Source organism: Electrophorus electricus, chromosome 20 (assembly GCF_041902795.1).
Source record: "Electrophorus electricus isolate QZ-2024a chromosome 20, ASM4190279v1, whole genome shotgun sequence".
Classification (NCBI taxonomy): Eukaryota; Metazoa; Chordata; class Actinopteri; order Gymnotiformes; family Gymnotidae; genus Electrophorus; species Electrophorus electricus.
This window is the reverse complement of record NC_137516.1, coordinates 2,457,814-2,529,278: the sequence shown is the minus strand read 5'-3', so window position 1 is coordinate 2,529,278 and position 71,465 is coordinate 2,457,814. Positions and strand designations below refer to the sequence as shown.

At 42.8% G+C, this 71,465-nt stretch overlaps 4 protein-coding genes across 4 annotated transcripts; 2 read left to right on the top strand and 2 right to left on the bottom strand.

Annotated features, from left to right (window-relative positions):
• Positions 1-46,988: 46,988 nt before the first annotated feature.
• Positions 46,989-59,320, top strand: setd1bb (SET domain containing 1B, histone lysine methyltransferase b). The gene is made up of 19 exons (XM_081703835.1): positions 46,989-47,157; positions 47,280-47,404; positions 47,833-47,931; positions 48,043-48,307; positions 48,729-48,850; positions 49,243-50,086; positions 51,030-51,550; positions 51,953-52,123; positions 52,533-52,623; positions 52,841-53,046; positions 53,455-53,533; positions 53,717-54,112; positions 54,575-54,754; positions 55,027-56,229; positions 56,384-56,550; positions 57,061-57,186; positions 57,384-57,503; positions 58,155-58,292; positions 58,742-59,320. Exons 1-19 carry the CDS (start codon positions 47,118-47,120, stop codon positions 58,913-58,915), a joined length of 5,067 nt encoding a protein of 1,688 aa, XP_081559961.1. The 5' UTR covers positions 46,989-47,117; the 3' UTR covers positions 58,916-59,320.
• Positions 59,321-59,989: 669 nt separating this feature from the next.
• Positions 59,990-64,992, bottom strand: hpdb (4-hydroxyphenylpyruvate dioxygenase b). The gene is made up of 14 exons (XM_081703429.1): positions 64,914-64,992; positions 64,743-64,769; positions 64,470-64,532; positions 63,937-64,041; positions 63,765-63,807; positions 63,592-63,674; positions 63,247-63,336; positions 62,901-63,004; positions 62,663-62,740; positions 61,744-61,906; positions 61,436-61,507; positions 61,199-61,321; positions 60,766-60,882; positions 59,990-60,336 (listed from the first exon to the last, which is right to left on the bottom strand). The coding sequence occupies exons 1-14, from the start codon at positions 64,914-64,916 to the stop codon at positions 60,226-60,228; spliced, it is 1,182 nt and encodes a 393-aa protein (XP_081559555.1). The 5' UTR covers positions 64,917-64,992; the 3' UTR covers positions 59,990-60,225.
• A 1,703-nt stretch (positions 64,993-66,695) lies between these two features.
• LOC145652604 (uncharacterized) lies at positions 66,696-69,441 on the top strand. Its single transcript, XM_081703500.1, has 2 exons — positions 66,696-67,798; positions 68,626-69,441. The coding sequence occupies exons 1-2, from the start codon at positions 66,877-66,879 to the stop codon at positions 68,646-68,648; spliced, it is 945 nt and encodes a 314-aa protein (XP_081559626.1). The 5' UTR covers positions 66,696-66,876; the 3' UTR covers positions 68,649-69,441.
• Positions 69,067-70,677, bottom strand: car15 (carbonic anhydrase 15). The gene is made up of 5 exons (XM_081703834.1): positions 70,513-70,677; positions 70,268-70,360; positions 69,970-70,033; positions 69,713-69,870; positions 69,067-69,123 (listed from the first exon to the last, which is right to left on the bottom strand). The coding sequence occupies exons 1-5, from the start codon at positions 70,633-70,635 to the stop codon at positions 69,067-69,069; spliced, it is 495 nt and encodes a 164-aa protein (XP_081559960.1). The 5' UTR covers positions 70,636-70,677.
• Positions 70,678-71,465: the final 788 nt, after the last annotated feature.

The window sequence follows — 71,465 nt, the reverse complement described above, 5'->3', positions numbered from 1 at the left end:
TGGCCTTTTGTAAGACCTGAAGTAGCTCATTCATTTTATAATATGAAATTATAAATTCTATAATAATAATAATAATAATAATATAATTTGAGTTTTCAAACTCAAACTGGAGGAATATTGCAGAGGAAGGTTAAGCTGCTCCTGGAATTTCTATTTCCTAGGCTTTAGCCCCATACAATCCGTGAAGCCCATCAAAGACAAGTCATCTCTGATGGGGAGGTGTTGTGCTGCAGGTCCTTCTGCTGTAGTGAGGGGGTCTTCACGACCTCTTCTCATCTCCCTGCTTGGGTGCAGCAGAGGTGGTGGTACCCTCAGTGCAGCCAAGTGTTGACCTGGACATCCGCAATGTCTTTGGAGGGGGTCGTGTCCTGATACGACGCTTGAACTGGTTTTGCATGGTTTTGTTTTGTTTTTTGCCAGCTCTTAATTTTCTTTGTGAAGCACTGGATCTGGTAAAAATTGGACAGACTCTGAGCAACCGGCTTAGAGTGATGGACTGTTGGACGCCGTGATCCCTCTGAAGAAGGTTCAGCTCTCTCCTGTGCTGCGCCTTTGTGCTTTTCGGTGTTTTTTTCTGTGTTGTGAAGACCACATTTCAGTCCAGTTGCTGTCTTTGCCTCACAACTTCTCATTGGTGTTGATGTTGATGAAGGCTGTTTTTTGCCTTTTTTATCACCTGAGTCCCCTTTAGTAGTTATGGGGCCAAGCTTATGGAACACCTGGAGGGACTGGATCATTTGCTGAAGGAGAATCTGTTTACGTGTCAGCCTGAACTGGCTCACCTCAGTAGTCCCAATGTTTTTGTGGATGGATGCTCCTGAGGTGACCTCTCCCATGCTTGTCGTCTTTTCCTTGAAGTTGGAAGCAACAGGCTGCTGAGCTTCTGCCCTCTTTCTTTTAGTCTCATTGTTCTTGTGGGTGTCTTTCTCTCTCTTTCTCTTGCTAGTCGTCTTTTTCTGCATCTTTTTGAAACTGTCTTTCCTCTTATGTTCTGAACGGTCTCCTTCGTTTTCTTGGCTGCTGACCCTCTTCTTATTCTTTCTGCATGTCACTGACGATTCCGGGTCTCCCGTCATCACTGATGTCTTAAGGGTTCCTGTTTTTTCTGCCTCTATCATCTTTCTTAATTTTGCCTCAAAGTTTCCAGGATCATACACATCAAAACTTATTTTAGGTTTTGCCTTTCTGATCATGCTGTCTTCCTGTGCTCTTAGTGGGACAAAAGCTCTTTGTGGGGACATGTTTAAGAGTTGTCCGTGGCCAAAGAAGGAGTAAGGGAGTCCTCCTGGAACATTCACGTTTGCCCCTCCACCAGGTGGAAAGGGCATACGTTGATCTGGTGGATAAGATCCATAATAGCTCCCTTCAGGAATCAATGGGGGATCCATGCCTCCAAAGCTTGGGACATATCCTGTCCAACAGAAATAGCGGCATATAACCAGTATGTCTAAATATTTAACTGTTTTTATTTTTAAATTTAGACAGACTTATGGCTGGTGCAATATGATTTAATATGTTTTGGCAAGTTTAAGATGAATACATTACTCTCTTCCTGTGCTCTTAGTGGGACAAAAGCTCTTTGTGGGGACATGTTTAAGAGTTGTCCGTGGCCAAAGAAGGAGTAAGGGAGTCCTCCTGGAACATTCACGTTTGCCCCTCCACCAGGTGGAAAGGGCATACGTTGATCTGGTGGATAAGATCCATAATAGCTCCCTTCAGGAATCAATGGGGGATCCATGCCTCCAAAGCTTGCGACATATCCTGTCCAACAGAAATAGCGGCATATAACCAGTATGTCTAAATATTTAACTGTTTTTATTTTTAAATTTAGACAGACTTATGGCTGGTGCAATATGATTTAATATGTTTTGGCAAGTTTAAGATGAATACATTACTCTCTTCCTGTGCTCTTAGTGGGACAAAAGCTCTTTGTGGGGACATGTTTAAGAGCTGTCCGTGGCCAAAGAAGGAGTAAGGGAGTCCTCCTGGAACATTCACGTTTGCCCCTCCACCAGGTGGAAAGGGCATACGTTGAGCTGGTGGATAAGGTCCATAATAGCTCCCTTCAGGAATCAGTGGGGGATCCATGCCTCCAAAGCTTGGGACATATCCTGTCCAATAGAAATATCAGCATATAACTGGTACATCTGAATATTTTAATTGTTTTTATTTTTAACTTTAGACAGAATTATGGCTTGTGTAATATTGTTTAACATGTGTGGCAAGTTTAAGATGTATACATTATTGAAGAATGTCCTATATACTCATATAACATTTACAGTGAAAGGGAGAATATTAGGACACATGTGTCTACAAAAGAACACATGAATTGGATTCTCACCATACCTGTGGTTAAAAAGTCGTTGTTTTCAAAACTCATATTCAAATAGGAAGAAAGAAAATGACAAGGTACAAACTTTAGCCTGAGAAGTTCTCCTATAATCACTTGCTTCTACTATGTAGATATGCAATAAAAACATTCCGGATTTTATATGAAAACGTGTGTTTATGACGTAACACTCATAGGTTGATGATGTCGTTATAGCTTGTTTGATTTTAAACCAAAAGTGCTGTAACCATGGTAACGTCACTGTAATGCACGGCCTGGAGTGGATTATTGTTTTGCAAAATACAATGTGATAAAAGACACCATTGTTCATAATTTATAAAGTTTATTACTGTTTGTAATGAATAATTATTTGAATTCTTCCGTCAAGCAGTTAGGCTAGTTCCGTTGCGCTTTCTATTCCACGTTTAAAGATTGTCTTACACAATTACATTTTTTATTCCGCTTATTTAAAGTAATCTAGTTCTCAAGCCCTGTTACCCTGTTTCTTGTTGGTAGGCCTGAGGTGAATGGCTTTGAGAAACGCTAGCATATTTCTCTTCAAACTCCTTTACGCTTTTGGATTCTCTGTCGTAACAAGTCACTGACATCGTTTCTCTTGCCTCAGAGCCTCATGGTGGTATTTACCGACAGGGGTTGGTTCGTACATTTTATAAGCCAACTGTCTTGAAGGTCTTGAGCAGCATTGACCTAAACACATGAATTCTCATGAGATTTAAAAAGAAAATCAAATAAGGACATTTCTAACTTGCCAACATATCGCCTCTGGTCTGAAGCTACACTGTGTGACTGTCCGAAAGAGCATCGCCTTTGTATGGACAATTTACTATTAAGCGAAATAAAGCGATTTTTCTGTATAAGAAACTGAGTGAGTGAACGAGGGAACCATTGCATACAGTGGAGTATTTGCCCCATAAAATTTACTACTTGGTAGCTAACGTGTCATTTTTGTTAGCTAGCTGCGTAGTGAAACTGTAGCTTGATAGCTAGGTAAATAGCAAAGAGAATTTTTTTTTTTCTGATATCAAATGTCTTACATTTTTAAATTGGTTTCCTAATGGTTTGTTGGCAAGCAGTAATAAAAGTGTTGGTTAGCCTAATTGTGGTTGGTTAGCAACCACAGGCTATGTAAACATTAAAATTAAGCATAGGGTAGGCTAAAGTAGTTTATTAACATCAGGATACCCGATGTTTGCCTGTATTTCTGGATACTAGCATCGCCTAGTTTGCAGTTTGGTGTGGTCATATTCAAACCAAAGAATTTGGACTGTTAATGGAAGTGTCAAATGTGTCAAAAGATGGTAAGGCCTTAAGTATCTAGATCCTGTGATGGTGAGTAACTTCATTGCCCTGGAAGATGCAGTCTGTCCTGCTGAAACCTCAACCTCCACTAATGGTCAGGCTATAACCAGTCATGCCTCACATGGATGCAGGGCAGGGAGGGATATTTAGCCAAGGCTGGTGTCTAGTTGAATGAAAGTGATGAAGTCTGTGAAGTCTCCCCTCACCTCTAGGCCCACCACACATAGTCCCCCTTTCCTGCGATTTCTCTCTCAATATGTTTTTGCTTTTTTCCATACCACCAAACGAGACAGTGTTCCTCCAGGACCATGGTGCAACACAAAACAACAGTGCAACAGATAACATGCTACACAAGTCCAATATAGTGCAAAAATGTCATTAAATAAACATTAAATAAACAATAATAAATACAGGACAGGACAAATACAAAATGAGTAGACAGTGCAATTTTTTAGTGCAGTCCACAGTACTGGGAATATGTAAAGTGAGTTGTGCATAAGAGTCAGTGACATGCTACACTGAACATAGCAGTCACCGGTAGCATCCAGAACAGTTCAGAGTACAGTGCAGGTTTAGTACAGCACTCTAGCAGCAAGTAGGATAATGTGCAAGACTGCAACAGGAGTGCATAGTTTATTTGTGTGAAGTTTGACTTCAGCACTAGTCCGATGCAAAACAATGTGTGAGTGTGTGTATAGATATGTATGTATGTGTGTGTGTGTGTGTGTGTGTGTGTGTGTGTGTGTGTGACTGTGTATAAGCATGTATAAAAGTGCCGATTTTGGAATCTGAATTGGAATTGGAGTTAGCCAGAGTTAAGGAGTCTAATGGCTTCTGGGAAGAAGCTGTTGCACAGTCTGGAGGTGCAGGACTGGATGCTGCGGTACCTTCTTCCAGATGGCAAAAGGGTGAACAGTTCATGTGAGGGGTGTGTGGGGTCTTTCACAATGTTGGTGGCTTTCCGGATGCAGCGTGTTAGGTAGATGTTCATGATGGAGGGAAGAGAGACCCAAATGATCTTCTCAGCTGTTCTCACTATTCTCTGGAAGGTCTTGTGGTCAAAGACGGTGCAGTTCCCAAACCAGGTAATGATGCAGCTGCTCAGGATGCTTTCTACAGTACCTCTGTAGAAGGTAATGAGGATGGGTGATGGGAGATGGGCTTCCCTCAGCTTCCGAAGGAAGTAAAGACGTTGCTGGGCTCTGTTGGTGATGGAACTGGTGTTCAGGGTCCAGGTGAGGTTCTCCGCTATGTGAACACCAAGGAACTTGATGTTCTTGACGATCTACACTGAGGAGCCGTTGATGGCAAGCGGGGAGTGATCTCGCCTTGCTCTCCTGAAGTCAACAACCATTTCTTTTGTCTTGTCAACATTCAGATACACATTGTTGACCTTACACCAGCTCGCACTTCCTCTCTGTATGCTGACTCGTTGTCTTTGTTGATGAGACCCACCACGGTCGTGTCATCGGCGAACTTGATGATGTGATTCGAACTGTGCATCGCTGCACAGTCATGAGTCAGCAGTGTGAACAGCAGAGGGCTGAGTACGCTGCCCTGGGGAGCACCAGTACTCAGTGTGGTGGTGTTGGAAGTGCTGCTACCGATCCGGACTGACTGAGGTCTACTAGTCAAGAAATCCAGGATCCAGTTGCAGAGGGAGGTGTTCAAGCCCAGTAAGCTCAACTTTCCAATCAGATGCTGAGGAACAATGGTGTTGAATGCTGAACTGAAGTCTATGAACAGCATTCTTACGTAGGTGCCCTTTTTATCCAGATGTGTGAGTGCCAGATGAAGTGTGGTAGAGATGGCATCATCTGTAGAGTGGTTGGAGTGGTGCGCGAACTGCAGGGGGTCCAGAGAAGGGGGAAGCTGGGTCTTGATGTGTCTCATGACGAGTCTCTCGAAGCACTTCATGATGATGGATGTGAGTGCGATGGGACGGTAGTCATTGAGACACGACACCGTGGGCTTCTTAGGCACGGGGACGATGATGGTGGTCTTGAAGCATGTTGGGACCACGGCGCAGCTCAGAGAGATATTGAAGATGTCTGTCAGGACATCTGCAAGCTGGTCAGCACATTCTCTGAGCACACGACCCGGGATGTTGTCTGGTCCAGCAGCTTTCCGTGGGTTAACTCCACGCAGAGTCCGCCTCACATCAGCCACCTTCAGGCACAGCACCTGGTCATTTTGCGGAGGGATGGACTTTTCTGCTGCAACGTTGTTTTGCGCTTCAAACCGTGCATAGAAGTCATTCAGTGCATCTGGGAGGGTGGCATCACTGTCACAGGAAGGTGATGTTTTCCTGTAGTTAATAATGGCCTGAATGCTCTCCCACATGTGCCGTGTGTCACCAGTGTCTGTGAAGTGTCCATGGATCCTCTGTGTGTGTGCACGCTTTGCTTCCCTGATCGCACGTGACAGTTTGGCTCTTGTTTTCCTGGGAGCATCTCTGTCACCTGTTCTGAAGGCTGAGTCACGGGTCCTCAGTAGCATGCGCACCTCAGCAGGCATCCATGGCTTCTGGTTGGGGTGTGTGGTGATGGTCTTGGAGACAGTAACATCATCAATGCACTTGCTGATGTAGTCAGTCACTAATGCTGTATACTCTTCCAGGTTAACAGTGCCACCATCAGTAGCAGCCTCCTTGAACGTGATCCAAGTCGTCTGCTCAAAACAGTCCTGAAGAGCAGAGATGGCTCCTGCTGGCCAGGTTCTCACCTGCTTCAGAAGTGATTTCGAGTGTCTGATGATCGGTCTATATGCAGGAATCAACATTACAGACATGTGATCAGAGTATCCTAGGTGGGGGCGGGGCTCCGCCCGGTACGCGCCCGAAATCTTTGTGTAAACGAGATCCAGCGCGTTCGCTCCTCTCGTCGCAAAGTTCACATGTTGATGGAATTTAGGCAGTACTGACTTGAGATTTGCATGGTTGAAGTCTCCGGCGACAATAAACAGTCCGTCTGGATGAACGTTCTGCAGTTCAATAATCGCTCCATACAGCTTACAGATGGGATAATGAACAGCATTCCCATCACAGATGTAATTAACAGCATTCCCATCCCAGAGATAATGAGCAGCATTCCCATTACAGATGGGATAATGAACAGCATTCCCATGCTTGCTTTCAGGTTGAGCTCATGATGTCTAATAGATTTAATATCTTCCAGAGTAACTTTAGTAGTTGGTCTCCATGATCAGTGTCCCCAAAACATCACAAAATATAGCAACTATTGAACTACTCCATTTGCTTTTTATTCCCATTTTATATGTGCCAGTTAAGGTACTATTATGTACCTCAAGTGATTAAAATGTACCTTTAAATTATGGAACAGCCATGTACCCTTTCCATTTTTGATCCTTTGGTGGATAAAGTGTACCAGAATTATCCACATGAATGTTTGCTTAACATTTAGACTAAATACATAATTGAAACAGAATGGTTATCATCAACTGTATAGGTATCAAGAGCTTGATGATTTTGTAACGTCTCATCTTTGTTAATTGACACACGGACATAATCATCAAATGAAGCAGGAAACAATTTTACCACATAGAACCCACATGGTGGTGTCTGTTGTCGGCCAGAGGGGGATGTCACCCCACGAGTCCTGGTTCCTCTCAAGGTTTCTTCCTCATGCTCTAGGGATTTTGCCCCTCAATAGCACTGACTTGTGTGAACTGTCATTTTCCCTGATATATTTATTTTTCAGATCATGTTTAATCTGTTGTTCGGTTATGTGATTTCGTTTATGACCTTCACAAATAACCAATTTCATTTTCAGAAGAAGAACAAAAATCATATCAAAGTATTCTAGTGCATGAAATTTACAAATACCATACACACCATACTAAGCAAAGCTTGCTGGGACATTTTCTATACTTCCTGTTCTAAGAAGAAACAGAATTGCCTGTTAATAGGAGGCATGCATTATCCACAAATTCTGCTAGTGTTAAAAGACATTGCCCACAGTCATGTGCGCAGAGAGACGGTCACATGATAAAGTTGCCAGATCATCATTCCTTCTGTACACATTCATATTGGCGTTTAGACGGAACCCTTTGGTTCAGAGCTTTTCAAAGTCATCTACCATCTGTTGTAGTGTGACATCAAGACCGCAGTCTATTAAATGAGGCGAGTAAACAATAAAAGCTAAATCAATATGACTGAGTCTTTTGCAATGCCTTCCACTGACACTACCAGCTTTAATATAATGCACACATGTTGTTCTTGTTTTTCTTGGAGCCTAAAGGGTTAATAATTTCAAATTTATCTTCATCAAAATAAAGTCTTAGTCTTTAAAACAAAAGTCTTTAAAACAAAATCCATCCATGTAGTACCCAACGCAAGGTCTCTGCCTATCAGCCATGACATGTCATAATAATAATAATAATAATTATTATTATTATTAATAATAATAACATTCATCATCTTCAGGTCAGCACTGGGGATTCGTCTTCACTTCAACGAAAGACAGGCAGACGTTAAGCTAGATTTGATCCAACGCCGTCTTGATCCAAGTGCATGACAGACCTGGGTCCTACACATTGCGCTAACAACGGGGAGGGACGCCTTAGACGCCTCAAAAATGCGCATGCTCAATGTGAAAATGACGTCCCGTAATATGATGATACAACTGCAATTCGCAGTCAAGTTCAATATCAAATATAATCATCATCATCATCATCATCATCATCATCATCATCATCATCATCATCTTTTCCTTATACTGTGTTATTAATACCATCTGACAAGAAAAAAAAAGATGCGCAGCTGTCGTCAAGGAAACGTAAAATACCACGTCCCTTATGGATGCTAACGCAGCTGGATTCAAAATAGATGAGATTTTGTGCCTTTTTCTAAAGAAGATTTAAGTCAATTTTATGAAGAAAATTGAAACAAAAAATGATTGGATAGAGCTGCATTTTGTGCGAACATTTCAGGGGACTACTTGAAATGATTTGAATCAACAGTCCCACATGAATTTTTCAAAATTATCCTTAAGGTTCCACTAATTACACTGAGGGCACACTGGCAGAGAAATGTCTCATGTTAAAAGATTGTGTTATCTATTTAGAAGAGGCCCCTTTTTCTAACATAACCAATGTCTTTGCTTTAGTGGTATAATGTATTTTTGGTAGCTTAAATGGCTATATATGGCTAGCATTCAAATGTATGCGTTATCTTTCCTTTGTCTTCTGCGTGGCTGGATTGCTTTTAAATAGTAGCATAGGTCAGTTTTCTACTGCTAGCTTCATATAGTGAACACAGAGACTGAAATGAACTGGCTCTGAATGAAAGTGTTTCCCGCTAACGCGTCTGGAAAAATACTGGTTGTTTATCGGAAATGTAGGACCTGTAAATGAGCGGGGCATTAATATTTGCGTCGTGTAGTATTTCTGCTTAAAAATTCAGGAAAAAACCCATTAAGCATCAAGGATTTAGTATCGATTTTTTTTGCTCCTGGGATTAGTGCATGGAAACCTTTTACTAGGACACGTGCCCCTTTAAATTGCCCTAATGACGTCCCTGCATTGAGTACATTCATCTAATTATCACAAACTCGCTACTTGGAATTTTGCAAATGTTTAAACCCTGGTAACACAGCATGTTTACGACTGAGGGAGTCATTTCCCTGTGGTTGACATATTTCAAGCTTTTCTGTTCCACCATTTACCACTGGATGGCACACTGGGTGAGACTTATTTCTTTCTAAAAAGCTGAGCAGATCCCGCTTGTTCTCGCCGGGCGCAGTGGCGCGCGCCTGTAATCCACGTTACCGGGAGGCTGAGGCTGGAGGAGCGCTTGAGTTCGGGGGTTCTGGACTACAGCGCGCTATGCTGAGCGGGTGTCCGTACTAAGATCGGCGTCGATATGGTGCTCCTGAGGGAGCTTGGGGCCACCAGGTCGTCTAAGGAGGGGTGAACCGGCCCAGGTCGGAAACGGAGCAGGTCAAAACCCCCGTGCCGATCAGTCGTGGGAGCGCACCTGTGAATAGACGCTGTAGTGCAGCCTGAGCGAGATAGTGGGACCCAGCCTTTTACACGGCGATTCTTTAACCTTTGAATAAATTCGTGTAACTGCATCCCAAATCTCACTACTAATTAAAACTTTCACAAAAGTCACATAAGAACACATTTTTGCAATAAATATAATTTTGATTCATTCTAAATGATACTGAAATCAATTATTTATTTCATTCTTTAATCTCCAGGTGTTGGTTTTGAGTGAAAGATGAATCTGTTAAACGACAAAGACATTATTTAAGACCTTAAATTCCTGACAAACATTATGAAAACTAACGTGAAGTACCAAAATTCAAATTTGTTACCACTGACAAAAACACCATCTCACCTTTAGCGTTGCTCGAGATTCGCTGGTTCGGGGCATGTCTACCACCGGCACTGGTATACGAACTATTCTAACATATGCTAGAGTTCATTGACCCTGTGCTAGCTGCGCTGACTTTAGAATATGTTCACACTAAGTGCCCGTGGTTGGTAGACCTGAACCTGTTACACTGTGGGCAACTGTGCGTCCAGGTTCAACACCTGAACCACTGAACTAAAGTTAAGTACCAAACTAAACGCACTTTTAAGCATTTATAACTTTTCCCGTAATACGCTTAACCACACAACTGCATATTAAATTGACACAATCTGATTAATAGAAAATGATTGTTTGTTTGTTTTTTTAATCTTCAAATGAAGACAAAAGAAAATTAATCAAGACAACTTTTACTCATGAAGCAAACACCATACCCATAAAATGAAATATTTTCTATGTTAAATGAATTGCATATTCATGCTTAATACTATTAAATCTCAAAGGGTTTATTTTTTATAATCAAAAGGAAAGAATGGTACAAATCCCACCAAAAAGAGTGAAGAGCTGTTTCCAGTGGCCATTGACATGGGACAGAAGTAAAACATCCAGTGATTAGGCACACAGAGAGGCCTTGGCATGCGAGTGGTTGGTTTTACTGTATTGAGCCTAGTGGTACGTACACACTGTGTTGTGCTCAGCTTCCTTTGGCCATCTGTGCAGCCTGAAGCTTGGCAAACCCCTGGCAGGTTGGGGCCCAAGCAACTGGTCCCACTCACTGGACCGGTCCCACTCACTGAACCGGTCCCACTCACTGAACCGGTCCCACTCACTGGACCGGTCCCACTAGTCTTCTCCCACTGGCTTGGTCCCATTGTTCCGGCCTCACTGGACTGGTTCCTCTGGGTCGGTCCCACTGGTCTGGTGCACTAGTTAATCTTTCAGCACATTGTTTATCACAGATATATGTTAAAGGACTTGATTTAATTCTCTGTTCTTGCAAATTCAGTTTTAGTTCATCGTTGATATTTTTAATTTTATACAATTAGATTTAATTGTTATATCACCTTATGAAGTGAGTGTGGCCTTTTGTAAGACCTGAAGTAGCTCATTCATTTTATAATATGAAATTATAAATTCTATAATAATAATAATAATAATAATATAATTTGAGTTTTCAAACTCAAACTGGAGGAATATTGCAGAGGAAGGTTAAGCTGCTCCTGGAATTTCTATTTCCTAGGCTTTAGCCCCATACAATCCGTGAAGCCCATCAAAGACAAGTCATCTCTGATGGGGAGGTGTTGTGCTGCAGGTCCTTCTGCTGTAGTGAGGGGGTCTTCACGACCTCTTCTCATCTCCCTGCTTGGGTGCAGCAGAGGTGGTGGTACCCTCAGTGCAGCCAAGTGTTGACCTGGACATCCGCAATGTCTTTGGAGGGGGTCGTGTCCTGATACGACGCTTGAACTGGTTTTGCATGGTTTTGTTTTGTTTTTTGCCAGCTCTTAATTTTCTTTGTGAAGCACTGGATCTGGTAAAAATTGGACAGACTCTGAGCAACCGGCTTAGAGTGATGGACTGTTGGACGCCGTGATCCCTCTGAAGAAGGTTCAGCTCTCTCCTGTGCTGCGCCTTTGTGCTTTTCGGTGTTTTTTTCTGTGTTATGAAGACCACATTTCAGTCCAGTTGCTGTCTTTGCCTCACAACTTCTCATTGGTGTTGATGTTGATGAAGGCTGTTTTTTGCCTTTTTTATCACCTGAGTCCCCTTTAGTAGTTATGGGGCCAAGCTTATGGAACACCTGGAGGGACTGGATCATTTGCTGAAGGAGAATCTGTTTACGTGTCAGCCTGAACTGGCTCACCTCAGTAGTCCCAATGTTTTTGTGGATGGATGCTCCTGAGGTGACCTCTCCCATGCTTGTCGTCTTTTCCTTGAAGTTGGAAGCAACAGGCTGCTGAGCTTCTGCCCTCTTTCTTTTAGTCTCATTGTTCTTGTGGGTGTCTTTCTCTCTCTTTCTCTTGCTAGTCGTCTTTTTCTGCATCTTTTTGAAACTGTCTTTCCTCTTATGTTCTGAACGGTCTCCTTCGTTTTCTTGGCTGCTGACCCTCTTCTTATTCTTTCTGCATGTCACTGACGATTCCGGGTCTCCCGTCATCACTGATGTCTTAAGGGTTCCTGTTTTTTCTGCCTCTATCATCTTTCTTAATTTTGCCTCAAAGTTTCCAGGATCATACACATCAAAACTTATTTTAGGTTTTGCCTTTCTGATCATGCTGTCTTCCTGTGCTCTTAGTGGGACAAAAGCTCTTTGTGGGGACATGTTTAAGACCTGTCCGTGGCCAAAGAAGGAGTAAGGGAGTCCTCCTGGAACATTCACGTTTGCCCCTCCACCAGGTGGAAAGGGCATACGTTGAGCTGGTGGATAAGATCCATAATAGCTCCTTTCAGGAATCAATGGGGGATCCATGCCTCCAAAGCTTGGGACATATCCTGTCCAACAGAAATAGCGGCATATAACCAGTATGTCTAAATATTTAACTGCTTTTATTTTTAAATTTAGACAGACTTATGGCTGGTGCAATATGATTTAATATGTTTTGGCAAGTTTAAGATGAATACATTACTCTCTTCCTGTGCTCTTAGTGGGACAAAAGCTCTTTGTGGGGACATGTTTAAGAGTTGTCCGTGGCCAAAGAAGGAGTAAGGGAGTCCTCCTGGAACATTCACGTTTGCCCCTCCACCAGGTGGAAAGGGCATACGTTGAGTTGGTGGATAAGATCCATAATAGCTCCCTTCAGGAATCAGTGGGGGATCCATGCCTCCAAAGCTTGGGACATATCCTGTCCAATAGAAATATCAGCATATAACTGGTACATCTGAATATTTTAATTGTTTTTATTTTTAACTTTAGACAGAATTATGGCTTGTGTAATATTGTTTAACATGTGTGGCAAGTTTAAGATGTATACATTATTGAAGAATGTCCTATATACTCATATAACATTTACAGTGAAAGGCAGAATATTAGGACACATGTGTCTACAAAAGAACACATGAATTGGATTCTCACCATACCTGTGGTTAAAAAGTGGTTGTTTTCAAAACTCATATTCAAATAGGAAGAAAGAAAATGACAAGGTACAAACTTTAGCCTGAGAAGTTCTCCTATAATCACTTGCTTCTACTATGTAGATATGCAATAAAAACATTCCGGATTTTATATGAAAACGTGTGTTTATGACGTAACACTCATAGGTTGATGATGTCGTTATAGCTTGTTTGATTTTAAACCAAAAGTGCTGTAACCATGGTAACGTCACTGTAATGCACGGCCTGGAGTGGATTATTGTTTTGCAAAATACAATGTGATAAAAGACACCATTGTTCATAATTTATAAAGTTTATTACTGTTTGTAATGAATAATTATTTGAATTCTTCCGTCAAGCAGTTAGGCTAGTTCCGTTACGCTTTCTATTCCACGTTTAAAGATTGTCTTACACAATTACATTTTTTATTCCGCTTATTTAAAGTAATCTAGTTCTCAAGCCCTGTTACCCTGTTTCTTGTTGGTAGGCCTGAGGTGAATGGCTTTGAGAAACGCTAGCATATTTCTCTTCAAACTCCTTTACGCTTTTGGATTCTCTGTCGTAACAAGTCACTGACATCGTTTCTCTTGCCTCAGAGCCTCATGGTGGTATTTACCGACAGGGGTTGGTTCGTACATTTTATAAGCCAACTGTCTTGAAGGTCTTGAGCAGCATTGACCTAAACACATGAATTCTCATGAGATTTAAAAAGAAAATCAAATAAGGACATTTCTAACTTGCCAACATATCGCCTCTGGTCTGAAGCTACACTGTGTGACTGTCCGAAAGAGCATCGCCTTTCTATGGACAATTTACTATTAAGCGAAATAAAGCGATTTTTCTGTATAAGAAACTGAGTGAGTGAACGAGGGAACCATTGCATACAGTGGAGTATTTGCCCCATAAAATTTACTACTTGGTAGCTAACGTGTCATTTTTGTTAGCTAGCTGCGTAGTGAAACTAGCTTGATAGCTAGGTAAATAGCAAAGAGAATTTTTTTTTTTCTGATATCAAATGTCTTACATTTTTAAATTGGTTTCCTAATGGTTTGTTGGCAAGCAGTAATAAAAGTGTTGGTTAGCCTAATTGTGGTTGGTTAGCAACCACAGGCTATGTAAACATTAAAATTAAGCATAGGGTAGGCTAAAGTAGTTTATTAAAATCAGGATACCCGATGTTTGCCTGTATTTCTGGATACTAGCATCGCCTAGTTTGCAGTTTGGTGTGGTCACATTCAAACCAAAGAATTTGGACTGTTAATGGAAGTGTCAAATGTGTCAAAAGATGGTAAGGCCTTAAGTATCTAGATCCTGTGATGGTGAGTAACTTCATTGCCCTGGAAGATGCAGTCTGTCCTGCTGAAACCTCAACCACCACTAATGGTCAGGCTATAACCAGTCATGCCTCACATGGATGCAGGGCAGGGAGGGATATTTAGCCAAGGCTGGTGTCTGGTTGAATGAAAGTGATGAAGTCTGTGAAGTCTCCCCTCACCTCTAGGCCCACCACACATAGTCGCCCTTTCCTGCGATTTCTCTCTCAATATGTTTTTGCTTTTTTCCATACCACCAAACGAGACAGTGTTCCTCCAGGACCATGGTGCAGCACAAAACAACAGTGCAACAGACAACATGCTACACAAGTCCAATATAGTGCAAAAATGTCATTAAATAAACATTAAATAAACAATAATAAATACAGGACAGGACAAATACAAAATGAGTAGACAGTGCAATTATTTAGTGCAGTACACAGTACTGGGAATATGTAAAGTGAGTTGTGCATAGGAGTCAGTGACATGCTACACTGAACATAGCAGTCACCGGTAGCATCCAGAACAGTTCAGAGTACAGTGCAGGTTTAGTACAGCACTCTAGCAGCAATTAGGATAATGTGCAAGACTGCAACAGGAGTGCATAGTTTATTTGTGTGAGGTTTGACTTCAGCACTAGTCCGATGCAAAACAATGTGTGAGTGTGTGTATAGATATGTATGTATGTGTGTGTGTGTGTGTGTGTGTGTGTGTGTGTGTGTGACTGTATAAGCATGTATAAAAGTGCCGATTTTGGAATCTGAATTGGAATTGGAGTTAGCCAGAGTTAAGGAGTCTAATGGCTTCTGGGAAGAAGCTGTTGCACAGTCTGGATGTGCGGGACTGGATGCTGCGGTACCTTCTTCCAGATGGCAAAAGGAAGCATGTTGGGACCACGGCGCAGCTCAGAGAGATATTGAAGATGTCTGTCAGGACATCTGCAAGCTGGTCAGCACATTCTCTGAGCACACGACCCGGGATGTTGTCTGGTCCAGCAGCTTTCCTTGGGTTAACTCCACGCAGAGTCCGCCTCACATCAGCCACCGTCAGGCACAGCACCTGGTCATTTTGCGGAGGGATGGACTTTTCTGCTGCAACGTTGTTTTGCGCTTCAAACCGTGCATAGAAGTCATTCAGTGCATCTGGGAGGGTGGCATCACTGTCACAGGAAGGTGATGTTTTCCTGTAGTTAATAATGGCCTGAATGCCCTCCCACATGTGCCGTGTGTCACCAGTGTCTGTGAAGTGTCCATGGATCCTCTGTGTGTGTGCACGCTTTGCTTCCCTGATCGCACGTGACAGTTTGGCTCTTGTTTTCCTGGGAGCATCTCTGTCATCTGTTCTGAAGGCTGAGTCACGGGTCCTCAGTAGCATGCGCACCTCAGCAGGCATCCATGGCTTCTGGTTGGGGCGTGTGGTGATGGTCTTGGAGACAGTAACATGATCATTGCACTTGCTGATGTAGTCAGTCACTGATGCTGTTTACTCTTCTAGGTTAACAGTGACACCGTCAGTAGCAGGCTCCTTGAACGTGATCCAAGTCGTCTGCTCAAAACAGTCCTGAAGAGCAGAGATGGCTCCTGCTAGCCAGGTTCTCACCTGCTTCAGAAGTGATTTCGAGTGTCTGATGATCGGTCTATATGCAGGAATCAACATTACAGACATGTGATCAGAGTATCCTAGGTGGGGGCGGGGCTCCGCCCGGTACGCGCCCGAAATCTTTGTGTAAACGAGATCCAGCGCGTTCGCTCCTCTCGTCGCAAAGTTCACATGTTGATGGAATTTAGGCAGTACTGACTTGAGATTTGCATGGTTGAAGTCTCCGGCGACAATAAACAGTCCGTCTGGATGAACGTTCTGCAGTTCAATAATCGCTCCATACAGCTTACAGATGGGATAATGAACAGCATTCCCATCCCAGAGATAATGAGCAGCATTCCCATTACAGATGGGATAATGAACAGCATTCCCATGCTTGCTTTCAGGTTGAGCTCATGATGTCTAATAGATTTAATATCTTCCAGAGTAACTTTAGTAGTTGGTCTCCATGATCAGTGTCCCCAAAACATCACAAAATATAGCAACTTTTGAACTACTCCATTTGCTTTTTATTCCCATTTTATATGTGCCAGTTAAGGTACTATTATGTACCTCAAGTGATTAAAATGTACCTTTAAATTATGGAACAGCCATGTACCCTTTCCATTTTTGATCCTTTGGTGGATAAAGTGTACCAGAATTATCCACATGAATGTTTGCTTAACATTTAGACTAAATACATAATTGAAACAGAATGGTTATCATCAACTGTATAGGTATCAAGAGCTTGATGATTTTGTAACGTCTCATCTTTGTTAATTGACACACGGACATAATCATCAAATGAAGCAGGAAACAATTTTACCACATAGAACACACATGGTGGTGTCTGTTGTCGGCCAGAGGGGGATGCCACCCCACGAGTCCTGGTTCCTCTCAAGGTTTCTTCCTCATGCTCTAGGGATTTTGCCCCTCAATAGCACTGACTTGTGTGAACTGTCATTTTCCCTGATATATTTATTCTTCAGATCATGTTTAATCTGTTGTTCGGTTATGTGATTTCGTTTATGACCTTCACAAATAACCAATTTCATTTTCAGAAGAAGAACAAAAATCATATCAAAGTATTCTAGTGCATGAAATTTACAAATACCATACACACCATACTAAGCAAAGCTTGCTGGGACATTTTCTATACTTCCTGTTCTAAGAAGAAACAGAATTGCCTGTTAATAGGAGGCATGCATTATCCACAAATTCTGCTAGTGTTAAAAGACATTGCCCACAGTCATGTGCGCAGAGAGACGGTCACATGATAAAGTTGCCAGATCATCATTCCTTCTGTACACATTCATATTGGCGTTATGCGGAACCCTTTGGTTCAGAGCTTTTCAAAGTCATCTACCATCTGTTGTAGTGTGACATCAAGACCGCAGTCTATTAAATGAGGCGAGTAAACAATAAAAGCTAAATCAATATGACTGAGTCTTTTGCAATGCCTTCCACTGACACTACCAGCTTTAATATAATGCACACATGTTGTTCTTGTTTTTCTTGGAGCCTAAAGGGTTAATAATTTCAAATTTATCTTCATCAAAATAAAGTCTTAGTCTTTAAAACAAAAGTCTTTAAAACAAAATCCATCCATGTAGTACCCAACGCAAGGTCTCTGCCTATCAGCCATGACATGTCATAATAATAATAATAATAATAATTATTATTATTATTAATAATAATAACATTCATCATCTTCAGGTCAGCACTGGGGATTCGTCTTCACTTCAACGAAAGACAGGCAGACGTTAAGCTAGATTTGATCCAACGCCGTCTTGATCCAAGTGCATGACAGACCTGGGTCCTACACATTGCGCTAACAACGGGGAGGGACGCATTAGACGCCTCAAAAATGCGCATGCTCAATGTGAAAATGACGTCCCGTAATATGATGATACAACTGCAATTCGCAGTCAAGTTCAATATCAAATATAATCATCATCATCATCATCATCATCATCATCATCTTTTCCTTATACTGTGTTATTAATACCATCTGACAAGAAAAAATGATGCGCAGCTGTCGTCAAGGAAACGTAAAATACCACGTCCCTTATGGATGCTAACGCAGCTGGATTCAAAATAGATGAGATTTTGTGCCTTTTTCTAAAGAAGATTTAAGTCAATTTTATGAAGAAAATTGAAACAAAAAATGATTGGATAGAGCTGCATTTTGTGCGAACATTTCAGGGGACTACTTGAAATGATTTGAATCAACAGTCCCACATGAATTTTTCAAAATTATCCTTAAGGTTCCACTAATTACACTGAGGGCACACTGGCAGAGAAATGTCTCATGTTAAAAGATTGTGTTATCTATTTAGAAGAGGCCCCTTTTGCTAACATAACCAATGTCTTTGCTTTAGTGGTATAATGTATTTTTGGTAGCTTAAATGGCTATATATGGCTAGCATTCAAATGTATGCGTTATCTTGCCTTTGTCTTCTGCGTGGCTGGATTGCTTTTAAATAGTAGCATAGGTCAGTTTTCTACTGCTAGCTTCATATAGTGAACACAGAGACTGAAATGAACTGGCTCTGAATGAAAGTGTTTCCCGCTAACGCGTCTGGAAAAATACTGGTTGTTTATCGGAAATGTAGGACCTGTAAATGAGCGGGGCATTAATATTTGCGTCGTGTAGTATTTCTGCTTAAAAATTCAGGAAAAAACCCATTAAGCATCAAGGATTTAGTATCGATTTTTTTTTGCTCCTGGGATTAGTGCATGGAAACCTTTTACTAGGACACGTGCCCCTTTAAATTGCCCTAATGACGTCCCTGCATTGAGTACATTCATCTAATTATCACAAACTCGCTACTTGGAATTATGCAAATGTTTAAACCCTGGTAACACAGCATGTTTACGACTGAGGGAGTCATTTCCCTGTGGTTGACATATTTCAAGCTTTTCTGTTCCACCATTTACCACTGGATGGCACACTGGGTGAGACATTTCTTTCTAAAAAGCTGAGCAGATCCCGCTTGTTCTCGCCGGGCGCAGTGGCGCGCGCCTGTAATCCACGTTACCGGGAGGCTGAGGCTGGAGGAGCGCTTGAGTTCGGGGGTTCTGGACTACAGCGCGCTATGCTGAGCGGGTGTCCGTACTAAGATCGGCGTCGATATGGTGCTCCTGAGGGAGCTTGGGGCCACCAGGTCGTCTAAGGAGGGGTGAACCGGCCCAGGTCGGAAACGGAGCAGGTCAAAACCCCCGTGCCGATCAGTCGTGGGAGCGCACCTGTGAATAGACGCTGTAGTGCAGCCTGAGCGAGATAGTGGGACCCAGCCTTTTACACGGCGATTCTTTAACCTTTGAATAAATTCGTGTAACTGCATCCCAAATCTCACTACTAATTAAAACTTTCACAAAAGTCACATAAGAACACATTTTTGCAATAAATATAATTTTGATTCATTCTAAATGATACTGAAATCAATTATTTATTTCATTCTTTAATCTCCAGGTGTTGGTTTTGAGTGAAAGATGAATCTGTTAAACGACAAAGACATTATTTAAGACCTTAAATTCCTGACAAACATTATGAAAACTAACGTGAAGTACCAAAATTCAAATTTGTTACCACTGACAAAAACACCATCTCACCTTTAGCGTTGCTCGAGATTCGCTGGTTCGGGGCATGTCTACCACCGGCACTGGTATACGAACTATTCTAACATATGCTAGAGTTCATTGACCCTGTGCTAGCTGCGCTGACTTTAGAATATGTTCACACTAAGTGCCCGTGGTTGGTAGACCTGAACCTGTTACACTGTGGGCAACTGTGCGTCCAGGTTCAACACCTGAACCACTGAACTAAAGTTAAGTACCAAACTAAACGCACTTTTAAGCATTTATAACTTTTCCCGTAATACGCTTAACCACACAACTGCATATTAAATTGACACAATCTGATTAATAGAAAATGATTGTTTGTTTGTTTTTTTAATCTTCAAATGAAGACAAAAGAAAATTAATCAAGACAACTTTTACTCATGAAGCAAACACCATACCCATAAAATGAAATATTTTCTATGTTAAATGAATTGCATATTCATGCTTAATACTATTAAATCTCAAAGGGTTTATTTTTTATAATCAAAAGGAAAGAATGGTACAAATCCCACCAAAAAGAGTGAAGAGCTGTTTCCAGTGGCCATTGACATGGGACAGAAGTAAAACATCCAGTGATTAGGCACACAGAGAGGCCTTGGCATGCGAGTGGTTGGTTTTACTGTATTGAGCCTAGTGGTACGTACACACTGTGTTGTGCTCAGCTTCCTTTGGCCATCTGTGCAGCCTGAAGCTTGGCAAACCCCTGGCAGGTTGGGGCCCAAGCAACTGGTCCCACTCACTGGACCGGTCCCACTCACTGGACCGGTCCCACTCACTGAACCGGTCCCACTCACTGGACCGGTCCCACTAGTCTTCTCCCACTGGCTTGGTCCCATTGTTCCGGCCTCACTGGACTGGTTCCTCTGGGTCGGTCCCACTGGTCTGGTGCACTAGTTAATCTTTCAGCACATTGTTTATCACAGATATATGTTAAAGGACTTGATTTAATTCTCTGTTCTTGCAAATTCAGTTTTAGTTCATCGTTGATATTTTTAATTTTATACAATTAGATTTAATTGTTATATCACCTTATGAAGTGAGTGTGGCCTTTTGTAAGACCTGAAGTAGCTCATTCATTTTATAATATGAAATTATAAATTCTATAATAATAATAATAATAATATAATTTGAGTTTTCAAACTCAAACTGGAGGAATATTGCAGAGGAAGGTTAAGCTGCTCCTGGAATTTCTATTTCCTAGGCTTTAGCCCCATACAATCCGTGAAGCCCATCAAAGACAAGTCATCTCTGATGGGGAGGTGTTGTGCTGCAGGTCCTTCTGCTGTAGTGAGGGGGTCTTCACGACCTCTTCTCATCTCCCTGCTTGGGTGCAGCAGAGGTGGTGGTACCCTCAGTGCAGCCAAGTGTTGACCTGGACATCCGCAATGTCTTTGGAGGGGGTCGTGTCCTGATACGACGCTTGAACTGGTTTTGCATGGTTTTGTTTTGTTTTTTGCCAGCTCTTAATTTTCTTTGTGAAGCACTGGATCTGGTAAAAATTGGACAGACTCTGAGCAACCGGCTTAGAGTGATGGACTGTTGGACGCCGTGATCCCTCTGAAGAAGGTTCAGCTCTCTCCTGTGCTGCGCCTTTGTGCTTTTCGGTGTTTTTTTCTGTGTTGTGAAGACCACATTTCAGTCCAGTTGCTGTCTTTGCCTCACAACTTCTCATTGGTGTTGATGTTGATGAAGGCTGTTTTTTGCCTTTTTTATCACCTGAGTCCCCTTTAGTAGTTATGGGGCCAAGCTTATGGAACACCTGGAGGGACTGGATCATTTGCTGAAGGAGAATCTGTTTACGTGTCAGCCTGAACTGGCTCACCTCAGTAGTCCCAATGTTTTTGTGGATGGATGCTCCTGAGGTGACCTCTCCCATGCTTGTCGTCTTTTCCTTGAAGTTGGAAGCAACAGGCTGCTGAGCTTCTGCCCTCTTTCTTTTAGTCTCATTGTTCTTGTGGGTGTCTTTCTCTCTCTTTCTCTTGCTAGTCGTCTTTTTCTGCATCTTTTTGAAACTGTCTTTCCTCTTATGTTCTGAACGGTCTCCTTCGTTTTCTTGGCTGCTGACCCTCTTCTTATTCTTTCTGCATGTCACTGACGATTCCGGGTCTCCCGTCATCACTGATGTCTTAAGGGTTCCTGTTTTTTCTGCCTCTATCATCTTTCTTAATTTTGCCTCAAAGTTTCCAGGATCATACACATCAAAACTTATTTTAGGTTTTGCCTTTCTGATCATGCTGTCTTCCTGTGCTCTTAGTGGGACAAAAGCTCTTTGTGGGGACATGTTTAAGACCTGTCCGTGGCCAAAGAAGGAGTAAGGGAGTCCTCCTGGAACATTCACGTTTGCCCCTCCACCAGGTGGAAAGGGCATACGTTGAGCTGGTGGATAAGATCCATAATAGCTCCTTTCAGGAATCAATGGGGGATCCATGCCTCCAAACCTTGGGACATATCCTGTCCAACAGAAATAGCGGCATATAACCAGTATGTCTAAATATTTAACTGTTTTTATTTTTAAATTTAGACAGACTTATGGCTGGTGCAATATGATTTAATATGTTTTGGCAAGTTTAAGATGAATACATTACTCTCTTCCTGTGCTCTTAGTGGGACAAAAGCTCTTTGTGGGGACATGTTTAAGAGTTGTCTGTGGCCAAAGAAGGAGTAAGGGAGTCCTCCTGGAACATTCACGTTTGCCCCTCCACCAGGTGGAAAGGGCATACGTTGAGTTGGTGGATAAGATCCATAATAGCTCCCTTCAGGAATCAGTGGGGGATCCATGCCTCCAAAGCTTGGGACATATCCTGTCCAATAGAAATATCAGCATATAACTGGTACATCTGAATATTTTAATTGTTTTTATTTTTAACTTTAGACAGAATTATGGCTTGTGTAATATTGTTTAACATGTGTGGCAAGTTTAAGATGTATACATTATTGAAGAATGTCCTATATACTCATATAACATTTACAGTGAAAGGCAGAATATTAGGACACATGTGCCTACAAAAGAACACATGAATTGGATTCTCACCTTACCTGTGGTTAAAAAGTGGTTGTTTTCAAAACTCATATTCAAATAGGAAGAAAGAAAATGACAAGGTACAAACTTTAGCCTGAGAAGTTCTCCTATAATCACTTGCTTCTACTATGTAGATATGCAATAAAAACATTCCGGATTTTATATGAAAACGTGTGTTTATGACGTAACACTCATAGGTTGATGATGTCGTTATAGCTTGTTTGATTTTAAACCAAAAGTGCTGTAACCATGGTAACGTCACTGTAATGCACGGCCTGGAGTGGATTATTGTTTTGCAAAATACAATGTGATAAAAGACACCATTGTTCATAATTTATAAAGTTTATTACTGTTTGTAATGAATAATTATTTGAATTCTTCCGTCAAGCAGTTAGGCTAGTTCCGTTACGCTTTCTATTCCACGTTTAAAGATTGTCTTACACAATTACATTTTTTATTCCGCTTATTTAAAGTAATCTAGTTCTCAAGCCCTGTTACCCTGTTTCTTGTTGGTAGGCCTGAGGTGAATGGCTTTGAGAAACGCTAGCATATTTCTCTTCAAACTCCTTTACGCTTTTGGATTCTCTGTCGTAACAAGTCACTGACATCGTTTCTCTTGCCTCAGAGCCTCATGGTGGTATTTACCGACAGGGGTTGGTTCGTACATTTTATAAGCCAACTGTCTTGAAGGTCTTGAGCAGCATTGACCTAAACACATGAATTCTCATGAGATTTAAAAAGAAAATCAAATAAGGACATTTCTAACTTGCCAACATATCGCCTCTGGTCTGAAGCTACACTGTGTGACTGTCCGAAAGAGCATCGCCTTTCTATGGACAATTTACTATTAAGCGAAATAAAGCGATTTTTCTGTATAAGAAACTGAGTGAGTGAACGAGGGAACCATTGCATACAGTGGAGTATTTGCCCGATAAAATTTACTACTTGGTAGCTAACGTGTCATTTTTGTTAGCTAGCTGCGTAGTGAAACTAGCTTGATAGCTAGGTAAAAAGCAAAGAGAATTTTTTTTTTCTGATATCAAATGTCTTACATTTTTAAATTGGTTTCCTAATGGTTTGTTGGCAAGCAGTAATAAAAGTGTTGGTTAGCCTAATTGTGGTTGGTTAGCAACCACAGGCTATGTAAACATTAAAATTAAGCATAGGGTAGGCTAAAGTAGTTTATTAAAATCAGGATACCCGATGTTTGCCTGTATTTCTGGATACTAGCATCGCCTAGTTTGCAGTTTGGTGTGGTCACATTCAAACCAAAGAATTTGGACTGTTAATGGAAGTGTCAAATGTGTCAAAAGATGGTAAGGCCTTAAGTATCTAGATCCTGTGATGGTGAGTAACTTCATTGCCCTGGAAGATGCAGTCTGTCCTGCTGAAACCTCAACCACCACTAATGGTCAGGCTATAACCAGTCATGCCTCACATGGATGCAGGGCAGGGAGGGATATTTAGCCAAGGCTGGTGTCTGGTTGAATGAAAGTGATGAAGTCTGTGAAGTCTCCCCTCACCTCTAGGCCCACCACACATAGTCGCCCTTTCCTGCGATTTCTCTCTCAATATGTTTTTGCTTTTTTCCATACCACCAAACGAGACAGTGTTCCTCCAGGACCATGGTGCAGCACAAAACAACAGTGCAACAGACAACATGCTACACAAGTCCAATATAGTGCAAAAATGTCATTAAATAAACATTAAATAAACAATAATAAATACAGGACAGGACAAATACAAAATGAGTAGACAGTGCAATTATTTAGTGCAGTACACAGTACTGGGAATATGTAAAGTGAGTTGTGCATAGGAGTCAGTGACATGCTACACTGAACATAGCAGTCACCGGTAGCATCCAGAACAGTTCAGAGTACAGTGCAGGTTTAGTACAGCACTCTAGCAGCAATTAGGATAATGTGCAAGACTGCAACAGGAGTGCATAGTTTATTTGTGTGAGGTTTGACTTCAGCACTAGTCCGATGCAAAACAATGTGTGAGTGTGTGTATAGATATGTATGTGTGTGTGTGTGTGTGTGTGTGTGTGTGTGTGTGTGTGTGTGTGTGACTGTATAAGCATGTATAAAAGTGCCGATTTTGGAATCTGAATTGGAATTGGAGTTAGCCAGAGTTAAGGAGTCTAATGGCTTCTGGGAAGAAGCTGTTGCACAGTCTGGAGGTGCAGGACTGGATGCTGCGGTACCTTCTTCCAGATGGCAAAAGGAAGCATGTTGGGACCACGGCGCAGCTCAGAGAGATATTGAAGATGTCTGTCAGGACATCTGCAAGCTGGTCAGCACATTCTCTGAGCACACGACCCGGGATGTTGTCTGGTCCAGCAGCTTTCCTTGGGTTAACTCCACGCAGAGTCCGCCTCACATCAGCCACCGTCAGGCACAGCACCTGGTCATTTTGCGGAGGGATGGACTTTTCTGCTGCAACGTTGTTTTGCGCTTCAAACCGTGCATAGAAGTCATTCAGTGCATCTGGGAGGGTGGCATCACTGTCACAGGAAGGTGATGTTTTCCTGTAGTTAATAATGGCCTGAATGCCCTCCCACATGTGCCGTGTGTCACCAGTGTCTGTGAAGTGTCCATGGATCCTCTGTGTGTGTGCACGCTTTGCTTCCCTGATCGCACGTGACAGTTTGGCTCTTGTTTTCCTGGGAGCATCTCTGTCATCTGTTCTGAAGGCTGAGTCACGGGTCCTCAGTAGCATGCGCACCTCAGCAGGCATCCATGGCTTCTGGTTGGGGCGTGTGGTGATGGTCTTGGAGACAGTAACATCATCATTGCACTTTCTGATGTAGTCAGTCACTGATGCTGTTTACTCTTCTAGGTTAACAGTGACACCGTCAGTAGCAGGCTCCTTGAACGTGATCCAAGTCGTCTGCTCAAAACAGTCCTGAAGAGCAGAGATGGCTCCTGCTAGCCAGGTTCTCACCTGCTTCAGAAGCGATTTCGAGTGTCTGATGATCGGTCTATATGCAGGAATCAACATTACAGACATGTGATCAGAGTATCCTAGGTGGGGGCGGGGCTCCGCCCGGTACGCGCCCGAAATCTTTGTGTAAACGAGATCCAGCGCGTTCGCTCCTCTCGTCGCAAAGTTCACATGTTGATGGAATTTAGGCAGTACTGACTTGAGATTTGCATGGTTGAAGTCTCCGGCGACAATAAACAGTCCGTCTGGATGAACGTTCTGCAGTTCAATAATCGCTCCATACAGCTTACAGATGGGATAATGAACAGCATTCCCATCACAGATGTAATTAACAGCATTCCCATCCCAGAGATAATGAGCAGCATTCCCATTACAGATGGGATAATGAACAGCATTCCCATGCTTGCTTTCAGGTTGAGCTCATGATGTCTAATAGATTTAATATCTTCCAGAGTAACTTTAGTAGTTGGTCTCCATGATCAGTGTCCCCAAAACATCACAAAATATAGCAACTATTGAACTACTCCATTTGCTTTTTATTCCCATTTTATATGTGCCAGTTAAGGTACTATTATGTACCTCAAGTGATTAAAATGTACCTTTAAATTATGGAACAGCCATGTACCCTTTCCATTTTTGATCCTTTGGTGGATAAAGTGTACCAGAATTATCCACATGAATGTTTGCTTAACATTTAGACTAAATACATAATTGAAACAGAATGGTTATCATCAACTGTATAGGTATCAAGAGCTTGATGATTTTGTAACGTCTCATCTTTGTTAATTGACACACGGACATAATCATCAAATGAAGCAGGAAACAATTTTACCACATAGAACCCACATGGTGGTGTCTGTTGTCGGCCAGAGGGGGATGTCACCCCACGAGTCCTGGTTCCTCTCAAGGTTTCTTCCTCATGCTCTAGGGATTTTGCCCCTCAATAGCACTGACTTGTGTGAACTGTCATTTTCCCTGATATATTTATTCTTCAGATCATGTTTAATCTGTTGTTCGGTTATGTGATTTCGTTTATGACCTTCACAAATAACCAATTTCATTTTCAGAAGAAGAACAAAAATCATATCAAAGTATTCTAGTGCATGAAATTTACAAATACCATACACACCATACTAAGCAAAGCTTGCTGGGACATTTTCTATACTTCCTGTTCTAAGAAGAAACAGAATTGCCTGTTAATAGGAGGCATGCATTATCCACAAATTCTGCTAGTGTTGCCAGATCATCATTCCTTCTGTACACATTCATATTGGCGTTATGCGGAACCCTTTGGTTCAGAGCTTTTCAAAGTCATCTACCATCTGTTGTAGTGTGACATCAAGACCGCAGTCTATTAAATGAGGCGAGTAAACAATAAAAGCTAAATCAATATGACTGAGTCTTTTGCAATGCCTTCCACTGACACTACCAGCTTTAATATAATGCACACATGTTGTTCTTGTTTTTCTTGGAGCCTAAAGGGTTAATAATTTCAAATTTATCTTCATCAAAATAAAGTCTTAGTCTTTAAAACAAAAGTCTTTAAAACAAAATCCATCCATGTAGTACCCAACGCAAGGTCTCTGCCTATCAGCCATGACATGTCATAATAATAATAATAATAATAATTATTATTATTAATAATAATAACATTCATCATCTTCAGGTCAGCACTGGGGATTCGTCTTCACTTCAACGAAAGACAGGCAGACGTTAAGCTAGATTTGATCCAACGCCGTCTTGATCCAAGTGCATGACAGACCTGGGTCCTACACATTGCGCTAACAACGGGGAGGGACGCCTTAGACGCCTCAAAAATGCGCATGCTCAATGTGAAAATGACGTCCCGTAATATGATGATACAACTGCAATTCGCAGTCAAATTCAATATCAAATATAATCATCATCATCATCATCATCATCATCATCATCATCATCATCTTTTCCTTATACTGTGTTGTTAATACCATCTGACAAGAAAAAATGATGCGCAGCTGTCGTCAAGGAAACGTAAAATACCACGTCCCTTATGGATGCTAACGCAGCTGGATTCAAAATAGATGAGATTTTGTGCCTTTTTCTAAAGAAGATTTAAGTCAATTTTATGAAGAAAATTGAAACAAAAAAATGATTGGATAGAGCTGCATTTTGTGCGAACATTTCAGTGGACTACTTGAAATGATTTGAATCAACAGTCCCACATGAATTTTTCAAAATTATCCTTAAGGTTCCACTAATTACACTGAGGGCACACTGGCAGAGAAATGTCTCATGTTAAAAGATTGTGTTATCTATTTAGAAGAGGCCCCTTTTTCTAACATAACCAATGTCTTTGCTTTAGTGGTATAATGTATTTTTGGTAGCTTAAATGGCTATATATGGCTAGCATTCAAATGTATGCGTTATCTTGCCTTTGTCTTCTGCGTGGCTGGATTACTTTTAAATAGTAGCATAGGTCAGTTTTCTACTGCTAGCTTCATATAGTGAACACAGAGACTGAAATGAACTGGCTCTGAATGAAAGTGTTTCCGGCTAACGCGCCTGGAAACATACAGGTTGTTTATCGGAAATGTAGGACCTGTAAATGAGCATGGCATTAATATTTGCGTCGTGTAGTATTTCTGCTTAAAAATTCAGGAAAAAACCCCATTAAGCACCAAGGATTTAGTATCGATTTTTTTGCTCCTGGGATTAGTGCATGGAAACCTTTTACTAGGACACGTGCCCCTTTAAATTGCCCTAATGACGTCCCTGCATTGAGTACATTCATCTAATTATCACAAACTCGCTACTTGGAATTTTGCAAATGTTTAAACCCTGGTAACACAGCATGTTTACGACTGAGGGAGTCATTTCCCTGTGGTTGACATATTTCAAGCTTTTCTGTTCCACCATTTACCACTGGATGGCACACTGGGTGAGACTTATTTCTTTCTAAAAAGCTGAGCAGATCCCGCTTGTTCTCGCCGGGCGCAGTGGCGCGCGCCTGTAATCCACGTTACCGGGAGGCTGAGGCTGGAGGAGCGCTTGAGTTCGGGGGTTCTGGACTACAGCGCGCTATGCTGAGCGGGTGTCCGTACTAAGATCGGTGTCGATATGGTGCTCCTGAGGGAGCTTTGGGCCACCAGGTCGTCTAAGGAGGGGTGAACCGGCCCAGGTCGGAAACGGAGCAGGTCAAAACCCCCGTGCCGATCAGTCGTGGGAGCGCACCTGTGAATAGACGCTGTAGTGCAGCCTGAGCGAGATAGTGGGACCCAGCCTTTTACACGGCGATTCTTTAACCTTTGAATAAATTCGTGTAACTGCATCCCAAATCTCACTACTAATTAAAACTTTAACAAAAGTCACATAAGAACACATTTTTGCAATAAATATAATTTTGATTCATTCTAAATGATACTGAAATCAATTATTTATTTCATTCTTTAATCTCCAGGTGTTGGTTTTGAGTGAAAAATGAATCTGTTAAACGACAAAGACATTATTTAAGACCTTAAATTCCTGACAAACATTATGAAAACTAACGTGAAGTACCAAAATTCAAATTTGTTACCACTGACAAAAACACCATCTCACCTTTAGCGTTGCTCGAGATTCGCTGCTTCGGGGCATGTCTACCACCGGCACTGGTATACGAACTATTCTAACATATGCTAGAGTTCATTGACCCTGTGCTAGCTGCGCTGACTTTAGAATATGTTCACACTAAGTGCCCGTGGTTGGTAGACCTGAACCTGTTACACTGTGGGCAACTGTGCGTCCAGGTTCAACACCTGAACCACTGAACTAAAGTTAAGTACCAAACTAAACGCACTTTTAAGCATTTATAACTTTTCCCGTAATACGCTTAACCACACAACTGCATATTAAATTGACACAATCTGATTAATAGAAAATGATTGTTTGTTTGTTTTTTTAATCTTCAAATGAAGACAAAAGAAAATTAATCAAGACAACTTTTACTCATGAAGCAAACACCATACCCATAAATGAAATATTTTCTATGTTAAATGAATTGCATATTCATGCTTAATACTATTAAATCTCAAAGGGTTTATTTTTTATAATCAAAAGGAAAGAATGGTACAAATCCCACCAAAAAGAGTGAAGAGCTGTTTCCAGTGGCCATTGACATGGGACAGAAGTAAAACATCCAGTGATTAGGCACACAGAGAGGCCTTGGCATGCGAGTGGTTGGTTTTACTGTATTGAGCCTAGTGGTACGTACACACTGTGTTGTGCTCAGCTTCCTTTGGCCATCTGTGCAGCCTGAAGCTTGGCAAACCCCTGGCAGGTTGGGGCCCAAGCAACTGGTCCCACTCACTGGACCGGTCCCACTCACTGGACCGGTCCCACTCACTGAACCGGTCCCACTCACTGGACCGGTCCCACTAGTCTTCTCCCACTGGCTTGGTCCCATTGTTCCGGCCTCACTGGACTGGTTCCTCTGGGTCGGTCCCACTGGTCTGGTGCACTAGTTAATCTTTCAGCACATTGTTTATCACAGATATATGTTAAAGGACTTGATTTAATTCTCTGTTCTTGCAAATTCAGTTTTAGTTCATCGTTGATATTTTTAATTTTATACAATTAGATTTAATTGTTATATCACCTTATGAAGTGAGTGTGGCCTTTTGTAAGACCTGAAGTAGCTCATTCATTTTATAATATGAAATTATAAATTCTATAATAATAATAATAATAATAATATAATTTGAGTTTTCAAACTCAAACTGGAGGAATATTGCAGAGGAAGGTTAAGCTGCTCCTGGAATTTCTATTTCCTAGGCTTTAGCCCCATACAATCCGTGAAGCCCATCAAAGACAAGTCATCTCTGATGGGGAGGTGTTGTGCTGCAGGTCCTTCTGCTGTAGTGAGGGGGTCTTCACGACCTCTTCTCATCTCCCTGCTTGGGTGCAGCAGAGGTGGTGGTACCCTCAGTGCAGCCAAGTGTTGACCTGGACATCCGCAATGTCTTTGGAGGGGGTCGTGTCCTGATACGACGCTTGAACTGGTTTTGCATGGTTTTGTTTTGTTTTTTGCCAGCTCTTAATTTTCTTTGTGAAGCACTGGATCTGGTAAAAATTGGACAGACTCTGAGCAACCGGCTTAGAGTGATGGACTGTTGGACGCCGTGATCCCTCTGAAGAAGGTTCAGCTCTCTCCTGTGCTGCGCCTTTGTGCTTTTCGGTGTTTTTTTCTGTGTTGTGAAGACCACATTTCAGTCCAGTTGCTGTCTTTGCCTCACAACTTCTCATTGGTGTTGATGTTGATGAAGGCTGTTTTTTGCCTTTTTTATCACCTGAGTCCCCTTTAGTAGTTATGGGGCCAAGCTTATGGAACACCTGGAGGGACTGGATCATTTGCTGAAGGAGAATCTGTTTACGTGTCAGCCTGAACTGGCTCACCTCAGTAGTCCCAATGTTTTTGTGGATGGATGCTCCTGAGGTGACCTCTCCCATGCTTGTCGTCTTTTCCTTGAAGTTGGAAGCAACAGGCTGCTGAGCTTCTGCCCTCTTTCTTTTAGTCTCATTGTTCTTGTGGGTGTCTTTCTCTCTCTTTCTCTTGCTAGTCGTCTTTTTCTGCATCTTTTTGAAACTGTCTTTCCTCTTATGTTCTGAACGGTCTCCTTCGTTTTCTTGGCTGCTGACCCTCTTCTTATTCTTTCTGCATGTCACTGACGATTCCGGGTCTCCCGTCATCACTGATGTCTTAAGGGTTCCTGTTTTTTCTGCCTCTATCATCTTTCTTAATTTTGCCTCAAAGTTTCCAGGATCATACACATCAAAACTTATTTTAGGTTTTGCCTTTCTGATCATGCTGTCTTCCTGTGCTCTTAGTGGGACAAAAGCTCTTTGTGGGGACATGTTTAAGACCTGTCCGTGGCCAAAGAAGGAGTAAGGGAGTCCTCCTGGAACATTCACGTTTGCCCCTCCACCAGGTGGAAAGGGCATACGTTGAGCTGGTGGATAAGATCCATAATAGCTCCTTTCAGGAATCAATGGGGGATCCATGCCTCCAAAGCTTGGGACATATCCTGTCCAACAGAAATAGCGGCATATAACCAGTATGTCTAAATATTTAACTGTTTTTATTTTTAAATTTAGACAGACTTATGGCTGGTGCAATATGATTTAATATGTTTTGGCAAGTTTAAGATGAATACATTACTCTCTTCCTGTGCTCTTAGTGGGACAAAAGCTCTTTGTGGGGACATGTTTAAGAGTTGTCCGTGGCCAAAGAAGGAGTAAGGGAGTCCTCCTGGAACATTCACGTTTGCCCCTCCACCAGGTGGAAAGGGCATACGTTGAGTTGGTGGATAAGATCCATAATAGCTCCCTTCAGGAATCAGTGGGGGATCCATGCCTCCAAAGCTTGGGACATATCCTGTCCAATAGAAATATCAGCATATAACTGGTACATCTGAATATTTTAATTGTTTTTATTTTTAACTTTAGACAGAATTATGGCTTGTGTAATATTGTTTAACATGTGTGGCAAGTTTAAGATGTATACATTATTGAAGAATGTCCTATATACTCATATAACATTTACAGTGAAAGGCAGAATATTAGGACACATGTGTCTACAAAAGAACACATGAATTGGATTCTCACCATACCTGTGGTTAAAAAGTGGTTGTTTTCAAAACTCATATTCAAATAGGAAGAAAGAAAATGACAAGGTACAAACTTTAGCCTGAGAAGTTCTCCTATAATCACTTGCTTCTACTATGTAGATATGCAATAAAAACATTCCGGATTTTATATGAAAACGTGTGTTTATGACGTAACACTCATAGGTTGATGATGTCGTTATAGCTTGTTTGATTTTAAACCAAAAGTGCTGTAACCATGGTAACGTCACTGTAATGCACGGCCTGGAGTGGATTATTGTTTTGCAAAATACAATGTGATAAAAGACACCATTGTTCATAATTTATAAAGTTTATTACTGTTTGTAATGAATAATTATTTGAATTCTTCCGTCAAGCAGTTAGGCTAGTTCCGTTACGCTTTCTATTCCACGTTTAAAGATTGTCTTACACAATTACATTTTTTATTCCGCTTATTTAAAGTAATCTAGTTCTCAAGCCCTGTTACCCTGTTTCTTGTTGGTAGGCCTGAGGTGAATGGCTTTGAGAAACGCTAGCATATTTCTCTTCAAACTCCTTTACGCTTTTGGATTCTCTGTCGTAACAAGTCACTGACATCGTTTCTCTTGCCTCAGAGCCTCATGGTGGTATTTACCGACAGGGGTTGGTTCGTACATTTTATAAGCCAACTGTCTTGAAGGTCTTGAGCAGCATTGACCTAAACACATGAATTCTCATGAGATTTAAAAAGAAAATCAAATAAGGACATTTCTAACTTGCCAACATATCGCCTCTGGTCTGAAGCTACACTGTGTGACTGTCCGAAAGAGCATCGCCTTTCTATGGACAATTTACTATTAAGCGAAATAAAGCGATTTTTCTGTATAAGAAACTGAGTGAGTGAACGAGGGAACCATTGCATACAGTGGAGTATTTGCCCCATAAAATTTACTACTTGGTAGCTAACGTGTCATTTTTGTTAGCTAGCTGCGTAGTGAAACTGTAGCTTGATAGCTAGGTAAATAGCAAAGAGAATTTTTTTTTTCTGATATCAAATGTCTTACATTTTTAAATTGGTTTCCTAATGGTTTGTTGGCAAGCAGTAATAAAAGTGTTGGTTAGCCTAATTGTGGTTGGTTAGCAACCACAGGCTATGTAAACATTAAAATTAAGCATAGGGTAGGCTAAAGTAGTTTATTAACATCAGGATACCCGATGTTTGCCTGTATTTCTGGATACTAGCATCGCCTAGTTTGCAGTTTGGTGTGGTCATATTCAAACCAAAGAATTTGGACTGTTAATGGAAGTGTCAAATGTGTCAAAAGATGGTAAGGCCTTAAGTATCTAGATCCTGTGATGGTGAGTAACTTCATTGCCCTGGAAGATGCAGTCTGTCCTGCTGAAACCTCAACCTCCACTAATGGTCAGGCTATAACCAGTCATGCCTCACATGGATGCAGGGCAGGGAGGGATATTTAGCCAAGGCTGGTGTCTGGTTGAATGAAAGTGATGAAGTCTGTGAAGTCTCCCCTCACCTCTAGGCCCACCACACATAGTCCCCCTTTCCTGCGATTTCTCTCTCAATATGTTTTTGCTTTTTTCCATACCACCAAACGAGACAGTGTTCCTCCAGGACCATGGTGCAGCACAAAACAACAGTGCAACAGATAACATGCTACACAAGTCCAATATAGTGCAAAAATGTCATTAAATAAACATTAAATAAACAATAATAAATACAGGACAGGACAAATACAAAATGAGTAGACAGTGCAATTTTTTAGTGCAGTCCACAGTACTGGGAATATGTAAAGTGAGTTGTGCATAAGAGTCAGTGACATGCTACACTGAACATAGCAGTCACCGGTAGCATCCAGAACAGTTCAGAGTACAGTGCAGGTTTAGTACAGCACTCTAGCAGCAAGTAGGATAATGTGCAAGACTGCAACAGGAGTGCATAGTTTATTTGTGTGAAGTTTGACTTCAGCACTAGTCCGATGCAAAACAATGTGTGAGTGTGTGTATAGATATGTATGTGTGTGTGTGTGTGTGTGTGTGTGTGTGTGTGTGTGTGTGTGTGTGTGTGTGTGTGTGTGTGTGTGTGTGACTGTGTATAAGCATGTATAAAAGTGCCGATTTTGGAATCTGAATTGGAATTGGAGTTAGCCAGAGTTAAGGAGTCTAATGGCTTCTGGGAAGAAGCGGTTGCACAGTCTGGAGGTGCAGGACTGGATGCTGCGGTACCTTCTTCCAGATGGCAAAAGGGTGAACAGTTCATGTGAGGGGTGTGTGGGGTCTTTCACAATGTTGGTGGCTTTCCGGATGCAGCGTGTTAGGTAGATGTTCATGATGGAGGGAAGAGAGACCCAAATGATCTTCTCAGCTGTTCTCACTATTCTCTGGAAGGTCTTGTGGTCAAAGACGGTGCAGTTCCCAAACCAGGTAATGATGCAGCTGCTCAGGATGCTTTCTACAGTACCTCTGTAGAAGGTAATGAGGATGGGTGATGGGAGATGGGCTTCCCTCAGCTTCCGAAGGAAGTAAAGACGTTGCTGGGCTCTGTTGGTGATGGAACTGGTGTTCAGGGTCCAGGTGAGGTTCTCCGCTATGTGAACACCAAGGAACTTGATGTTCTTGACGATCTACACTGAGGAGCCGTTGATGGCAAGCGGGGAGTGATCTCGCCTTGCTCTCCTGAAGTCAACAACCATTTCTTTTGTCTTGTCAACATTCAGATACACATTGTTGACCTTACACCAGCTCGCACTTCCTCTCTGTATGCTGACTCGTTGTCTTTGTTGATGAGACCCACCACGGTCGTGTCATCGGCGAACTTGATGATGTGATTCGAACTGTGCATCGCTGCACAGTCATGAGTCAGCAGTGTGAACAGCAGAGGGCTGAGTACGCTGCCCTGGGGAGCACCAGTACTCAGTGTGGTGGTGTTGGAAGTGCTGCTACCGATCCGGACTGACTGAGGTCTACCAGTCAAGAAATCCAGGATCCAGTTGCAGAGGGAGGTGTTCAAGCCCAGTAAGCTCAACTTTCCAATCAGATGCTGAGGAACAATGGTGTTGAATGCTGAACTGAAGTCTATGAACAGCATTCTTACGTAGGTGCCCTTTTTATCCAGATGTGTGAGTGCCAGATGAAGTGTGGTAGAGATGGCATCATCTGTAGAGTGGTTGGAGTGGTGCGCGAACTGCAGGGGGTCCAGAGAAGGGGGAAGCTGGGTCTTGATGTGTCTCATGACGAGTCTCTCGAAGCACTTCATGATGATGGATGTGAGTGCGATGGGACGGTAGTCATTGAGACACGACACCGTGGGCTTCTTAGGCACGGGGACGATGGTGGTGGTCTTGAAGCATGTTGGGACCACGGCGCAGCTCAGAGAGATATTGAAGATGTCTGTCAGGACATCTGCAAGCTGGTCAGCACATTCTCTGAGCACACGACCCGGGATGTTGTCTGGTCCAGCAGCTTTCCGTGGGTTAACTCCACGCAGAGTCCGCCTCACATCAGCCACCTTCAGGCACAGCACCTGGTCATTTTGCGGAGGGATGGACTTTTCTGCTGCAACGTTGTTTTGCGCTTCAAACCGTGCATAGAAGTCATTCAGTGCATCTGGGAGGGTGGCATCACTGTCACAGGAAGGTGATGTTTTCCTGTAGTTAATAATGGCCTGAATGCTCTCCCACATGTGCCGTGTGTCACCAGTGTCTGTGAAGTGTCCATGGATCCTCTGTGTGTGTGCACGCTTTGCTTCCCTGATCGCACGTGACAGTTTGGCTCTTGTTTTCCTGGGAGCATCTCTGTCACCTGTTCTGAAGGCTGAGTCACGGGTCCTCAGTAGCATGCGCACCTCAGCAGGCATCCATGGCTTCTGGTTGGGGTGTGTGGTGATGGTCTTGGAGACAGTAACATCATCAATGCACTTGCTGATGTAGTCAGTCACTAATGCTGTATACTCTTCCAGGTTAACAGTGCCACCATCAGTAGCAGCCTCCTTGAACGTGATCCAAGTCGTCTGCTCAAAACAGTCCTGAAGAGCAGAGATGGCTCCTGCTGGCCAGGTTCTCACCTGCTTCAGAAGTGATTTCGAGTGTCTGATGATCGGTCTATATGCAGGAATCAACATTACAGACATGTGATCAGAGTATCCTAGGTGGGGGCGGGGCTCCGCCCGGTACGCGCCCGAAATCTTTGTGTAAACGAGATCCAGCGCGTTCGCTCCTCTCGTCGCAAAGTTCACATGTTGATGGAATTTAGGCAGTACTGACTTGAGATTTGCATGGTTGAAGTCTCCGGCGACAATAAACAGTCCGTCTGGATGAACGTTCTGCAGTTCAATAATCGCTCCATACAGCTTACAGATGGGATAATGAACAGCATTCCCATCACAGATGTAATTAACAGCATTCCCATCCCAGAGATAATGAGCAGCATTCCCATTACAGATGGGATAATGAACAGCATTCCCATGCTTGCTTTCAGGTTGAGCTCATGATGTCTAATAGATTTAATATCTTCCAGAGTAACTTTAGTAGTTGGTCTCCATGATCAGTGTCCCCAAAACATCACAAAATATAGCAACTATTGAACTACTCCATTTGCTTTTTATTCCCATTTTATATGTGCCAGTTAAGGTACTATTATGTACCTCAAGTGATTAAAATGTACCTTTAAATTATGGAACAGCCATGTACCCTTTCCATTTTTGATCCTTTGGTGGATAAAGTGTACCAGAATTATCCACATGAATGTTTGCTTAACATTTAGACTAAATACATAATTGAAACAGAATGGTTATCATCAACTGTATAGGTATCAAGAGCTTGATGATTTTGTAACGTCTCATCTTTGTTAATTGACACACGGACATAATCATCAAATGAAGCAGGAAACAATTTTACCACATAGAACACACATGGTGGTGTCTGTTGTCGGCCAGAGGGGGATGCCACCCCACGAGTCCTGGTTCCTCTCAAGGTTTCTTCCTCATGCTCTAGGGATTTTGCCCCTCAATAGCACTGACTTGTGTGAACTGTCATTTTCCCTGATATATTTATTCTTCATGACTGAGTCTTTTGCAATGCCTTCCACTGACACTACCAGCTTTAATATAATGCACACATGTTGTTCTTGTTTTTCTTGGAGCCTAAAGGGTTAATAATTTCAAATTTATCTTCATCAAAATAAAGTCTTAGTCTTTAAAACAAAAGTCTTTAAAACAAAATCCATCCATGTAGTACCCAACGCAAGGTCTCTGCCTATCAGCCATGACATGTCATAATAATAATAATAATAATTATTATTATTATTATTATTATTATTAATAATAATAACATTCATCATCTTCAGGTCAGCACTGGGGATTCGTCTTCACTTCAACGAAAGACAGGCAGACGTTAAGCTAGATTTGATCCAACGCCGTCTTGATCCAAGTGCATGACAGACCTGGGTCCTACACATTGCGCTAACAACGGGGAGGGACGCGAAAGAGAAGTCATAGAATATAAAATATATATAATTAGACGCCTCAAAAATGCGCATGCTCAATGTGAAAATGACATCCCGTAATATGATGATACAACTGCAATTCGCAGTCAAGTTCAATATCAAATATAATCATCATCATCATCATCATCATCATCATCATCTTTTCCTTATACTGTGTTATTAACACCATCTGACAAGAAAAAAAAAGATGCGCAGCTGTCGTCAAGGAAACGTAAAATACCACGTCCCTTATGGATGCTAACGCAGCTGGATTCAAAATAGATGAGATTTTGTGCCTTTTTCTAAAGAAGATTTAAGTCAATTTTATGAAGAAAATTGAAACAAAAAATGATTGGATAGAGCTGCATTTTGTGCGAACATTTCAGTGGACTACTTGAAATGATTTGAATCAACAGTCCCACATGAATTTTTCAAAATTATCCTTAAGGTTCCACTAATTACACTGAGGGCACACTGGCAGAGAAATGTCTCATGTTAAAAGATTGTGTTATCTATTTAGAAGAGGCCCCTTTTGCTAACATAACCAATGTCTTTGCTTTAGTGGTATAATGTATTTTTGGTAGCTTAAATGGCTATATATGGCTAGCATTCAAATGTATGCGTTATCTTTCCCTTGTCTTCTGCGGGGCTGGATTGCTTTTAAATAGTAGCATAGGTTAGTTTTCTACTGCTAGCTTCATATAGTGAACACAGAGACTGAAATTAACTGGCTCTGAATGAAAGTGTTTCCCGCTAACGTGTCTGGAAACATACTGGTTGTTTTTCGGAAATGTAGTACCTGTAAATGAGCGGGGCATTAATATTTGCGTCATGTAGTACTTCTGCTTAAAAATTTATCTTTATCAAAATAAAGTCTTAGTCTTTAAAACAAAAGTCTTTAAACAAAATGCATCCATGTAGTACATCAAAACTTGATGTATTGCAGAGCTTTAACACTGACAAGTTAGTACCAGATGTTCTATTTGTTAGATTCTGCAGCCTCTCTGTCTTCAGGCACCCAACGCAAGGTCTCTGCCTATCAGCCATGACATGGCAGCTTGACCGTGAGCTGGTCGCCCAAGGTCATCCGCTCCCTGTTCTTGTCTCCTTTACCTCTCTCTTTCTCTTTCTCTCTCTCTCTCTCTCTCTCTCTCTCTCTCTCTCTCTCTCTCTCTCTCTCTCTCTAAGCACAGGAGTGGCTCATGGCAGGCAGGGGAACAGCTCGTGGCTCGTTCATGCAGAGAACATCTAATCTTTACTAACCTTGTCTCTTTCCTTTCTACGTAGACCCTTAGAACATGCCTCACTTTTCCCCGTCATCCTGTAGATTTAGATAGTAGATATAGGACACATATATACCCTGTGCTTTCCTCAATAAAGTGGAACTCTCTTGATTCACTACCTTGGTGTCAGTGTCTCTTGACTTCCCTGGAATGATCCGGCTACAGAGGATGGAGGGCATAGGGTAACTTGGAGGAGTTCGAACCTGAAGGACTGGTCACTTTGAACCAGTTTCTAACAGTCTGGGTCAGAAGTGGGATACTGCTCAAGTAAGTGACACCCTAGTATTTAATGTGTCTTCTTCCTGCTCAGTATCGCTGTGCTTAGTTTAGCTGCGTTTTTTTTTTTTTCAAATAAGGTGGAAGAAGTCTCGTCCTTTGGTACGAGCTGAATGTTGAATTTTGTACTTGTTATCCTGCCTGTTGAAAAGATGGAAGAAGTCTTGTCTATTGGCACGAGCTGAATTTTGTGTACATTATGTAAAGATTTGTTATCTTGCCTGAGATTTATTGAAACACAATTTACTGTTTATTGGTGAACCCTCCCTTCTCTGTACCTATTTGTATAGATGTGTTCTGTTTGTGATTTTGCTGAGTGACCCATGGGTTCTGTTATTAGTTATGTAAAACCTCAAAAGGGGAAAAACCCCAAAGGATTGGATGTTTTGGTGTGTTTTGGGCTCACACTGTGATCCATACATTGATTGTCTGGCTGGTTGGACTGAATGTGTTGGGTTTAGACACTAGCCAGGCTTGATGGAAAGGGAGTTTAAAGCGCTATAGAATTCTTGGCAGGCCTGGAGTAAGGCCAAGCCGGTGTGGGACAAGGTGCATGGTGTAAAACCCAATAAGACGCCTGGCTCTGAAATAGCTGTTTTTGCTGCCACACAGCTGAAAGGATCCCGTTGTTTCTGTGTCGAAGGCCACAGACACGTCTGAGCTGAATCAGGAAGCTGAGAGGGGGGCTTCTGGAGGAGGATTGGACGGCAAGCCTGTGTAGAGATATGCCTCCTAGCATAACTGATATTAAAAATATTTGTGAGAGTTTACCTGATCCAGGTAAACTTTACCTGATGCTTTAAAGGGATGCACCAAATATGCTCAATTAACAAGACCTGATTTCAGGGCCATTCTGATGCATTGTTTAAAGCACAGGTTTACTGAGGAGGAGCTGATTAATGCCATTAAGTCACTGTCGTTTAGCTACCAAATTGGAATAGCGACGGAGCCAATTTTTATTACTGGGCACAGCACACTAACATTCACACCTTGTATCAGGAACTGAGGGAATTCCTTCTTAAACTACAGGCCTATAGGAGAGACATTAATGCGGCAACCAGCTGCAGATATGTCCCCGATGAGCCGTGCTCAGTGTTTGTCTCCTGTTTTACTAGGGCCTGGACTGAGCAGGCAGGCCTTGGATCAACCTCAGAGTCAGACAGGGACCTCTTTGTATCAACTTGTCTGCAAAATATGAATCCTCAACATGTAAAAACTCTGCGGTGTAACACAGAGAACCTCTTTAGTAGATCTCCAACTGAGTTTGCTTCTAGGATGTGCGAATTAGAGGCTGCGGGCATCCTTCCCGTTACAATAAAGAAACCATTTCCTGCCATGGCTAGCATCCAGTTTAAGAAAAACCTGGAGTGCCACTATTGTCACAAAAAGGGTCATTTTGCTCGTGAATGCCATAAGAAATGGTGGGATGAGTCAAAGTCAAAGAATGACGACAGAAAGGGTCAGCAGCCCAAGGACCAATTTCAATATCCTGGCAATTGGCAGGCTGTGCCAGCTTTCCCACCAGGACTGCCACCTAATCAATAGGGGTGCCCACAGGATAGGACCCTCACGGACACTGATCCGAACCAGTTTGCAGGTTTAAGTGCCACCCTAGCTAATGATTTTCGTTTGCTTCCTGTTATCGATTTGCTGATCAATAATCGTTCTTATCCCACTTCTGGTGGACTCCGGTGCCATCTATTCATCCTTTAGTTCGCACTGTTACACTGGTCCGGTCTCTGGTTCGTCCGTTAGTTCTATGGGAATTTTGGGGGTCCCTGTGGACTGTCCTAAAAAGCACTCTCTGCCCGTTAGAAGTCTGGATGACCCCTCAATTTTTTTTAATGCATCGGTTTGTAGTTATTCCTGTTCTCCATTCAACCTGTTGAGTCGCGATTTAATGTTTAAAATGAATCTCTCTCTCTCTCTCTTTTGAGCAGGGCAAAATGACAATCCAATCTGGACCAAATACCTCTATGTTTCCAGACGTGCTGGGCCAGCCTAGCAACACAGCTGACCACTCTATACTTCCTGAGCTGGAAGACATCTCTAAATCACTGTGGACCACCCATAATAATGATGTGGGATTTATAGATTGTCCTCCCTACAAGGCTTGACTCAAGCATGTTTACTGTTTACTGTAAACAGTATCCGCTATCTCCTTAAAAAGAAGCAGGTCTGTCACCTATCATTGACTCACTGCTCACCCAATGCATGATCATTCCCACTGTGTCACCCTACAATACAGCTGTAAACCCGGTGCGTAAGCCTGGTGGTAAGGGATGGAGATTTACACAAGATCTCAGGCACATTAATAACATAGTAGTTCCTATAGCCCCGCTGGTGCCAGATGTGTCTGCCATTCTATCTGCTATTCCTGCACACCACCACTATTCTACTGTTGCGGATATTTGCTCTGCCTGTTTCTCTGTACCAGTGCACCCAGATATCCACCACTTTTCGCATTTACGTTTCAGGGTGGGCAATACACGTGGTGCCGGCTCCCCCAGCGCTTCCTGGGCTGTGTTCTCCGCGGCTGTAAGAGACGCATTGGTGTCCTGGGTCCTTCCAGTTATGCAGACGACATCGCAGATGACATCCTCTTGTCATCAACAACGCAGGAGCGCTGCGTGATGGGGTCCCGCTCACTACTGAAACATCTGGCTTCATGTTGGTTTAAGGTTTCACCATCTAAGCTCCAGTGGTGCAAGCCGTCTGTCACGTATCTGGGGTTCCTGCTGGCTGCTGATGAACGGCGCCTCTCAGATGACCGTCGGGCAGTCATACATGACATCCCTCCGCCCAGCACAAAACAAGCCATGCTGAGTTTCCTGTGTCTGGTTAACTACTGCCGCCAGTGAGCGCCGGATTGTTCCTTTCATGATAAAGTCCTCAGGCAGGGCTGTGGAACAGACTGTCCTGATATGTTGGTCTGGACTGAGCCCATGCATCACTCATTTAGGACTCTGAAATCAGCCTTGTGCTCTGCTCCAGCGCTTGGCCTGCCGGACTATAATCTGCCCTTCCACCTTTATGTTGCTGTAAACGGCTCCACAGTTGTGGGTGTCCTGGCCCAGAAGCATGGTGGCAGTTATCGCCCTGTGGCCTACCTTTCCAAAACCTTTGATTCAGTTGTTCAAGGCATGCCAGCCTGCTTACACGCTGTGGCTTCCTCGGCCCTGCTGGTCACTGACTCAGAGAAACTGGCACTGTCTCATCTCATGGTTCTACACACTTCACATCAAGTTATTAATACTACGAATAATATTCAAATACAGCACATGACGGCACAGTGGCATTCAGGCTATGAGGCCATCCCCTACGCCATTCAGAACTTAACCATTAAATCACACACGAACCTGAGTTCACTTGCTAATCTGTTGCGATCACTTTTGACTTAGCTAGATCATTCTGATAACTCTGTGCCTCACGACTGCATGGAGGCTATCCTTGAGTCTTCGAACATGCGCTCTGATCTCTCTAGCACACCGCTCAAAGGCGGCTATCACATTCTTGTGGCTGGCTCATGCTTTAAACCGTCTGACTCCGAATTTTCCTCTGGTTATTCTGTCTGCTCTCTGCCCAACCTCATTTGGGAGGTTACTCTCTCCCTTACAGGTCTGCTCAAGTAGCTGAACTGATGGCATTGACCAGGGCCTGTCATCTATTCCAGGATCAGGTTGTCACCATCTATACTGATTCCCGTTATGCGTTTGGAATTGCTCATGACTTCGGTAAGATTTGGCACTCCAGGGGGTTCTGCACCTCGGATGGTAAGCCCATTTCTAATTCAGGACTAGTGTCTGCACATTTGTCTGCATGTACACTACCAGCTCGGCTGGCTGTCGTAAAGGTCAGGGGTCATGACACAGCCTCTGGATCTGACACGGCATCTGGGAATGCCTTAGCTGACGAGGTTGCACGTTGGGCAGCTGTTAATGCCCCCTCATGCCCATACGCTGTATCATCGACATGTGAAGCTGTCTCCATGTTTTCTCATTGTTTGGTACCGACTGATATTATAGTTTCTAACACTATTGTTATGAATCTTTGTTACATTGGTGTTGTCCAACTGACTGGGAGAAAAATGCTGCTTTTCCTGAATCTGATGAAGGAATGTGACACCTTCCCCAGCTAGTATGTGCTAACAGATAAAAATGCTCCACCACACTCAAATGGAGAGTTTAGGTCTGAATGGACTACAAGGAACAGAACTGTGGTAATCTTTTGTAGGACATAAAGTCAACATACAGTTATTATGCAATGGCATGATATCGATTATGGGCCGAGTAGGCACTGAAACGTATAGACGACAGCATGGACATTTAAATGTATAACTTAAAAATGTAAACATTTTAAACTTTAAACAGGTACACCTTCATACTGGGGGCAGTGGTAGCCCAGTGGTTAAAGCATGTAACTAGTAATCAGATGGTTCAAAACCCACTACTGCCAAGCTGCCTTTGTTGGGCCCCTGAGCAAAACCCTTAACCCTCAGCTGCTCAAGTGGTACTCAGTCATAACTGTAAGTTGCTTTGGATAAACGTGTCAGCTGAATGCTGTAAAGGAAAAAAAAAAGGTTTCACTGTAGTGTGTGACATTTCAGGAGAGTTAGACATGTACAGTTGGGATGTTGGAGATTTATTTATATAAACAAACTGAAAGAAGCAGGCAAGCAAAGAAAATGAAGAAAACATAACAGGAACTGAGGAGATAGCAGACATTCAGTCAATAAATAAATATAAACTGAATTAATTTGATTCTTAAACAGAGGTAAGTAACATTTTACACTGCTTTGTACTGTATATGTCCATATAACCCAAAATGCTATAATTAATATATATATGGGTATTTCAAATGCAAAGAAATCACTGTTCAACCACACAAAATGCCTCACAATGATTTATGAGGCTTCAACATGGTTTATGAAACTTCAAAACTCATGAAATATTCAAATACCAAAACTCAATACATTTTGCTAAAATACATATAAGATAATCCAGGCATGTGCTGGCTTTTTCTAGTTTTTTTCTGTTGTGTTGTCTAGGTTCCCATTCACCGTGCTCTGTGGTTACATCATAGGAGATGCGCCCTTCCCTGAGTTTACCATCCTGATGATGCTGGATGGCTTTTTTTTTTTAATGATTTAGATCAGAAGAATACAGTTACCAAAGCAGAGAAACAATTAAATAATGAACAGCAACAATTTGCTAACATGATTTTTGATGCACTACACAAGGAAATGAAAAATCGAACAAACTTTCTTAAACAACATTTTAATTACACTAATGGTAAGCTAGACATATAGTGTCATCCCATTTTATCAATTTACTACATTGATTTAAATTTATGAATAAGCCTCATTGTCACTACACAGCTTCCTAATGTGAATGAATTCACTTGGCTTGCATATACACACACTACCGTAATATCTATTTCTGAGTCTGTTTCTCTTGCAGGTGTCCATGTGCAACAATGACTAGATTACTGGGAACGTCTGAGGAACAACATAGCAGGACAAATGAAGATGGTGGAAGCGTTCAATGGTTTGATTTGCTCTGTGATTGACTATAAAATACATCAGCATTCTCTTCACACTTTAACAAAATGGCCTATAGTTTTGGACAGTGTGATTTTTCATCATCTCAGAAACCTTTACAGGTGTTTTCTGCAGCCTGTATGTACTTCAGTGTTACTCACTCACCTTAAAGATTTGAGCAATTACATATTCAGGAAAGGTAATTTCATTTACACTAATTCTGCAACAGTATTTTTCTAAATTATATTGGTCTCCTGCAAAGTACATGTATTATTCAACAATTCAAGAAATTCTCTATAAGATATATATAAAGAAACCTCTGTAAATCTCCAGGAAACTGATTTCCAGAGAAAGGTTCTGTACTCCTTTCCCTGTTCAACACAGTAAAGCCCAGAGTGAGACTCCTGCAGAAAACCCTCGAAGACTCCGGAGGCGCTCACGTGACCTGCCTGGCCACGGGCTTCCACCCATGGCACCTCAACCTGACGCTGCTGAGCAACGGCCAGCCTGTGCCTGAGCACCGTGTCTCGGTGTGTGTCTGTGTGTGTGTGTGTGTATAAAAAAAAAAAATAAATAAATAAATTTTATATATATATATATATATATATATATATATATATATATATATATATATGAATATACTGGCAAATATTTGTTTTTGCACTACCACATATTGGATTTATGTTTCCATTTTTGTTTTGAACCACTTGTGTGAGATAGCAGTTTATATACTAGATTTATGAACAAACACCACTTGGAATTAAAAAAAAAATAAAATGCTGTTTGGAACATTTCTTAAGGTTCTTCAGACTATTTTGAACATATTGCACAGCACAGTTGTCAGATTTCAGAGTCCTTTTTCCATGGGAATGACGCAGCAGACTCAGGTGAAAGGTTACTACAGGTGTAAATGAACTAAAGCATCAGTAAGGATACTGGATACGCGACAATACCAAATGAGACATCGGTGCATATGATACTGGCACCTCGTTATGAATCTCCAAATTTCACATAATGCATGTATCAAGACATCTTTAATGTATCAATTAGGTTCCTCCTTTGATAATTTGATTCAGCATCGACTTTACGACGACGTTGACTAGAGCTCAGATATTTATTTCGGCAGCCAGAAGATGGCAGAGCATCACTGCGGTAACGGAGCCTTTTCCAACCGTGCCAAATCTTTCACTTTGTTGAAACGAAAATTAGACTATGAACAAATGTCGTGTTTCTTTTCAAGAAACGTGCCTCCATCAGTCCAACTAATTCTAATCACGGCCATCTTTATTAGAAAGGTTCGTTTTTGTACGTGCATTGAGTCGGCAGCCCACCTGTTGCTGTTCACGCTTTGAACATCCTCCAGCGTCGAGCAGCCCAGTGAGCCACAGGCACGCTACTGGCTGAATGCCTTTGGTTGCCAGATCACGCTCAAACCAGCAGTGAAAATGGCGTGGAAAAACTGCAGTTCTGAGACGGGTTAACTCCAAGTAGCGCAACACCCGCCGCTATGCCGCTACCATTTTAGCTTTACAGCTGTGCTTTAATTAAATAATATCAAATGTATTACATTTTTAATAAACATTTTTAAGTTTATAAAAGGAACCCATGAGTGTACGTTGAGTGTACGTGCCTACGTTGTGGAAAAATACATACATTGTGTACCTAATAAAATTGTCCTGTTACCGTGGGTGCAGGTACACAATTCTAAAATGTGTGGTGAGTGTAGTTTTTTATTGTGTTTTGCTCTGAATGTTTAATGACATTTATCCCAACATTTAAGCTACTACAGACTTTACCCTATGACCAAGAATGACCCTAATTTAATCATCATAACCCGCTACAGCACAAAAACATGTATATTCACCTGCGATTTGTCAGCGTTTTTCTTTTTTACTGTCTTAAAATAGAGCACCTTATACGAGTCGATTACTTTAATAACATAACCGTTAGAAAAACAACACCTGCGGTAGATACCACAGCACTTACCAGTAGCCAGCATACAAAAGCCCATTATACATTTTGTAAATTTCCGTTATTATACACTTTGCCGGCATTCCTTTTATATCGGGCAGTTATGGTTCGGTTTTCTAGAGTAAAGCGATTGTGCCTTTATTATCACGTCGTAAGAGATGGGTAACCACCTAACGCTTCCAGAGCACGGGTGGGGCGCCAGGTAACTCCCACCTGTTGTGATGCAACTGGAACCTTCTCCCCCCCCCCCCCCCCCCTCCCCGGGAAAGAGCAGTGAAGCACAAAGTAGACGAGTATCTGGCTCACAACGCAAAATCAAACCTCTATCCGTCTGTTTGTGGTAAGAAGAATTTGATTTTAACGACAAGTGACCACCAATCACGGTATACAATGACTGCAAATCATGTGCGAAAGCGGCGAAAAGGAGGGACAAGGAGATAACGGTAAGGGATGGCGCGGTTTCTTTTGTCAGTAGGCCAGAGGCCAGTTCAGGTGCAACATAGCCGTTGTTTAGCTGTTTTCTGTTCGTCGTTCATCTTCCTCTTGGATTTGTTTTCAAAAACAGAAAGTCTTGATTCCGAAAAGGAAAGCACACCGAACTGGAGTAGTTACAAACTGATCGTCGATCCGGCTTTGAACGTCGGAAGCGAAAAGCTCCACCGCTATGATGGGCAGTATTTCAGCGCTCCAGTGAGTGCTTCTCAATAGGGCTGTTTATCTAGATGATGTGAGCACACTGCAAAAAGAGATATAGCTGTTGTTTCAATTATATATAGATATATAGATATATAATATATATATATATATATATATATATATATATATATATATATATATATATATATATATATATATATATATAGATATATATAGATATATATAGATATAGATATATATATAAATTATATATATAATATAATTATTATAATTATTATAATTATATATATATATATATATATATATATATATATATATATATATATATATATATATATATATATATATATATTAGACTACTTAGTGGTACAGAGTAACCTAAACAATTAAAATATAACAACAAAACTGTAAACAAAAAAAGTAAACTAAAAAAGCAAAGATGCATTTTTTCTTGTCAACAGAATCCTGGAATTTCCCCCCTGGATGATGTTCGAGATCCCAGAATCACTCGCTTTTGGACACGATTCAAAGAGACAGATCTGGCAGTTCCCAAATTCAAGGTAGCAGCAGACTGAAATGTGAACTCTGCTATCTGTATCATCTCTGAATTATGTTGTTGATTCATTTGTAATTTCTGACAATGTTCCACTAACCAGTGAGTCTCTTTACAGACTGATGAGAATTATGTTGGACCACCAAAAGAAGTGACATTCTCCAGGCTGAACGATAATATTAAAGCCGATTTTTTAGCAGACATGTGTAGGAAGTTTGGAGAAATCCAAGAGGTGGAGGTTTTGTATCATCCCAAGACTAAGAAACATTTAGGAATAGCCAAAGTGATTTTTGAAATGGTCAAAGGAGCAAATGAAGCAGTGAGAAAACTTCATGACACCACTGTAATGGGGAACACCATTCACGCTGAGCTGGACCCCGGCGGTAAGCATTCTCTGATTCACCAGTGCACAAATGTAACCAGGAGTGTGGGCTACAATTTTTACGTTAAAACTGAGATTGTGATGTTTCCCATGGTGTCATCACCAAGGTGACGGGTATTTGTGAATATAGCGGTTGGTGTTCTGCCAAATGTTAGGCCCACAATAATGAACTACACCTTTAGGTCTACATCATCTGCAGGATTTGGGTCTATACTCGTTTAGCTCTTAGATTACAGTTGCTCTCTCCATTCAACACATACATTGCTTCTATTATTAGACTATATTACTGCCCTGCTATAATTGCCAGTCCTAATAACAGCAATAACCTCCTAGCTGCTCTCAAGCATTAAATGTTATTGTAGTCATGCAGTAAATGTTATTGTAGTCCAGTGAGTATCCAGCTAGTTTCTCTTTGCTTACAGGTGAAAAGAGGATGCGATATTTCCAGCTGCTTCTGAGTGGGTTGTATACCTCATTCACGCTCCCTGTGAGCGTAGGATTGTGGGGCTCACAGTCACCACCCTACAACATGGACCCCAATAGTGTGAGTTTGACATGCATTTCATTGCTTGGTTAGCTTTCAGTGTTAATATGTCAGTGCTTGGGTTGGGGTAAGGTTTAGGGTTAAGGTTTTGGCATTAGGCTGTCCTGTGCCAAAACGTATATACACTAAGGTATGTTTTAATTAAATGACTTATAGCGTTACTTATAATGCATTTATTTCATGCCGGTCTAGAAATTAATGGTTAAAAGTTAAGACTTTTGAGCTATAAACTGTTTGATCATTCAGTGTTTATTTTATTTAAGTTTAATATGGTGAAAATACAGGACCCAAGCTTACAGGACTGGAGTTGTGAATCCCTGCAATAAAGTGTCTCTTAACTGATCAAATTTATGTTGTCTACCAGATAATTAACAATTTATTTTTTCATACAGGATTATGAATCAGTGAAGTGTTTGACAAATGGGTTATTGTCTTCATTGGTCTCCTCTTCAATGCTCTCTGGCTCGACCCCATTTGATGGCTCCACCCCTCTCTCCATGGATACCGCCTACTCCAGCATGCATCAGGACACGCCCAGTAGCTTTTGGCAGACGCCACAGTACCAGGACACTCCTCACACCTCCCCGCTGTCTCATAGTAACCCAGGCACGCCAACGCCCTGTGAGGAGCCCTCTGACCTGTCCCACCTGTCAGACACACCTGGCACGTATAACTCACAAACCATCCCACGTTTGACTCCTCTTCTCCCTTCTGAATCCCAGCCCACCTGCCACAATCCTCACCTAGTCCAGCTAACCCCACATAAACCAAACACAAGGCAGGCTGCCATAAATAACTCAATTAGTTTAATCGCTCCAAGCCACAGGTCTTCTAAAGGGGCAATGACATTAGGATGCCAGTCTAACCCAGTGAACAGGGTCCCCTGCAGTGGCCGCAGGGGCCGAGTGTGGGGGGCTAAATACCAGAATGCCTACAACCGTCGACCAGAGCACCGCTATGTGCACAGACCGGTATTCAACAGATCACACCATCGCTCCAGATCTGCAACCAGCCTGGTGCCAGTATATCCATCTCCGAGAATCGCACCTTCTTGCGCACAGCTGGATAAGTCCCCTGTGCCTGCCATCCAGTGCAGTAGTAGCACAAACAAACCCACTGGCTGCTGGGAGCAGAAGGCTTTGCCTCTTATTAGTATATCTAGTGAACCACCTGTTAACCTCTCAGTAGGAGATGTGGACAAGGAGCCTATTCTACCAATATCCAACAGTGTCAGAGGTGCGGATATACATCACATTCAAACAGAGCCGGTATCTTGTGTGCAGCCATTGGAGAAAATGTTGGAAAACGTTCCCCTCAAAACATCTTTGAGCAGAGCCTCTCAATGCAACTCCCCTTCTCCTGTACCTGATATGCCACAGGGGCACACAGTGGAGGAGCTAACCCCAGAACAGTCCACTTCCCCTGGGCCAGAACCAGAGCAAAGCTCCTCTGTTGGGTCACCAGCTCCGGACCCACTGCCAAGCAGCCTGGACACCCGCATTCAGATGCTACTGGGTGCTCAGAATTCAGGTCCTTTCTGGCATGAGGAGAAGTCAGGCTTAGATACCCACTCTGAAGACTTTACTGTACCCTTACTGAACAATCTCCATCGCACCTCCACATCTGCACCCCCCTCACCACAAACCCAAGATGTCTCATCAACACCAGATTTCTCTGTAGCGTCCAGTCATTGTGGCTCTGCACAAAAACAAGAAGGTTCTTCTGAGTCAGGCTTTGATGACGTGAGTCCTGAGCCCCTGCCTGACTCTCCAGAAGAAGGGGAGGAATCTCTCTCAAGCAACAAGTGCCTTTCTAAGATATCTGTCATTTCAAGCCTTGGTTTAACAACATGGTCAACACAGGCACCTTCCAACCAAGCAACTATGGTAATATCTGTCATATTTTAAATGAAAATATTTAAAACAGGTTTAATAAACCTTATTTTGAGTAACAATGTATATATCTCTCTAGATTAAGCAATTACTGAGAGGAGGTGGAACTTCAGAGCAGACCACTGGTCCTGGGACCTGCAGTGGAGGTTCTTCACCCACTCCTCCAGTATTTCGGATTCCTCCCCCCCCTGTTTTCCTCCCTCCACCTGCATTCCCTGTCCCACCACCCCCGATCCTGCCTCAAAATGTACCCGGTTTGCGTGGATTTCCTCTTCTACCACCACCAGTTCGACTTACCCCACCACCCCCTAACCTGCCCATACCCCCTTCTACTTTCTATCCCCCACCAAATCTCTCTACAGAGAAAGTTGGCAGGCCATGTCAGTGGAAGAGCCAACCAGCTCCTCTTCCCATACCTACCAGAATAACGCAAGGGAAAGCCCAGCCGGTGTATCCCCCTCCTTTCCCAGTTCCCTCGCCTCCTACACCCTTCCCAGGGACTTCACACGATGGCTCCAGGCGCATACGCTTGCCACCTTTTAACCCCTCATCTGGTTTGGCTGCTGTCCCTGGGTACCGAGACAGATGGCCTCCTCCCCTTCTCCCTGTGTTCGATCCCACAGTGCCCCCACCGGGGTATGCACCTGCGTGCCAACCCTTGCACAAGGCCACAGTCGAGGGGGTCCTGGCTGCTGTAGCCGCAGAGCTCAGGGCCACTGTGAAGAAAGATATCCGTCGCAGAATCGTTGAAGGCCTGGCTTTTGCCGCATTTGATCAGTGGTGGGATGAGAAATCACGCTCAGCCAAGGTATCAGGTCACATGCTGTGAAAAACAATCATTTATATTATGTGTTGGTAATTATTATATATTAAACTTTTCACTTGGATTTATTATTATGTTAATCTTTACTGGGCTAGCACTGTATGTTATAAATTGAAGAAACATATTATCATTTAGTTTTCACTATTTTTGGTGTAGAACTACTAATAGTAGTAATAAAAATATTTTTTGTGTGTGTGTTTTTCCCCTTTGGCATTTAGATGGGACTGAATTGACTTTTATCTGATTTATAGCTATATAAAACGTGGTAATATTTTTCTCTGAAAGATCAAATGTATTTGTTTCCCTAAAATATAAAGCTGTGTTTGTAAAAGGTATGGGAATTTGATTCTCCAGAAGGTGAAGGTGTGTGTTCCCTCATGCCTGCAGGTGTCTGTGATTCCTGTGAAGTCTGGCGAAAGCAAAGAGAAAGATTCTCTGAAGCCTAGAGTTCTGGAAGCATGGCAGACTGCTGAGAGCCTGGCACCAGAGGGCATGGCACTGGGCATCAACCTGCCTGGCCTGGGGCTCCGCTCATCCCTGCGACTGCCATCATTCAAGGTGCCAGCACCACAACTACTCCCACCTACTTCAAGTCACTTCTAAATTTCTGACTTTGAAAATTTCAGTTCCAAAGGAAGATTTTTAAAGGATTTTAAAACAAATTTCATAGTTTCCTTTCATGTATGCTATACGGTAATGTGTATATGACAGCCTACCACTAGAGGTTTTGTGCCCTACAGAGACTCATCTTCAGTTAAACACATTGCTCTAGTGTTCACACGCGCCTGTCTCTGGAGTCTTAGATTTAAGTTAGAACTTCAGGAGAACGATTGGGCACCATATGGTTTTCAGAGTGGCATAACAGCACAAAAAAGCAGAGCTGTGGAAAACACAGAGGGTCAGTTTGGGGGTAAAACTATAAAATAGTGGTTAAAGCAAAAAAAAAGGTGTTTGTGTATATGCTCAGGTGAAAAGAAAGGATATCTCTGGCAAGGACTCTGTGGATGCCAAAAAGACCTGTCCCTCTTCACCGGGTCAGGTGATCTCTGAGGATGCAGGTTAGTATGGTACTGGATCTTCCAGACAACAGGCCCTATCTTCCAGCATGTAGTGTCCCACTATGTCATTCCCTCAAGTGGAAAATATGGACTGGAAAATTGTACTGGATATTTTAATAAATGGCACTCTTCCTGCATCAGCCACAGATCTTTTTAAGTGAACAGTGAGTGTTTGCAGTTGCGCACACCCGTAAAAAGGGTGTTTGTTGTGTTGAAGAAGCGCTGCAGGCGGCGCACATGGGGGAAGAAACAGAGGAAACGTCCCAGACGCACAGCGAGACCCCCGTGGTGAGACGCCGTCATGCCAGGCCTCTCGAGCTGGACAGCGAAGACGAGGAAGAAGAGAGTGTTTTTTTAAACGTGGAAGACTCTGGTTCTACACAGGAGGAAAACAACAGAACAGAGTTGCCTGCTACTGATCAGGTACAGCATATAGCGAATCTCAAACAGAGATATATATCTGAGATATATGCCCCTGTCAGCACTGGGACAACCTTAACAGTCCTCACATGCTGTTATTGAGATATAAATGAGAGAAAGAAAGTGAGAAAGAGAGCAGCGCAGTACACAAAGTGTCCAGAGAATTAGAATGGTTCAGACAGAGGTCCTTCATCTGCTGTACAAACAAAGTGCTTCTCATATATGTGTGTGGGTGTGGCCATGTGTTTTGCTCCATGTGAATTAACAGTAAAGGGTAAGCTGGTGCTTGGGATTAGCTGTATTACCGTATGCTGATGGGTGATTGCTGACCCCTTTAAGAAGTCATCAGCAGTTACAAACCAGGCCTGGTGCTCCTCCTCTTCCTCTGAAGGCTCTCTGTTTGCATGCTAGGACGATGAAGAGGAAAAGGATGAACGTGATGAAGGGGGGCTTTCAGGTGCACGGGAGGATGGAGATCTCTCAGACGAAGGTATCATTTAAAATTTCGTGACAACCATATAACCATTTCACAAAAATGTAATAAACATACTAGATTAAAGTATTTTTATCCCGCAATCCTGATTTGGATTGGGATTAAATTCTTTAGGAGTTGAATGAATTATTGGATTTGGATTAATTAACTGAATAAATTAATGGGTTTGTCTTCCCTCAGAGGTGATTAGCCTATCATCATCAAGTGTGCAGACCGAGTCCTCTTCCTCTTCCTCCTCCTCCTCCTCCTCCTCACACCTGGATTGCGACTCCACCCCCTCCTCAAGATTTGACCTCAAATTCTCTGAAAAGAGTCACTACTCCTCAGAATCGGACTCTGTGTGCTCCGAGGAAGACTATGAGTGTGGAGGTGAACACCCACCTTCTGAGGGCACTGAGCAGGAGAGGCAGGTGGACGAGGTTTGGATCTCGTCCGATGAGGATGATGATAAATATAAGGAGGTGCCCCGCACTCCAGCTTGTTTGTCCGTGGTCTCCTTGGGGCAGGAGATGGAGCCACCTCTGACCCCGTCAGCTCCACATTCCAACCACAGAGATTTGGAGCAGGACTTTCTAGGTACGAGAATTCTTGTCAAGTTTACCCCTTTTAAGAAAGACTACATCTTTCTTTAGGAAAGTGAAATGTAATGTTCAGTTTTACCCTTTGATCATTTCCTTTGGGCATTTTCTCAAACCTCGATGTGATGTCATTGTCAAATCAACACTGTTACTGCAGCGTTTTCAGCTATCAGTATTTGCAGTGTGTGTCCACTAGATGTCTCTTTGACTGCATACTGGTATAGTGTATGTTTTGTCAACTAGGTTCTGAACCTCCATAACATAACCCTGATGTTTAAAAAGACCTAAAGACACTCTTCACAGATGTGATGTTAATAATACCACAGCGATCTAGTGTGTAGATTAGACATCTGTTATTCCTAATCTTTTATAAGCTTTGCAGACTCATGCATGAACTATAGCATTTAGTGTCCAAACTGATCTCAGGTCAGAGTTTAGTCTTGCATTTCTGTTCTGGCAGATGCTGATCCAGAAGAAGAGCTGAGAGTCAGAGTGTTTCTGCAGGGCTATGGCCACCAGGATCCTGTCGCCCAGCACTTATCTAACAAACTACAGCTGTGTGATCCAGCTCTGCTGCCTTCTGACCATGACTCAGAACTACATTTCCCACAATCTCCATCTTATAAGGCATTTTCCTCTGGTATGATACATATTCTTGCGGTCACGTTGGATGTAGGTGAAAGATGTCAATGCGATGCACTCTGAACCCTTTGTTGCAAGAAGATATAAGAAGCATGTCCTGTTTTTTATTTGCTGCTTTTGTTTGTTTAGAAGTTATATAAACTTCTTTATGTATAATGAAGTCCAGTTCTAAGTGCACTGAAAGAGAACAGTTAAAATGTTTTTTAAATATCAAAATGTTTGCTATAACTTACAACATGCATATGCACACATATATATTTATGCTTATAGATGAGGAGATGGAGACACAGTCTGAGTCTGAACTATCAGGAGCGTATCAGGAACGGCCCATGGACAGTCCAGAGTTCTGTGAGAACCTCAGACCTCCCACGCCCACTGGTTCTCTAGCCGAGAGCGATCCCGACCTTGAGCTCAGGCACAGACTGTGGCCCCCTGCTGCTGAAGAAGTGGAAGTACCCCGTACTCCTGGTGGAGGTCTTGAAATGGAGGTGGAGACTCTGGTTCTCTCGCCCCCTCCTCCCACCCCGCTTCCGCCTCCACCTTCCCCCACAGGCTTCCTCCGCTTCCCCTCTCCACCCCTGGAGCTGTCCCCTCTTCCTCTTACCTCCACATACCCTGCCTATGATGAAACTCCCCGAACCCCCGGCAATCACGCCAAGCACGAAGAGCTCCATATCTCAGCCGGAGTGACAACGGCAATGCTGTCCTGTGACGCGGTTCTTGGGCTCTCTCCTCCATCCCCTTCACTGTCTCCCCACGCAGGCAGTGGGGTCCCCAGGACACCAGGAAGGGACATTGCTCCCACCTCACCCATCTCTGACCGTAGTGAGGTTACCATTCACCGGGGTGGTCATCAGAGGGAGCCGCATCCGCTCTGCGCGCGCCGCAGCCAGACGCTGAGCGTCAGCTCCTCTCCCTGCTCCCCTTCTTTCCCGGCCTCGGTGATGCCAAGCCCGTCGCCTCCAGAGCAGAGCGAGCTCACACAGCGGCGTCCAGGTGTCTCCTCGAATCAGACCGCACATCTGGACGCAGAACAACTCAAGAAAAGAAAAGGGGGGCTTCGGTGCAAAAAGAGCAACAGGGCTGGAGATTTGACCAGAAAATCGCCCTTATATCTGGAGTCCTGGGGACATTTCAGCAGGGAATCTGGGCATACAGCCGAAGGTAAAACACCTCTGCAAGGACTAGAGAACAGGGTAGAAGACAGGCTTCACCCAAGGATGGTGGAGGACCACAGACGACCAGAGTGCCTTTACCCATGGAGAAAGGGCAGTACGTGGCCCCACGGCTCCCAACACTTTCCCCGTTTTGCCCGGCGGTCCAGGCGGAGGGAACGGCTGCTTCTCCATGCTGTCTGGGCAAAAGGGGTGAACACAGAGGAGATCAGCCATCTGCAGGCCTCTTACGAGCACATGCTGCACCAGGACAAAGGCTATGATTGGCTCACTAGCACGCACTGGACCCCGCACCCTCATATCCTTAACTCAGTTATCCTGCTCTCATTCACTCTGCCTGAAAACGGTTGTTGTTACATTGCATTAATAACTGCACAGGTTTTCCCCATGGTAGCAAGGTACTGACCGGCAGCAGGGCTGGTGGACGTGTCTTTTCTTTGACCTCACTGCACCCTCCAGCGTTCCTGACGAAAGGCCACAAAGGTGTATGGGCGGCGTGCGGCATCATTGGACCGGGTGTGCAAGGACAGAGGGGTTTTACATCATCAGCAAGAGGGACAAGCTGAGATACCTCCATCACACGCACAGCATCCCTGAAGAACCAGCCGCTGAGCCACAGGTGCGTGGGAAGAAGCCACTGTTCCCACACAGCAAAATTAATGATGAAATAACACCTGCAGTGTTGAACCCTTACACTGCACGTGTGTTCAGTCAGTCCATTATATGAACACTACATTGATGCCACAACATTTTTCTTTGTATTGCAGTTTAAGTTTTTGGTTCTTCAATGATAGTACCAATTCAAATGACGAGTAAATATATTTATTATACTCTCGTCAGACAGATGTAAATAGTTACATTATAAGCAAAGGACAGTATGTATACAACACAAATAAACTGTAAAAATAATTGTGTTAACTTTTAAAAAATGTATTTAATTGTTCATTAAAATGTACATTGAACTTTAAATAATAAATTAACCCAATCATAACATTGGACTCTCTAAGTTACCTTAACAAAAGAATAAAAGTTAAATCTTACATGTTTTAAGGTGTGATTTATTGTGCATGTGATTATAAAGGTTCACAGGAATGCAGAACTTTTATTTTCTGAATTTGTTTCCATGCAGCGCAAGCTCGTTCATGCTCAGCTTTCATCGTCATCGCGCTCTGGATCAGAGTTCCGCGCAGAACAACGGCGCCTACTGGCCTCTTTCGGCTGTGACAGCGACCTGCTCAAGTTCAACCAGTTAAAGGTGCGGCAGGCAAACACATATTCAAAAGTATACTGAAGATGCAAATCTAGTGACAAATCCTTTGTTATTGTGTAGAAATGAAGTAGTGGTAATTTATAGTAGTTTTTCTATTTGCTGTTCCACATGTTGCTCACAGACCACTTATATAAGTTACTGTAATTGTATTAAATGTATGATCACTGTGTTGATGATTCCAGTTCCGTAAGAAGAGGCTGCGCTTCAACAGGAGTCTCATTCATGACTGGGGCCTATTTGCAGAGGAACATATTATGGCTGATGAGATGGTGATTGAGTATGTGGGACAGAGCATACGTCAGGTGAGATGCAAATACCAGACAATGTCACCGTAGGGTCACAGCGTCAGACTGTGTCACCGTAGGGTCACAGCGTCAGACTGTGTCACCGTACGGTCACAGCGTCAGACTGTGTCACCGTACGGTCACAGCGTCAGACTGTGTCACCGTACGGTCACAGCGTCAGACTGTGACATCATAGGGTCACGGCACCATGGGATTTTATATTCTCCCTGCATAGGACACACGTTGAACACTCCTTGATTCAGATAATAATAACAATGATGACAACATCATATTGTAAAGAAATGAAAAGGGTTCCTTACATGGTAAGACAAAATACAACATATAACATAAAAGGAGAAAATAAAATAACACAGCATATAGCTACTAACAGGGCCCTGGGGAGAATTTAGGCCTGTATCAGAGAATTAGATCTGAATACTAAACCCTGCAGTGCAGGATCCCATAGCAAAGCAGCTTTGCGTCATTGCCTTTATAGCTTCACACCTTACATAGGTAAAATAAAAGCAGACACATGGGGAAAATGCTGATTTCCACAGGGAATGTTTTGCCTTTGTAAAAACAAGCAACATTCCTGTTTGCTTTCATTCCAAGTTTTGTCTTGAGTCTTGAAACATGCATGCTTCCGATGGGTTGCGATTCCACCTCCAGCTGATCGCAGACATGCGGGAGAGACGCTACGAGCAGGAAGGCATCGGCAGCAGCTACCTGTTCCGGGTCGACCAGGACACCATCATTGATGCCACCAAGTGTGGCAACCTGGCAAGGTTTATCAATCACAGCTGTAACGTGAGTACCAGGTGCAAATGTGGATGTGGTTCAGTGGGTGTCGGTACTGAGCTGTTAGCTTGTGTCATCGTTTATTTTCTTGGGGAAAAGCTGCAAACGTTCAGGTTTAAAAAGTAAAACTCCGGCAATTATTTATCATCCGGTGATTTGACTAATTTATTTTACTTGGTAGCATCATCTTATTAGCAAAGAAAGGCAGTTGGGATAACATCCTTGTGCAGACCTTACTGAACCTGAACATGTGTGACTAGATTAAGAAGTTAATTCAGGGGTGCAAAACTCCATTTTGGTATTTTCTCTGATAAAATACACCTGCTTCAACTCATAAGATATATGCAGCTAAATGGTGCTAGAGTCTACTGAAATTGTAAAATTCATATCTACAACTTACTTCAGATGTTGTTTTTAATCACTGACCATTGATCCTGTTTATTTTTACCTTGTTCCAGCCAAACTGTTATGCTAAAGTCATCACAGTTGAAGCTAAAAAAAAAATAGTCATATATTCACGCCAGCAAATTGGTATCAATGAAGAGATTACATATGATTACAAATTTCCCATCGAGGATGAGAAGATTCCCTGCCTGTGTGGTGCAGAGAACTGCAGAGGAACTCTCAACTAAATCCCACCCTTCAAATGTTTTTTGTTTTTTTAAACCATGTTATTATATCTAACTTAGACTACTGCTTATTCCAGACTCTCATAAATGCCCATTTATAAAGGACACTGTTTTAAGTCTTGGGGCTGGGAAACGGTACGTTAAGTTACAGTACACGAAGAGCTGCAAAAATGTATATGTGCATCTTTTGAACATGTGGTTTTAATTCTCTGGGATATTGTGATACCATAAGAGCTCCACATTCTAGCAATGAGATTTTTTTTGTGACTTTAGCCATATGTGTGTTTGGAGTCTTCGTTAACAGGTTTTGCTGTACAGTACTGTATAGCTTTTTGAAATTAAAGGAAATGTTTGGGTTACATACAGATCGGATTCATCCTATGTGACATATCCCAGTATGCAGGACGAATAAAGTATATTTTCTTGCATGTTCTGTTGTTGGTGTACTGTACTGCTCTAGCTTCGCTGGTTATCATTTCATCCCCTTTTGTGTGTATAAAGGGGGGAAAAAGAAAATTCACTATTTGACATGTAATCCACGACTCGGCTGTGTCTTGAAATTAAGGGTACATGCAGAAAAGAGTAACCTTGGAGTATGCCGGGATCGATCCCGCTACCTCTCACATGCTAAGCGAGCACTTTACCACTTTACCACTAAAGATTAATATGTTCTTTTTATTCTTCATTCATCAGCTGTGCAAGCAAAGTGCCTCTGAAGTTCTAGGAGATCTGAGTCTTAACTGATGAAGATGCCTAACCTTACTGATACAGTTAAATTAATGCATTAAAATAATGCATTATGTTAAAATACCTAAAAAGCAACAACAAAAAAACCCCCACAAAAAACCCAGGATGATTATTTATACGGGACCTGTAGTTCTTCAACGCAGATAGACAAACACAGCTGGCCTTCCACAGTAACTCTGTCTCACTGCCCGGTTTATAAGGAGTAAACAGGCTTGTGTTTGTATGTTTAGGAATCTAACGCGCAGTGTCTATTATGGCTGCACCTGGAGCCCACCTGTGCGTGCGCTTATTTACAAAGGTAAACAGGCACAGATTTGTTTTCTTCCAAGATTGTATTTTTTATTAATACTGAGGTATTCTTAAAATGATTCTCTTATGTTTGGACTACTGCTGGAACCACATCTAGCACTAAATACAGATTGCTTACTTAAGACGACAGCCACGATAGAGGAAACGAAACAGCTAAATTAGTACAAAATGAGCTGAGTGAGGTGTCTAACATTCTTTAAAAAACTACTGACCTCGATGGTATGATTAATAAAATGTATCATATTATTTAACGTGATTCAGAGTTTCTCTGATGTTCCGTTCGGGTTCAGGATAGTGAGGTTCCCCCTGGCTTTCTGGTCTGCCTCAATCGCCTCAAACAAAGACCTGAAATTCCCGGCTCCAAAGCCCTGTGAATACAGATCAATATGCATGGTGTCTTTTAAATAACTAAAAAATAATAATTCAACACAAAGTCACACATGACGGTAGGTTGAAATATCAGGTTTCATGTATGGTGACCCTACACAACACAACACAATATAGTAAACAACAAAAAGATTAGAACAACAAAAAGATTAGAGCAAATTAAGCAAAGAAAAATAAAAGATTTTGTAGATATTTAATAGAATATACCTTTTGTAGCCTACTTTATTGTGAGTCTCTAAGTGTAATCTTATTGGTATTAAATGGGTTTATCATAAAATCTTCCTGTGTGAATTGAAAGCCCTGTTAATCTGTGATACCTTTGGAAACACACTGAAGAATTGTCATGTGCAGGTCTCACCTGCAGGTCTCATTTTCAGGTCTCACGGGTAGGTCTCATGTGCAGGTCTCACCTGGTGGTTGTGTCTTTGTATAACCTCCAGGAACACAGTGGGTCTGTCTTGGACAGGTTTGGTGAAGATCTGGAGGAGGTAGCCATTATCATCATAATCCACCAAAATGTTCAGCTCCTGGATGATGGATTGTCCGTAGTATTTTGTCGATTCATGGTAAGAAAAAAGTAAACAGGTGTTTAAATTCATTTAAAAAAAAAACAACAACAACAGATAGCATGGAGAAAAGGAGAGTTCAGCAGCCCGAATAATCTCATTTATATTTCTTTTTAAACAGTTTTATTAAAGAATATTTTTTTCTATAAGGTACATTTTGGTGTAAAATAGTGCCAAAGGTTTCATTTCAAGTTTGGAGGGGACGCTTCACTCAAACATCAGAGCCCCACCCCAAATGATGTAAACTATGCCAATTTCAGTAAGAGCAACAGCAGACCTCCAATATGCTGATGTCCTCAATGATCTTCACCTTGGAAAGCTTCAGCTTTTCGTGGAGTTGCTGGTAGTAGGCATTGGGCACAGTCATGAACTCCATGCCACGACCCTTTAGATTATTGATCTGCAGGCAGTGACAGGCACACAGAAATGCTCAGAGAAGGAGAGTACAATCCAGTTCAGGGCAGAATGGGAGTAGAAACCAGTTCAGGGCAGTGGGTGTGTACTGTTTACTTACAGTGTCAATGATGTTGGAGGTATTCATGGCAATATGCTGAACTCCTGGACCACCATAATACTCCACATACTCCTGTGCTCGCGCACACACACACACACACACACACACACACACACACATTCACACAGGGGCAAACACAAGCACACACACACAAGCATGCATATATTAACACACACACATAGAAAATGATTGTCAAGAGTGTTTGTGTGAGGGTATGTAAATACAAATGTGGACATGTGGAGGTATATGTATAAATCTGTGTATATATCTCTGTGTTTGTGTGTGTGTGTGTGCGTGTGTGTAATTGCCTGGATCTGAGACTTGCGTTTTCCCATGGCTGGTTCATTGATGGGCATTTTCACAGTCTCCTCATAGTTGGCCACCACTATGGACTGCAGAGCACTAAACTCAGTCTGTAGCTGTTTATCATCTACTGACCAGAACCTGTGAAACAGCAGGTTCTTCTGGTACCTACACACGTACACACACACACACACACGCATGCACACACACACACACACACACACACACACACACACACACACACACACACACAGGTGCTAGGACAAAACTAAACAAAAACAGAAAGCGTACCCGACACAATTACTGTAAAACTGAAATGGAATGCAGTTATTGAAAGATGATAGAAAGTGATCCAGTAAAAGTAATTCTAACCAACGCATTCAACTCCATTAAAGCCCTCACACCCTCACTGGCTTCTTTCACTCTGTCTGCACTCAGTTAAACGCTCCAGTCAGACCACTAACTACGTCCAGATGCAGCGTCGTAGTTTTGAACTTATGCTGAGTCACAACCCTATTAAGACTCATCTTACATCACACTGAAGCAGCCACTACCATCCCAGGAAACACGGCCACCTCCTCCTCCCTCACTCTACATCAAACGCACCTCCTTTCCCTCTTATTCCATTATTCCATTATTCCATTATTCAGCTCTCTTTTTTCCCCATTCCCTCTCTCTTTCCTCACCAGTGACATAACTACACTCAGGGGGGGAGTGCAAGCTGCATTCTGATTGGTCAGGAGTGGATAGGAGTTTCCCCTGAGAGACCTTCCCTCTGCCAATGCCCTGTAAGCCTTACTTGTGAATGTGAGGCTTTGACACCTTTTTCATTCTTGTCTGAAATATGGCTGTCGTGGTCCTTGACAAACGAAGGAGAAAGAAGTGCAGTGAATGGACCCCAAACATGTTAAGATGCTTTCTCACCAATCCACCACAGGGACCATCTCGTCATTCGGCTGGTTTCCCACTACATGGTCGATGTAATCTAGCTTGCTACATGGTCTGTGGAAGGAAAGACCATCCTTTTAAAGCGAAACGACTTATGTACAGACATCATAGTGATGAGCCCTTGCTCACTGACACAAACAGTGATTGCTAAATGACACATTTTAATTAAGCACTAATTCTAGTTTGCACTGTGGTTCTGTCCCTTCTGACTCACAGCTTATCCAAAAGTGGATCATGGAAGAGAGGAGCATGGAATCCTGGGAGAAAGAGTCCGTTGTAGTTCTGTCTCTCCACCAGAGTGTGGACAGTGTCCCCATACTGAAAAGACAAGAAGACATTTATGACAACAAATGCAAATGGAAACCATTCCCTCGAAAATGAGGTTTTAGTTTCAATGGACCTCCTGGGATTATCAGACATGTGCGTGCAACATTCCCATATAGTAAATACCTGATGGACTATTCTGGTAAAAACTCTAAGACATCTTATGGAGACTCTTTGTATGTCTGGTGGGAGTTCTAAACACTTAGATTTTCTCTTTATTATTATATGTTACTTACAGTCTGCAGCATGGCCAGTTTCACACTGCCAAACTTGTCCTCAACCACATGAGGCTCCTCAATGATGTTGGCACCTCGCTCTCTGGCTTTCTATTCACACACACACACACACACACACACACACACACACACACACACACACACACACACACACACACACAAGCAAATCAGTAAGCTTTTCTGCAATTTCCATCATATTTATTCTATATCTATTGAGTTATGACTCAAGTGAACAAAGATGTGTCTTGTTGCATGCTTATGCATGTTTTATGATAAGAGGCTGGGACTGAATTCAACCAAACAAGAAATTAATTACTGAAACTGAAAGATGGGGCTTGTATTTACCTGCACCAGGTAGTCACAGTCTTCCACTGTAAACGCAATGTCTCTGACCCCATCTCCATGTTTCACCAGGTGATCCCCCATCTCTGATCAGACAATACATGCAATACATGAGTTATTTTCATCAGGTGAAAGTCGCGCTCAGTAAGTTACAGCTGATGAACGTTCATTCTTACCCTTGTTGCCAGGATTCAAGGCTGAGGAAAATACAAAAATAATCTACAGTAAAAAAGAGAAAAGATTGGATTAGGGATCAAATCTTTAAACATGGTATTAGTTTTTTAAAAATCCCAGTACTGCTGGGCTAACCGTCCGGTGGATGTTATAAGAACACAGACGAGTCATCACCTTCCCCTGCCTGACCGCGTGGGAGACGACGTCACGGCTACCGGTCTCCAGGCCCCGGTAAGCCAGCGGAACGAAACCCAACTTGGTGCAGTAAAAGGAGGCAGCCTGCAACAAACCCCGCAGGGTGCCGGCACAAGAAAGGGCAATAGCACTCACCAGAATAAGGGAAAAGGGCTACTTGTAACTCTACTGAAATAAAAAGACTTAATTAAAAAAACAAACAAACAGACTTGTACAGCACAAAGACGTTTTTTTTTAAAGAGGATTATGATGCTGATAGCACCCCCATGTGGCCAATTTAGCAAAAGACCCAACATGGATCAGATTAGTGAGAGGACGCTGTTTTGTGGCTATTAAATCCTTGTTTTCCCCACCCCTCCTGACAGCCAATGGGGTCCTTCTGTAGAGAAACTCCTCTAAGATTCACCGAGTTTAGACTATGGTGTGAATTAAGTAGATTTATACAAAATATGCAAAAAACAAAAACAAAAAAACAAAAACAAAAAACAAACAAACAAACAAAAAAAGCTCACCTGTTTGGCATTCCCAACCCAGAAAGTGATGTGGTCAAAGCAGACGAACCTGCCATGCTCGTGCTTATAGGAGAAAATTAATTCAACGAATTAAGAAATAAGATAAATAAAAATATTCACTGCAAGTTCAACGTCAAAGAAATTAATGTGCTTTAAGAAGGAATAAGTTATTGCGATATTTATTTATTATAGATTGATGTGAGAATCGTTACTGGGCTAAAATAAGCAGAATAATCAATTGTAATTGGAAAACATAATTATTTAGACACGTACCTTTTCACCTTTGTCTGTGTAAGTAGTCTAGGAAAAACGTTTTTTTTCAGTATATTTTAGAGATGTGCAGGCACCTCAAACAACATTTGAAATAACACGAGATAACATCTGAAAAAAAATAGAGAATAAAAATAGGCGAATTGAAAGGTGAAGAAAATAAAGTTACGTTACCATTTTGATGTCCTTGTACTTCTTTCTGAGACAGAACTTTGGTTATTGCCAGAATTTAAATAGTCGGAGTCCCGGGAGGTGATTCCCCGCCCTCTGGCGCCACACAGGACAGATGCTAGATCACTAACGTATCACATTTACCTGCTAAATGTGCGAAGCGATTAATTGGTTACACAGTTAACTCGAGATTTGATTAATCCGCACGAAAATGTGACCCACATAAACTACTTGTTATTGTAAGTCTTGTAGGCCTCGCCTAGATTACAGAGACAAGTCCTCGAATATGATAAGTGAAAGTCCCTCAGCTCGCCATCTGCATGTCTTCCATCGTCCGTGCATATCTGAACTCCATTTCTCCAGGTTTTGCGTGTGCACTGCTGTATAGGCTGGAAGGGTGCGTTTGTATCCTCAGCTATACAGTTCCTGCAGCGGACTTGTATGTGAGTTGGAGACAAAAGCTCACTTTTATTTTTTGGACACACACACACACACACACACACACACACACACACACACACACACACACACTTATTTATATTTGTTAATATTGTCAGGTATTATTAATACTGATATGAGCATGTAGGGAAAATACATCAAAATAAAGAGCTAGTGGGGTGGTTTGTGCTTTAAGGGCACATGTACGTAGTAACATGGGTTATTTGTAAGAAGTCCTGGTTATTGCTTCACATGTGGCCAGAAAATGCAAAGTCATTCTGGAGTCTAGACTTCCGGATTCCCTCTGGGGCACCCTGCACTAAAGACGCAACCTACTCGCCCACTGTTTTATTAGATGCACGTACCTCGCACCTACATTAACTGGTCACTGTGTTACATCTACCTCACAGCGGCATTTGGAAATTACAGATTGTGTTCCATCTGTTACATTTGTCTGCCATCATCTTCATCTAATTACTGGTCAGTTTCTGAGCACAGGACCACAGACCACTGATAACTAGACAATGTTTGGGTTCATTTCTAACATAGTGACATGGTGATCACATTGCTAGTGATATGGTAGTGACATGGTGAGCACATGGTAGTCGTGCTGCACCAGTAGGACCGTGTCAGCGTGTCAGGCCGTTTTTCCACATCAGGCAGCGCGGTTGGAGTTTCTACACATCCACATCACCGCTGGCTTCAGAGGTGTCTGCCACCCTAAATAACGTCCAACCAACCACTGTCCTCCGGTGCAAAACTGCTCCCTAATCTTGGTTTGAAGGATGAGTAATGTGAGCTGCGTGCGGTAGCAGATGGTCTGTGGTCTCCGAGGCGTACGCAATAAAGTGGGGTTTCTAATGAAGACGGTGAGTGTATACTGTACACTCTCTAGACCTCTGGCACACTCAGCAGAACAGTGGCATGCATCATGGGACTTCATTATCAGCAGTTAAGCAGCACGGGTGCAACGTTCTTACTTTCATGTGCTGCCAACAATGGCATGAGTGTCTGTACTGGCATATTTAGTCCTCTTTAGGCAAGCATGACTACAGCATGACTACAGCATGACTTCTGCATGTAAGCACGATTATCCATGGATTCCCTTGAGACAGGACCCACCGCAACAACATGTACAGCCATATCTGTAATTCAAACATAAGTGTGCGTAGTGCGTGTTTGGGGAATTGGTGTTTAAGATTACATGGCAAGGGTGCAATTCCCTAATGCGGAGTGTGTAAATGATGCAGTAGGGTGCTGATTGGGTAGGGGCAGGTCTGAGGGGACAAGACTCTGTTAGTCTCTCAGTCCCAGGTGGTCGTTTTGACACTCAGACAAAAGGCACAGCTCAGAGAACATCGGGAGGCCACGCGAACGTAAAGGTAGCATGAGAAAAGAGAACGCGATAGAAAAGAACAGAAAACGAACAGAGCAGAGGGGAACAGAGGCGAGAAGATCAGGTCAAGTTAACAAAGCAGGATAACGCGATAATACGAAAGGAGGAAAGGAGGAAAAAACTCCAGGCAGCATGAGCGCAGGGGCGGCAGAGGACGAGTTGAGGCCGGAGCAGGCGTCGGAAGCAGAACGAAGCAGGAGGGAGGAGGAGGAGGAGGAGGAGGAGGCAGAGCAGCAGGGGGTGGAGGGTGCCACCACCGCTCCGTTAGCCCCCAATCCTGCTGGAGAGCAAGAAGAGTGGAAGGAGGCTCCGGCGGATGGTCTCGAGATGCCAGACAAGGGAAAGCCTGCCAGGGTGCAGTCGGTCTTCTCTCTGGTGAGGAGTCAGATCCGTGCCCAGACCGGCCTGGAGTCTCGCCGGTCAGGCATGCTGCAGCTTGTACAGAGGGTCACCCGGCAGCTGGACCGAAGCAAGGCGGAGCAGGCCGGATCCGTACCCGACCCGGAGGCCACCTCGCCCGGGGAGGAGGCAGCGACGGCCCCCGAGGCAGAGGCAGAGACAGTGGAGGAGGTGGTGGTGGTGGTGGAGAAGGAGGGGGGCAGCAGAGAGGAGGTTTGTGCGACTCTGCTGCAGGAGGTGCTGGACAGCGTGGAGTCCCTGAGGAGGGAGGTGCGAGAGGAGCTGCGCCTCCTCCGGCAGGAGTCGCGGAGCCACACGGAGCAGGCGCTGCTGGGGCTGGAGACGCGGCTCGTCCGCTCGCTCCGTGCACGCGCGCTCGCCACGCAGGTGACGACGATGACGCACGCTCTCCCCAGACCCCACCCGACTCTCTCCGTTCCCCCGCTGGGGGTATCCAGGAGGCGCACGCTGAGCCGCACGCTGACCACCATCACCGCCAAAACATGCCCGCCGCCTGGCCTCGGCCCACGCTCCATGTCAGAGCCCCTGGGGCCTGGGGCAGCTGAGGCCAGCCCGCACTCCCTACGGAGGGGAGCAGATCCCCTGGGGTCGGCTCTGGGGCCCCTGCCTCCATCCCTACCCCTTGTGCAGCACGGTAAGCAGTCTCTCCGTGGGAAGACTCGTGTGGGTAAACCAGCACCTTAACACACCTGGCTGGGTTTAGCAAAATTAGCCTCACGGTTTCTGTACCTAGAAGGCTCAGCAGTCTCTGAACGATGGCTGAAGAATGAGGGAAAAACTGAGCTGAAGAGATTAGAGAGGCATTGACGTTTGTGCGCTGTGACTTAAACATAAAGATAATGCTGTAGTCTTTACTGCTACATTTGTTTCACGGCAGTCTCACCCCTGATAGACCAAGCAGAGAATCCTTATTTTATCTGAGAGGGAAAAAAATGTGTGATGAACTGGGCCAGACATTCCCAGTGCCTGTGACTGGGAGGACAACCAAAGCCTGAATGTTGGAGATGATGAGATAAAATGTGTGTACTGATAGAAGTAATTCACAGAGTAACACTGCTCCAAAATCATGTTCTGTAACCAGCAAAAATAAATGGAAACATAAAACATGTACATCATAGACCTCACGGTTTGGTCAATCTTGTTTTTCATAAACACTTGAGTCCTTTTTTCTGGTAAATGTATAGTTAAAAACCAAATACTTCAAGCCTGATATGAATATTTTATTATAGTCCAAACTTTCCGTTATTAAACTTTTGGTTTCGTTAACATTTCTATACAATTTAAGCAACGTGACATGCTAAAACAATTGAATCAAAAGAAAGAAAACTGAAAACGCAAAACTGATTTGGATAAACTGAATCTGTCAAACAAACTGAACTCTTCATAAAGCTATCGAACAAAACACAAACATAGCCAGCAGTATATGCTAGGGAAACATTTTTGCCTTTATGCCATCCTCAGCATGCAGGGAAGGAGGAGGATGAGGATGGTGCCGAAGACCCCGACTGGAGACGCTCCTTGGGATTTGAGCACAGCGGCGTCAGGAGAGGCAAAGACACTCCGCATGGCACTGGACTGAACGTGACGATAGTTCTCCACTAACAGCTTGCGCTTCGGGTCGTCTTCGTCAGAGTAATACACACCAGTAGCAAACACCAAGTACTGAAAACACACAGAAGGAGAAAGAGAACTTTCAGGACTCCCAGGTCCCCACCCCACGCACGAATGAATAGGAACAAAGACCAAACAGACAGACGATGCTTTCTTTCCACCTCAGCATGAACACACTGCCACATGCACACGCGTAACATTCGCTTACATTGCGTATACAATCTTATGACCGTCTGCACCGTCGGCCGTGTTCATTAAAAGAGGGGAATGAAAACTGCCACCACTCGAGGACTAAAATCTTGTGAAGGCAAGGCAAGCAAACAAGGCCCCGAAGCTGGAAGAGTCCGGCTGTTGCAGACATTACGAAGAGGAGGAAACGTACCCAATTTTAGGTTTTCTTGATGGATTTTCTGTCATTTCAAGTTTTTCCAAAGATTTTTACATTTGATTAAATTATGCCTTAATTGAAAAAACTATTCAATGTGATAGCATATTCCAAAATGGGAAGACTGCATTGAGGACAGATCAAATCATCTGGATTATTACAAATATCACAAACTACGAATGTCCAGTTAAAAGTATGCAACACGTACAAAAAAAAAAAAAAGCCTAGATGTTGGTACACCACAGCATGTAAAGTCTAACATAACAGTGTGAAATATTAAAACTTTTTGACACCACACTTGACTGTTATATTAAACATCAAGCAAAAGTTTGAATCGAATGAAGAAAAATATATATACTGTTGAAAAACAACAATTCACTGACCGAAGTATATACACATTGAAAACGCACCAATTATCGATGTTCAGAGAGACACGCGTATGTTATGCCCCACAGAACAACATTTACCTAATCATAGGTTTATGGGACGTGGAAAGGCAACAGTTACTTGAGATTGAGAACGACGTACGTTTATGGTCATTTTTTTACTTGCCTGCTTTTGGGAGATGAAGATAGGTTTCTCAAACACAATCCACTGCACTGTCGGGAAGCAGGGTGGTGCAGTTTGACTTCCACTGTAGCAATAGAACCTATTGGTGTAGTTAGGCATCAGATCCAGCAGTGCTGGTGGGGTCACGTTCACCGATTGCCCTGCAAGAACACCATGGTTTCACAGCCAAAACTAAATATTCATTTAGATTTTCAAATGCATTTCCCTAACTCCAGAACTGTGTGTGTGTGTTTGCATACCTGGAAAGCTCAGGCTAGGTATAGCGTCGGATATGGCTTTAAAAGGCACATTCTCATCACCAATCTGAGAGCATAGCATGTTTTTAGATATAGCAAACACAAATAAAACCCATACAACACTCTCACACACCCAGAATTAACTTCAGAAGACTAATTAAGCTTCCTACAAACTAATTAAGTCCTCTTACACCTAGAGCACCTCAGAACCATAGCAAGCTCAAATTGAAACGTCATCCTGAGTACAGCCCGCCCCTTTAAGACTTTCTGAATATACTGCCAGAAGACTGGATGGTGTTACATCAATGAAAACTCCCAGCTTGGCCAAGCCGGACTGCTCCTTGGAAGCTGAGAACACGTCCTGAAATCCAGGAGCCAAACCCACTAGCTGCATCTAAGAGACAGACATGTATGATAATTTTCCAGATTCTGTGGATTCAGATTCACTGGAAAACAGAAGGAACAGGCATAAAAGTGAATGAACACAGGCCACTGTGGTGCTGTTAGTGGGAGTGAATGCACATACATGTGCGTGCGTGTGTGTACCTCCATAGGGAACCTGCGTTTGTTGAACGTGTGCTCCGATCCGTTGGTGGTTCTGGAACCCCAGTGGAACCTCATCTCCACAATCTGATACTCATTTCTTAACCCACCTCCTGACACTTTCATACCTTTCTGAACCTCAACAACAACTAAAAAAAACAAATTCCCACATAAACTTTTATTTCCTCAAGCCGTCTATATTGAACATCGAGGTAAATGCTACTTCTAGTCTGACTACCACTGAGATCGACAGAGGGCCAATACAGAGTCTACCTGTGTCCCGGGTATTAGCTACAAGCCAAGAGCTCTGAACGACATGGAAGCCTGTGAAGATGAGCGGCGGAAGGCTGTCGTTCTTCATCACCCTGGCACTGATGTCGATGGGAGAGTGGTGCTTGGTATAATCAGGTGTACAGGAAAAATAAGTTTTGCTCCATTCGTAAGGATCTGCTCACGCAGGAATAAAAGCAAAAGCAAATTTAAGAAAACACTTAATCCAACAGAGACCCATGCTGTGGGAGTTAGTCCAACTGGTTAATACTGCAGAAGTACTGGATCGCCTGGCTAATGTGGACTTACTGCAGTAATCTTCTCCGTAGCAATAATCGGCGGAAGAAACTAAAGGAAACAGAGAGCAGGTAATTAGTCTGCGTAAGTGAAGGTTAATAATAAAAGCAAAAGGCAAAGATGTGAGGCAGGTGCTTGATTCATGAAACAAGAATTCATCGCAACGCGGAAAACAATGCACTAGACGTGAGGCATGATGTCGGTTTCATTATCTGGTTTATTTGTCATAGTAAATTAAAGGGTTCTTCTGACACAGGAGAATAAATGTCCTGTATTTTAATTCCCCAAAGGTTTGAACTGTAATATTGCGCCTTTGCCCATCTTTTCAATAGCAATTTTGCTGGTGCAAAACTGCTTTGGTATATGCAGGCCTAAAGTTGTACAGCAGC

Excerpts from the sequence above, each read along its gene's own strand:
- setd1bb (XM_081703835.1), top strand. The coding sequence starts at position 47,118 with ATGTGCGAAAGCGGCGAAAAGGAGGGACAAGGAGATAACG. Across the intron at positions 47,158-47,279 it reads GGAGGGACAAGGAGATAACG|AAAGTCTTGATTCCGAAAAG; the intron begins GTAAGGGATGGC and ends TTTCAAAAACAG. Across the intron at positions 52,624-52,840 it reads GGTGATCTCTGAGGATGCAG|AAGCGCTGCAGGCGGCGCAC; the intron begins GTTAGTATGGTA and ends GTTGTGTTGAAG.
- hpdb (XM_081703429.1), bottom strand. Across the intron at positions 64,533-64,742 it reads ACACAGACAAAGGTGAAAAG|CACGAGCATGGCAGGTTCGT; the intron begins GTACGTGTCTAA and ends TTCTCCTATAAG. Across the intron at positions 61,508-61,743 it reads AACGCAAGTCTCAGATCCAG|GAGTATGTGGAGTATTATGG; the intron begins GCAATTACACAC and ends GCGCGAGCACAG.
- LOC145652604 (XM_081703500.1), top strand. The coding sequence starts at position 66,877 with ATGAGCGCAGGGGCGGCAGAGGACGAGTTGAGGCCGGAGCAGGCGTCG. Across the intron at positions 67,799-68,625 it reads CCTACCCCTTGTGCAGCACG|CATGCAGGGAAGGAGGAGGA; the intron begins GTAAGCAGTCTC and ends TGCCATCCTCAG.
- car15 (XM_081703834.1), bottom strand. The coding sequence starts at position 70,635 with ATGAAAGTGTCAGGAGGTGGGTTAAGAAATGAGTATCAGATTGTGGAG. Across the intron at positions 70,361-70,512 it reads AACGCAGGTTCCCTATGGAG|ATGCAGCTAGTGGGTTTGGC; the intron begins GTACACACACGC and ends TCTGTCTCTTAG. Across the intron at positions 70,034-70,267 it reads AGCTGGGAGTTTTCATTGAT|ATTGGTGATGAGAATGTGCC; the intron begins GTAACACCATCC and ends CTATGCTCTCAG.